The following is a 71,798-nucleotide window of genomic DNA, read 5'->3' as shown; positions in this document are numbered from 1 at the left end:
AATTTAGCATGGCCAATCCCCCTAACCTACACATCTTTGGACACGAAGGGGCAATTTAGCATGGCCAATCCCCCTAACCTACACATCTTTGGACACTAAGGGACAATTTAGCACGGCCAATCCCCCGAACCTACACATCTCTGGACACGAAGGGGCAATTTAGCATGGCCAATCCCCCTAACCTACACATCTTTGGACACTAAGGGACAATTTAGCACGGCCAATCCCCCTAACCTACACATCTTTGGACTGTGGGAGGAAACCCACACAGACACGGGGAGAATGTGCAAACTCCACACAGTCACCCGAGGCTGGAATCGAACCGGGGTCTCTGGCGCTGCGAGGCGGCAGTGTTAACCACTGAGCCACCCAACTTGTAGGGGATTCCTTTGTTGCTGCTGGAGGGACTGACTCTCGATTATTGTACCACGGTTGCCGTTAACATAAATGCCCGTTGTTGATGAGTGAGACCAGCCAGTGAACTAGCTTTCAAAAAGCAAAATACTGCGGATGCTGGGAATCTGAAATCAAAACAGGAAAGGGTGGAAACGCTCAGAAGGTTTGGCAGCGTCTGTGGAGAAAGAGACACAGGGCAACTTTACAGGCCTGTGACCTTTCACCAGTTGTGATAAAAGGTCATTAACCCCAAACGGTGACTGGCTAATCAAATCTGGGAGCGGCATGACCTGACGCAGCCAAATCCTGACACCACTTGGCATTGCAACAGATGATTTCACCAATAGCTAACAGATAGTGACCTATTTTTAAAAAATGTTTTCATTGAAGGTTTACCAAAACGTACAACAAACCCCAAAGTCCAGCACAGTGCAGAATAATCACCATTCCAAATATACACACAGAAATGGCCAGCAAATATCGTTACAATATTATCAATTGCAATGAAAAGGAATAATTGGTCACCTTTATGCGGTGTAGCTCGGTCCTTGTTATCCTGTTGGGGAGGGTGTGCACCATTGTGCCACGTGCTCATTGCTTATCCTGATATCCCCCACTCTGTAATATCCTCGCACTATCTGTGCGAAGGGAGGTGATGATGACACTGATCTATTTTAAAGATGTGATGTGAATACAAGTTGTTGTCCACAGGAATGTGATAATGAGCCGATAAAACGACTTTTCTGATGTTGATTGGGGATAATTATTGCCCCACACACCGGGGACAGCTCCCATTCTCTGCATTACTATACTGTTCTTCGTATCTTTTATGACCAACTGAGAGGGCAAACATTGCCATGGTTTAATGCCTCATCCAAATAACAGTTCAACAGACACTCAGCACTCACCCCTCCCACAGTGCGGCGCTCCCTCAGCACTGACCCTCCCACAGTGCGGCGCTCCCTCAGCACTGACCCACAGTACGGCACTCCCTCAGCACTGACCCTTCCACAGTGCGGCGCTCCCTCAGCACTGACCCTCCCACAGTGCGGCGCTCCCTCAGCACTGACCCTCCAACAGTGCGGCGCTCCCTCAGCACTGACCCTCCCACAGTGCGGCGCTCCCTCAGCACTGACCCTCCCACAGTGCGGCGCTCCCTCAGCACTGCCCTCCCACAGTGCGGCGCTCCCTCAGCACTGACCCTCCCACAGTGCGGCGCTCACTCAGCACTGACCCTCCCACAGTGCGGCACTCCCTCAGCACTGACCCTTCAACAGTGCGGCGCTCCCTAAGCACTGACCCTCCCCACAGTGCGGCGCTCCCTCAGCACTGACCCTCCCACAGTGCGGTGCTTCCTCAGCACTGACCCTCCCACAGTGCGGCGCTCCCTCAGCACTGACGCCCCCACAGTGCGGCGCTCCCTCAGCACTGACCCTACCGCAGTGCGGCCCTCCCTCAGCACTGACCATCCCACAGTGTGGCACTCCCTCAGCACTGACCCTCCCACAGTGCGGCACTCCCTCAGCACTGACCCACAGTACGGCACTCCCTCAGCACTGACTCACAGTGCGGCACTCCATCACCACTGACCCTCACATAGTGCGGGGCTCCCTCAGCGCTGACCCTCCCACAGTGCAGCGCACCCTCAGCACTGACCCTCCCACAGTGCGGCGCTCCCTCAGCACTGACCCTCCCACAGTGCGGCGCTCCCTCAGCACTGACCCTCCCACAGTGCGGTGCTTCCTCAGCACTGACCCTCCCACAGTGCGGCGCACCCTCAGCACTGACGCCCCCACAGTGCGGCGCTCCCTCAGCACTGACCCTACCGCAGTGCGGCCCTCCCTCAGCACTGACCATCCCACAGTGTGGCACTCCCTCAGCACTGACCCTCCCACAGTGCGGCACTCCCTCAGCACTGACCCACAGTACGGCACTCCCTCAGCACTGACTCACAGTGCGGCACTCCCTCAGCACTGACCCTTCCACAGTGCGGCGCTCCCTCAGCACTGACCCTCCCACAGTGCGGCGCTCCCTCAGCGCTGACCCTCCCACAGTGCGGGGCTCCCTCAGCACTGACCCTCCCACAGTGCGGCGCTCCCTCAGCACTGACCCTCCCACAGTGCGGCGCTCCCTCAGCGCTGACCCTCCCACAGTGCGGCGCTCCCTCAGCACTGACCCTCCCACAGTGCGGTGCTCCCTCAGCACTGACCCTCCCACAGTGCGGCGCTCCCTCAGCACTGACCCTCCAACAGTGCGGCGCTCCCTCAGCACTGACCCTCCCACAGTGCGGCGCTCCCTCAGCACTGACCCTCCCACAGTGCGGCGCTCCCTCAGCACTGACCCTCCCACAGTGCGGCGCTCCCTCAGCACTGACCCTCCCACAGTGCGGCGCTCCCTCAGCACTGACCCTTCCACAGTGCGGCGCTCCCTCAGCACTGACCCTCCCACAGTGCGGCACTCCCTCAGCACTGACCCTTCCACAGTGCGGCGCTCCCTCAGCACTGACCCTCCCACAGTGCGGCGCTCCCTCAGCACTGACCCTCCCACAGTGCGGCGCTCCCTCAGCACTGACCCTCCCACAGTGCGGCGCTCCCTCAGCGCTAACCTCCCACAGTGCGGCGCTCCCTCAGCACTGACCTTCCCACAGTGCGGCGCTCCCTCAGCACTGACCCTCCCACAGTGCGGCGCTCCCTCAGCGCTAACCTCCCACAGTGCGGCGCTCCCTCAGCACTGACCTTCCCACAGTGCGGCGCTCCCTCAGCACCGACCCTCCCACAGTGCGGCGCTCCCTCAGCACTGACCCTCCCACAGTGTGGCGCTCCCTCAGCACTGACCCTCCCACAGTGCGGCGCTCCCTCAGCACTGACCCTCCCACAGTGCGGCACTCCCTCAGCACTGACCCTCCCACAGTGCAGCGCTCCCTCAGCACTGACACTTCCACAGTGCGGCGCTCCCTCAGCACTGACCCTCCCACAGTGCGAAGCTCCCTCAGCACTGACACTCCCACAGTGCGAAGCTCCCTCAGCACTGACACTCCCACAGTGCGAAGCTCCCTCAGCACTGACCCTCCCCACAGTGCGGCGCTCCCTCAGCACTGACCCTCCCACAGTGCGGCGCTCCCTCAGCACTGACACTCCCACAGTGCGGCACTCCCTCAGCACTGACCCTCCCACAGTGCGGCGCTCCCTCAGCACTGACCCTCCCACAGTGCGGCGCTCCCTCAGCACTGACCCTCCCACAGTGCGGCACTCCCTCAGCACTGACCCTCCCACAGTGCGGCGCTCCCTCAGCACTGACCCTCCCACAGTGCGACCCTCCCAAAGTGCGGCGCTCCCTAGGCGCTAATCCGCACACTGTGCGGCGCTCCCTCAGCACTGACCCTCCCACAGTGCGGCGCTCCCTCAGCACTGACCCTCCCACAGTGCGGCGCTCCCTCAGCACTGACCTTCCCACAGTGCGGCGCTCCCTCAGCACTCACCCCCCGACAGTGCAGTGCTCCCTCAGCACTGACCCTCCCACAGTGCGGCGCTCCCTCAGCACTGACCCTCCCACAGCGTGGTACTCCTTCAGCACTGACACTTCAACAGTGCAGCACTCCGTCAGCACAGACCCTCTGACAGTGCGGAGCTCCCTCAATGCTGACCCTTCCACAGTGCGGCACTCCCTTAGCACTGACCCTCCCACAGTGCGGCGCTCCCTCAGCACTGACCCTCCCACAGTGCGGCGCTCCCTCAGCACTGACCCTCCCACAGTGCGGCGCTCCCTCAGCACTGACCCTCCCACAGTGCGGCGCTCCCTCAGCACTGACCCTCCCACAGTGCGGCGCTCCCTCAGCACTGACCCTCCCACAGTGCGGCGCTCCCTCAGCACTGACCCTCCCACAGTGCGGCGCCTCCTCAGCACTGACCCTCCCACAGTGCGGCGCTCCCTCAGCAGTGACCCTCCCACAGTGCGGCGCTCCCTCAGCGCTGACCCTCCCATAGTGCGGTGCTCCCTCAGCACTGACCCTCCCACACTGCGGCGCTCCCTCAGCACCGACCCTCCCACAGTGCGGCGCTCCCTCAGCACTGACCCTCCCACAGTGCGGCACTCCCTCAGCACTGACCCTCCCACAGTGCGGCGCCCCCTCAGCACTGACCCTTCAACAGTGCAGCGCACCTACAGCACTGACCCTCTCACAGTGCGTCGCTCCCTCAGCACTGACCCTCCCACAGTGCGGCGCACCCTCAGCACTGACCCTCTCACAGTGCGGCGCTCCCTCAGCGCTGACCCACCCCTCAGTGCGGCGCTCCCTCAGCACTGACTCTCCCACAATGCGGCGCTCCCTCAGCACTGACCCTCTCACAGTGCAGCGCTCCCTCATCACTGACCCTCCCACAGTGCGGCGCTCCCTCAGCACTGACCCTCCCACAGTGCGGCGCTCCCTCTGCACTGACCCCCCCACAGTGCGCTGCTCCCTCAGCACTGACCCTCCCACAGTGCGGTGCTCCCTCAGCGCTGACCCTCCCACAGTGTGGCGCTCCCTCAGCGCTGACCCTCCCACAGTGCGGCACTCCCTCAGCACTGACCCTCCCACAGTGCGGTGCTCCCTCAGCACTGACCCTCCCACAGTGCGGCGCTCCCTCTGCACTGACCCCCCCACAGTGCGCTGCTCCCTCTGCACTGACCCTCCCACAGTGCGGCGCTCCGTCAGCACTGACCCTCCCACAGTGCGGCACTCCCTCAGCACTGACCCTCCCACAGTGCGGTGCTCCCTCAGCGCTGACCCTCCCATGGTACGGCATTCTCTTGGCACTGCCCCTCCCACAGTGCGGCACTCCCTCAGCACTGACCCTCCCACAGTGCGGCGCTCCATCAGCACTGACCCTCCCACAGTGCGGCGCTCCCTCTCCCACAGTGCGGCGCTCCCTCAGCACTGACCCTCCCACAGTGCGGCGCTCCCTCAGCACTGACCCTCCCACAGTGCGGCGCTCCATCAGCACTGACCCTCCCACAGTGCGGCGCTCCCTCTCCCACAGTGCGGCACTCCCTCAGCACTGACCCTCCCACAGTGCGGCGCTCCCTCAGCACAGACCCTCCCACAGTGCAGCGCTCCATCAGCACTGACCCTCCCACAGTGCGGCGCTCCCTCAGCACAGACCGACCCACAGTGCAGCGCTCCATCAGCACTGACCCTCCCACAGTGCGGCGCTCCCTCAGCACTGACCCTCCCACACTGCGGTCCTCCCTCAGCACCGACCCTCCCACAGTGCGGCGCTCCCTCAGCACCGACCCTCCCACAGTGCGGCGCTCCCTCAGCACTGACCCTCCCACAGTGCGGTGCTCCCTCAGCACTGACCCTCCCACAGTGCGGCGCTCCCTCAGCACTGACCCTCCCACAGTGCGGCGCTCCCTCAGCACTGACCCTCCCACAGTGCGGCGCTCCCTCAGCACTGACCCTCCCACAGTGCGGCGCTCCCTCAGCACGGACCCTCCCACAGTGCGGCGCTCCCTCAGCACTGACCCTCCCACAGTGCGGCGCTCCCTCAGCACCGACCCTCCCACAGTGCGGCGCTCCCTCAGCACTGACCCTCCCACAGTGCAGCTCTCCCTCAGCGCTGACCCTCCCACAGTGCGGCACTCCCTCAGCACTGACCCTCTCACAGTGCGGCGCTCACTCAGCACTGACCCTCCCACAGTGCGGCGCTCCCTCAGCACTGACCCTCCCACAGTGCGGCGCTCCCTCAGCACTGACCCTCCCACAGTGCGGCACTCCCTCAGCACTGACCCTCCCACAGTGCGGCGCTCCCTCAGCACTGACCTTCCCACAGTGCAGCGCTCCATCAGCACTGACCCTCCCACAGTGCGACCCTCCCAAAGTGCGGCGCTCCCTAGGCGCTAATCCGCACACTGTGCGGCGCTCCCTCAGCACTGACCCTCCCACAGTGCGGCGCTCCCTCAGCACTGACCTTCCCACAGTGCGGCGCTCCCTCAGCACTCACCCCCCGACAGTGCAGTGCTCCCTCAGCACTGACCCTCCCACAGTGCGGCGCTCCCTCAGCACTGACCCTCCCACAGCGTGGTACTCCTTCAGCACTGACACTTCAACAGTGCAGCACTCCGTCAGCACAGACCCTCTGACAGTGCGGAGCTCCCTCAATGCTGACCCTTCCACAGTGCGGCACTCCCTTAGCACTGACCCTCCCACAGTGCGGCGCTCCCTCAGCACTGACCCTCCCACAGTGCGGCGCTCCCTCAGCACTGACCCTCCCACAGTGCGGCGCTCCCTCAGCACTGACCCTCCCACAGTGCGGCGCTCCCTCAGCACTGACCCTCCCACAGTGCGGCGCTCCCTCAGCACTGACCCTCCCACAGTGCGGCGCTCCCTCAGCACTGACCCTCCCACAGTGCGGCGCCTCCTCAGCACTGACCCTCCCACAGTGCGGCGCTCCCTCAGCAGTGACCCTCCCACAGTGCGGCGCTCCCTCAGCGCTGACCCTCCCATAGTGCGGTGCTCCCTCAGCACTGACCCTCCCACACTGCGGCGCTCCCTCAGCACCGACCCTCCCACAGTGCGGCGCTCCCTCAGCACTGACCCTCCCACAGTGCGGCACTCCCTCAGCACTGACCCTCCCACAGTGCGGCGCCCCCTCAGCACTGACCCTTCAACAGTGCAGCGCACCTACAGCACTGACCCTCTCACAGTGCGTCGCTCCCTCAGCACTGACCCTCCCACAGTGCGGCGCACCCTCAGCACTGACCCTCTCACATTGCGGCGCTCCCTCAGCGCTGACCCACCCCTCAGTGCGGCGCTCCCTCAGCACTGACTCTCCCACAATGCGGCGCTCCCTCAGCACTGACCCTCTCACAGTGCAGCGCTCCCTCATCACTGACCCTCCCACAGTGCGGCGCTCCCTCAGCACTGACCCTCCCACAGTGCGGCGCTCCCTCTGCACTGACCCCCCCACAGTGCGCTGCTCCCTCAGCACTGACCCTCCCACAGTGCGGTGCTCCCTCAGCGCTGACCCTCCCACAGTGTGGCACTCCCTCAGCGCTGACCCTCCCACAGTGCGGCACTCCCTCAGCACTGACCCTCCCACAGTGCGGTGCTCCCTCAGCACTGACCCTCCCACAGTGCGGCGCTCCCTCTGCACTGACCCCCCCACAGTGCGCTGCTCCCTCTGCACTGACCCTCCCACAGTGCGGCGCTCCGTCAGCACTGACCCTCCCACAGTGCGGCACTCCCTCAGCACTGACCCTCCCACAGTGCGGTGCTCCCTCAGCGCTGACCCTCCCATGGTACGGCATTCTCTTGGCACTGCCCCTCCCACAGTGCGGCACTCCCTCAGCACTGACCCTCCCACAGTGCGGCGCTCCCTCAGCACTGACCCTCCCACAGTGCGGCGCTCCATCAGCACTGACCCTCCCACAGTGCGGCGCTCCCTCTCCCACAGTGCGGCGCTCCCTCAGCACTGACCCTCCCACAGTGCGGCGCTCCCTCAGCACTGACCCTCCCACAGTGCGGCGCTCCATCAGCACTGACCCTCCCACAGTGCGGCGCTCCCTCTCCCACAGTGCGGCACTCCCTCAGCACTGACCCTCCCACAGTGCGGCGCTCCCTCAGCACAGACCCTCCCACAGTGCAGCGCTCCATCAGCACTGACCCTCCCACAGTGCGGCGCTCCCTCAGCACAGACCCACCCACAGTGCAGCGCTCCATCAGCACTGACCCTCCCACAGTGCGGCGCTCCCACAGCACTGACCCTCCCACAGTGCGGCGCTCCCTCAGCACCGACCCTCCCACAGTGCGGCGCTCCCTCAGCACTGACCCTCCCACAGTGCAGCTCTCCCTCAGCGCTGACCCTCCCACAGTGCGGCACTCCCTCAGCACTGACCCTCTCACAGTGCGGCGCTCACTCAGCACTGACCCTCCCACAGTGCGGCGCTCCCTCAGCACTGACCCTCCCACAGTGCGGCGCTCCCTCAGCACTGACCCTCCCACAGTGCGGCACTCCCTCAGCACTGACCCTCCCACAGTGTGGCGCTCCCTCAGCACTGACCCTCCCACAGTGCGGCGCTCCCTCAGCACTGACCCTCCCACAGTGCGGCGCTCCCTCAGCACTGACCTTCCCACAGTGCAGCGCTCCATCAGCACTGACCCTCCCACAGTGCGGCACTCCCTCAGCACTGACCCTCCCACAGTGCGGTGCTCCCTCAGCACTGACCCTCCCACACAGTGCGGCGCTCCCTCAGCACTGACCCTCCCACAGTGCGGCACTCCCTCAGCACCGACCCTCCCACAGAGCGGCGCTCCCTCAGCACTGACCCTCCCACAGTGCAGCGCTCCATCAGCACTGACCCACCCACAGTGCTGCGCTCCCTCAGCACTGACCCTCCCACAGTGCGGCGCTCCCTCAGCACTGACCCTCCCACAGTGCGGCGCTCCCTCAGCACTCACCCTCCCACAGTGCGGCGCTCCCTCAGCACTGACCCTCCCACAGTGCGGCGCTCCCTCAGCACTGACCCTCCCACAGTGCGGCGCTCCCTCAGCACTGACCCTCCCACAGTGCGGCGCTCCCTCAGCACCGACCCTCCCACAGTGCGGCGCTCCCTCGGCACTGACCCTCCCACAGTGCGGCGCTCCCTCAGCACTGACCCTCCCACAGTGCGGCGCTCCCTCAGCACTGACCCTCCCACAGTGCGGCGCTCCCTCAGCACTGATCCTCCCACAGTGCGGCGCTCCCTCAGCACTCACCCTCCCACAGTGCAGCTCTCCCTCAGCGCTGACCCTCCCACAGTGCGGCACTCCCTCAGCACTGACCCTCTCACAGTGCGGCGCTCACTCAGCACTGACCCTCCCACAGTGCGGCGCTCCCTCAGCACTGACCCTCCCACAGTGCGGCGCTCCCTCAGCACTGACCCTCCCACAGTGCGGTGCTCCCTCAGCACTGACCCTCCCACACAGTGCGGCGCTCCCTCAGCACTGACCCTCCCACAGTGCGGCACTCCCTCAGCACCGACCCTCCCACAGAGCGGCGCTCCCTCAGCACTGACCCTCCCACAGTGCAGCGCTCCATCAGCACTGACCCACCCACAGTGCTGCGCTCCCTCAGCACTGACCCTCCCACAGTGCGGCGCTCCCTCAGCACTGACCCTCCCACAGTGCAGCGCTCCATCAGCACTGACCCTCCCACAGTGCAGCGCTCCATCAGCACTGACTCACAGTGCGGCACTCCATCACCACTGACCCTCACATAGTGCGGGGCTCCCTCAGCGCTGACCCTCCCACAGTGCAGCGCACCCTCAGCACTGACCCTCCCACAGTGCGGCGCTCCCTCAGCACTGACCCTCCCACAGTGCGGCGCTCCCTCAGCACTGACCCTCCCACAGTGCGGTGCTTCCTCAGCACTGACCCTCCCACAGTGCGGCGCACCCTCAGCACTGACGCCCCCACAGTGCGGCGCTCCCTCAGCACTGACCCTACCGCAGTGCGGCCCTCCCTCAGCACTGACCATCCCACAGTGTGGCACTCCCTCAGCACTGACCCTCCCACAGTGCGGCACTCCCTCAGCACTGACCCACAGTACGGCACTCCCTCAGCACTGACTCACAGTGCGGCACTCCCTCAGCACTGACCCTTCCACAGTGCGGCGCTCCCTCAGCACTGACCCTCCCACAGTGCGGCGCTCCCTCAGCGCTGACCCTCCCACAGTGCGGGGCTCCCTCAGCACTGACCCTCCCACAGTGCGGCGCTCCCTCAGCACTGACCCTCCCACAGTGCGGCCCTCCCTCAGCGCTGACCCTCCCACAGTGCGGCGCTCCCTCAGCACTGACCCTCCCACAGTGCGGTGCTCCCTCAGCACTGACCCTCCCACAGTGCGGCGCTCCCTCAGCACTGACCCTCCAACAGTGCGGCGCTCCCTCAGCACTGACCCTCCCACAGTGCGGCGCTCCCTCAGCACTGACCCTCCCACAGTGCGGCGCTCCCTCAGCACTGACCCTCCCACAGTGCGGCGCTCCCTCAGCACTGACCCTCCCACAGTGCGGCGCTCCCTCAGCACTGACCCTTCCACAGTGCGGCGCTCCCTCAGCACTGACCCTCCCACAGTGCGGCACTCCCTCAGCACTGACCCTTCCACAGTGCGGTGCTCCCTCAGCGCTGACCCTCCCACAGTGTGGCACTCCCTCAGCGCTGACCCTCCCACAGTGCGGCACTCCCTCAGCACTGACCCTCCCACAGTGCGGTGCTCCCTCAGCACTGACCCTCCCACAGTGCGGCGCTCCCTCTGCACTGACCCCCCCACAGTGCGCTGCTCCCTCTGCACTGACCCTCCCACAGTGCGGCGCTCCGTCAGCACTGACCCTCCCACAGTGCGGCACTCCCTCAGCACTGACCCTCCCACAGTGCGGTGCTCCCTCAGCGCTGACCCTCCCATGGTACGGCATTCTCTTGGCACTGCCCCTCCCACAGTGCGGCACTCCCTCAGCACTGACCCTCCCACAGTGCGGCGCTCCCTCAGCACTGACCCTCCCACAGTGCGGCGCTCCATCAGCACTGACCCTCCCACAGTGCGGCGCTCCCTCTCCCACAGTGCGGCGCTCCCTCAGCACTGACCCTCCCACAGTGCGGCGCTCCCTCAGCACTGACCCTCCCACAGTGCGGCGCTCCATCAGCACTGACCCTCCCACAGTGCGGCGCTCCCTCTCCCACAGTGCGGCACTCCCTCAGCATTGACCCTCCCACAGTGCGGCGCTCCCTCAGCACAGACCCTCCCACAGTGCAGCGCTCCATCAGCACTGACCCTCCCACAGTGCGGCGCTCCCTCAGCACAGACCGACCCACAGTGCAGCGCTCCATCAGCACTGACCCTCCCACAGTGCGGCGCTCCCTCAGCACTGACCCTCCCACACTGCGGTCCTCCCTCAGCACCGACCCTCCCACAGTGCGGCGCTCCCTCAGCACCGACCCTCCCACAGTGCGGCGCTCCCTCAGCACTGACCCTCCCACAGTGCGGTGCTCCCTCAGCACTGACCCTCCCACAGTGCGGCGCTCCCTCAGCACTGACCCTCCCACAGTGCGGCGCTCCCTCAGCACTGACCCTCCCACAGTGCGGCGCTCCCTCAGCACTGACCCTCCCACAGTGCGGCGCTCCCTCAGCACGGACCCTCCCACAGTGCGGCGCTCCCTCAGCACTGACCCTCCCACAGTGCGGCGCTCCCTCAGCACCGACCCTCCCACAGTGCGGCGCTCCCTCAGCACTGACCCTCCCACAGTGCAGCTCTCCCTCAGCGCTGACCCTCCCACAGTGCGGCACTCCCTCAGCACTGACCCTCTCACAGTGCGGCGCTCACTCAGCACTGACCCTCCCACAGTGCGGCGCTCCCTCAGCACTGACCCTCCCACAGTGCGGCGCTCCCTCAGCACTGACCCTCCCACAGTGCGGCACTCCCTCAGCACTGACCCTCCCACAGTGCGGCGCTCCCTCAGCACTGACCTTCCCACAGTGCAGCGCTCCATCAGCACTGACCCTCCCACAGTGCGACCCTCCCAAAGTGCGGCGCTCCCTAGGCGCTAATCCGCACACTGTGCGGCGCTCCCTCAGCACTGACCCTCCCACAGTGCGGCGCTCCCTCAGCACTGACCTTCCCACAGTGCGGCGCTCCCTCAGCACTCACCCCCCGACAGTGCAGTGCTCCCTCAGCACTGACCCTCCCACAGTGCGGCGCTCCCTCAGCACTGACCCTCCCACAGCGTGGTACTCCTTCAGCACTGACACTTCAACAGTGCAGCACTCCGTCAGCACAGACCCTCTGACAGTGCGGAGCTCCCTCAATGCTGACCCTTCCACAGTGCGGCACTCCCTTAGCACTGACCCTCCCACAGTGCGGCGCTCCCTCAGCACTGACCCTCCCACAGTGCGGCGCTCCCTCAGCGCTAACCTCCCACAGTGCGGCGCTCCCTCAGCACTGACCTTCCCACAGTGCGGCGCTCCCTCAGCACTGACCCTCCCACAGTGCGGCGCTCCCTCAGCGCTAACCTCCCACAGTGCGGCGCTCCCTCAGCACTGACCTTCCCACAGTGCGGCGCTCCCTCAGCACCGACCCTCCCACAGTGCGGCGCTCCCTCAGCACTGACCCTCCCACAGTGTGGCGCTCCCTCAGCACTGACCCTCCCACAGTGCGGCGCTCCCTCAGCACTGACCCTCCCACAGTGCGGCACTCCCTCAGCACTGACCCTCCCACAGTGCAGCGCTCCCTCAGCACTGACACTTCCACAGTGCGGCGCTCCCTCAGCACTGACCCTCCCACAGTGCGAAGCTCCCTCAGCACTGACACTCCCACAGTGCGAAGCTCCCTCAGCACTGACACTCCCACAGTGCGAAGCTCCCTCAGCACTGACCCTCCCCACAGTGCGGCGCTCCCTCAGCACTGACCCTCCCACAGTGCGGCGCTCCCTCAGCACTGACCCTCCCACAGTGCGGCACTCCCTCAGCACTGACCCTCCCACAGTGCGGCGCTCCCTCAGCACTGACCCTCCCACAGTGCGGCGCTCCCTCAGCACTGACCCTCCCACAGTGCGGCACTCCCTCAGCACTGACCCTCCCACAGTGCGGCGCTCCCTCAGCACTGACCCTCCCACAGTGCGACCCTCCCAAAGTGCGGCGCTCCCTAGGCGCTAATCCGCACACTGTGCGGCGCTCCCTCAGCACTGACCCTCCCACAGTGCGGCGCTCCCTCAGCACTGACCCTCCCACAGTGCGGCGCTCCCTCAGCACTGACCTTCCCACAGTGCGGCGCTCCCTCAGCACTCACCCCCCGACAGTGCAGTGCTCCCTCAGCACTGACCCTCCCACAGTGCGGCGCTCCCTCAGCACTGACCCTCCCACAGCGTGGTACTCCTTCAGCACTGACACTTCAACAGTGCAGCACTCCGTCAGCACAGACCCTCTGACAGTGCGGAGCTCCCTCAATGCTGACCCTTCCACAGTGCGGCACTCCCTTAGCACTGACCCTCCCACAGTGCGGCGCTCCCTCAGCACTGACCCTCCCACAGTGCGGCGCTCCCTCAGCACTGACCCTCCCACAGTGCGGCGCTCCCTCAGCACTGACCCTCCCACAGTGCGGCGCTCCCTCAGCACTGACCCTCCCACAGTGCGGCGCTCCCTCAGCACTGACCCTCCCACAGTGCGGCGCTCCCTCAGCACTGACCCTCCCACAGTGCGGCGCCTCCTCAGCACTGACCCTCCCACAGTGCGGCGCTCCCTCAGCAGTGACCCTCCCACAGTGCGGCGCTCCCTCAGCGCTGACCCTCCCATAGTGCGGTGCTCCCTCAGCACTGACCCTCCCACACTGCGGCGCTCCCTCAGCACCGACCCTCCCACAGTGCGGCGCTCCCTCAGCACTGACCCTCCCACAGTGCGGCACTCCCTCAGCACTGACCCTCCCACAGTGCGGCGCCCCCTCAGCACTGACCCTTCAACAGTGCAGCGCACCTACAGCACTGACCCTCTCACAGTGCGTCGCTCCCTCAGCACTGACCCTCCCACAGTGCGGCGCACCCTCAGCACTGACCCTCTCACAGTGCGGCGCTCCCTCAGCGCTGACCCACCCCTCAGTGCGGCGCTCCCTCAGCACTGACTCTCCCACAATGCGGCGCTCCCTCAGCACTGACCCTCTCACAGTGCAGCGCTCCCTCATCACTGACCCTCCCACAGTGCGGCGCTCCCTCAGCACTGACCCTCCCACAGTGCGGCGCTCCCTCTGCACTGACCCCCCCACAGTGCGCTGCTCCCTCAGCACTGACCCTCCCACAGTGCGGTGCTCCCTCAGCGCTGACCCTCCCACAGTGTGGCACTCCCTCAGCGCTGACCCTCCCACAGTGCGGCACTCCCTCAGCACTGACCCTCCCACAGTGCGGTGCTCCCTCAGCACTGACCCTCCCACAGTGCGGCGCTCCCTCTGCACTGACCCCCCCACAGTGCGCTGCTCCCTCTGCACTGACCCTCCCACAGTGCGGCGCTCCGTCAGCACTGACCCTCCCACAGTGCGGCACTCCCTCAGCACTGACCCTCCCACAGTGCGGTGCTCCCTCAGCGCTGACCCTCCCATGGTACGGCATTCTCTTGGCACTGCCCCTCCCACAGTGCGGCACTCCCTCAGCACTGACCCTCCCACAGTGCGGCGCTCCCTCAGCACTGACCCTCCCACAGTGCGGCGCTCCCTCTCCCACAGTGCGGCGCTCCCTCAGCACTGACCCTCCCACAGTGCGGCGCTCCCTCAGCACTGACCCTCCCACAGTGCGGCGCTCCATCAGCACTGACCCTCCCACAGTGCGGCGCTCCCTCTCCCACAGTGCGGCACTCCCTCAGCACTGACCCTCCCACAGTGCGGCGCTCCCTCAGCACAGACCCTCCCACAGTGCAGCGCTCCATCAGCACTGACCCTCCCACAGTGCGGCGCTCCCTCAGCACAGACCGACCCACAGTGCAGCGCTCCATCAGCACTGACCCTCCCACAGTGCGGCGCTCCCTCAGCACTGACCCTCCCACACTGCGGTCCTCCCTCAGCACCGACCCTCCCACAGTGCGGCGCTCCCTCAGCACCGACCCTCCCACAGTGCGGCGCTCCCTCAGCACTGACCCTCCCACAGTGCGGTGCTCCCTCAGCACTGACCCTCCCACAGTGCGGCGCTCCCTCAGCACTGACCCTCCCACAGTGCGGCGCTCCCTCAGCACTGACCCTCCCACAGTGCGGCGCTCCCTCAGCACTGACCCTCCCACAGTGCGGCGCTCCCTCAGCACGGACCCTCCCACAGTGCGGCGCTCCCTCAGCACTGACCCTCCCACAGTGCGGCGCTCCCTCAGCACCGACCCTCCCACAGTGCGGCGCTCCCTCAGCACTGACCCTCCCACAGTGCAGCTCTCCCTCAGCGCTGACCCTCCCACAGTGCGGCACTCCCTCAGCACTGACCCTCTCACAGTGCGGCGCTCACTCAGCACTGACCCTCCCACAGTGCGGCGCTCCCTCAGCACTGACCCTCCCACAGTGCGGCGCTCCCTCAGCACTGACCCTCCCACAGTGCGGCACGCCCTCAGCACTGACCCTCCCACAGTGCGGCGCTCCCTCAGCACTGACCTTCCCACAGTGCAGCGCTCCATCAGCACTGACCCTCCCACAGTGCGACCCTCCCAAAGTGCGGCGCTCCCTAGGCGCTAATCCGCACACTGTGCGGCGCTCCCTCAGCACTGACCCTCCCACAGTGCGGCGCTCCCTCAGCACTGACCTTCCCACAGTGCAGCGCTCCATCAGCACTGACCCTCCCACAGTGCGACCCTCCCAAAGTGCGGCGCTCCCTAGGCGCTAATCCGCACACTGTGCGGCGCTCCCTCAGCACTGACCCTCCCACAGTGCGGCGCTCCCTCAGCACTGACCCTCCCACAGTGCGGCGCTCCCTCAGCACCGACCCTCCCACAGTGCGGCGCTCCCTCAGCACTGACCCTCCCACAGTGCAGCTCTCCCTCAGCGCTGACCCTCCCACAGTGCGGCACTCCCTCAGCACTGACCCTCTCACAGTGCGGCGCTCACTCAGCACTGACCCTCCCACAGTGCGGCGCTCCCTCAGCACTGACCCTCCCACAGTGCGGCGCTCCCTCAGCACTGACCCTCCCACAGTGCGGCACGCCCTCAGCACTGACCCTCCCACAGTGCGGCGCTCCCTCAGCACTGACCTTCCCACAGTGCAGCGCTCCATCAGCACTGACCCTCCCACAGTGCGACCCTCCCAAAGTGCGGCGCTCCCTAGGCGCTAATCCGCACACTGTGCGGCGCTCCCTCAGCACTGACCCTCCCACAGTGCGGCGCTCCCTCAGCACTCACCCCCCGACAGTGCAGTGCTCCCTCAGCACTGACCCTCCCACAGTGCGGCGCTCCCTCAGCACTGACCCTCCCACAGCGTGGTACTCCTTCAGCACTGACACTTCAACAGTGCAGCACTCCGTCAGCACAGACCCTCTGACAGTGCGGAGCTCCCTCAATGCTGACCCTTCCACAGTGCGGCACTCCCTTAGCACTGACCCTCCCACAGTGCGGCGCTCCCTCAGCACTGACCCTCCCACAGTGCGGCGCTCCCTCAGCACTGACCCTCCCACAGTGCGGCGCTCCCTCAGCACTGACCCTCCCACAGTGCGGCGCTCCCTCAGCACTGACCCTCCCACAGTGCGGCGCTCCCTCAGCACTGACCCTCCCACAGTGCGGCGCTCCCTCAGCACTGACCCTCCCACAGTGCGGCGCCTCCTCAGCACTGACCCTCCCACAGTGCGGCGCTCCCTCAGCAGTGACCCTCCCACAGTGCGGCGCTCCCTCAGCGCTGACCCTCCCATAGTGCGGTGCTCCCTCAGCACTGACCCTCCCACACTGCGGCGCTCCCTCAGCACCGACCCTCCCACAGTGCGGCGCTCCCTCAGCACTGACCCTCCCACAGTGCGGCACTCCCTCAGCACTGACCCTCCCACAGTGCGGCGCCCCCTCAGCACTGACCCTTCAACAGTGCAGCGCACCTACAGCACTGACCCTCTCACAGTGCGTCGCTCCCTCAGCACTGACCCTCCCACAGTGCGGCGCACCCTCAGCACTGACCCTCTCACATTGCGGCGCTCCCTCAGCGCTGACCCACCCCTCAGTGCGGCGCTCCCTCAGCACTGACTCTCCCACAATGCGGCGCTCCCTCAGCACTGACCCTCTCACAGTGCAGCGCTCCCTCATCACTGACCCTCCCACAGTGCGGCGCTCCCTCAGCACTGACCCTCCCACAGTGCGGCGCTCCCTCTGCACTGACCCCCCCACAGTGCGCTGCTCCCTCAGCACTGACCCTCCCACAGTGCGGTGCTCCCTCAGCGCTGACCCTCCCACAGTGTGGCACTCCCTCAGCGCTGACCCTCCCACAGTGCGGCACTCCCTCAGCACTGACCCTCCCACAGTGCGGTGCTCCCTCAGCACTGACCCTCCCACAGTGCGGCGCTCCCTCTGCACTGACCCCCCCACAGTGCGCTGCTCCCTCTGCACTGACCCTCCCACAGTGCGGCGCTCCGTCAGCACTGACCCTCCCACAGTGCGGCACTCCCTCAGCACTGACCCTCCCACAGTGCGGTGCTCCCTCAGCGCTGACCCTCCCATGGTACGGCATTCTCTTGGCACTGCCCCTCCCACAGTGCGGCACTCCCTCAGCACTGACCCTCCCACAGTGCGGCGCTCCCTCAGCACTGACCCTCCCACAGTGCGGCGCTCCATCAGCACTGACCCTCCCACAGTGCGGCGCTCCCTCTCCCACAGTGCGGCGCTCCCTCAGCACTGACCCTCCCACAGTGCGGCGCTCCCTCAGCACTGACCCTCCCACAGTGCGGCGCTCCATCAGCACTGACCCTCCCACAGTGCGGCGCTCCCTCTCCCACAGTGCGGCACTCCCTCAGCACTGACCCTCCCACAGTGCGGCGCTCCCTCAGCACAGACCCTCCCACAGTGCAGCGCTCCATCAGCACTGACCCTCCCACAGTGCGGCGCTCCCTCAGCACAGACCCACCCACAGTGCAGCGCTCCATCAGCACTGACCCTCCCACAGTGCGGCGCTCCCTCAGCACTGACCCTCCCACAGTGCGGCGCTCCCTCAGCACTGACCCTCCCACAGTGCGGCACTCCCTCAGCACTGACCCTCCCACAGTGTGGCGCTCCCTCAGCACTGACCCTCCCACAGTGCGGCGCTCCCTCAGCACTGACCCTCCCACAGTGCGGCGCTCCCTCAGCACTGACCTTCCCACAGTGCAGCGCTCCATCAGCACTGACCCTCCCACAGTGCGGCACTCCCTCAGCACTGACCCTCCCACAGTGCGGTGCTCCCTCAGCACTGACCCTCCCACACAGTGCGGCGCTCCCTCAGCACTGACCCTCCCACAGTGCGGCACTCCCTCAGCACCGACCCTCCCACAGAGCGGCGCTCCCTCAGCACTGACCCTCCCACAGTGCAGCGCTCCATCAGCACTGACCCACCCACAGTGCTGCGCTCCCTCAGCACTGACCCTCCCACAGTGCGGCGCTCCCTCAGCACTGACCCTCCCACAGTGCGGCGCTCCCTCAGCACTCACCCTCCCACAGTGCGGCGCTCCCTCAGCACTGACCCTCCCACAGTGCGGCGCTCCCTCAGCACTGACCCTCCCACAGTGCGGCGCTCCCTCAGCACTGACCCTCCCACAGTGCGGCGCTCCCTCAGCACCGACCCTCCCACAGTGCGGCGCTCCCTCGGCACTGACCCTCCCACAGTGCGGCGCTCCCTCAGCACTGACCCTCCCACAGTGCGGCGCTCCCTCAGCACTGACCCTCCCACAGTGCGGCGCTCCCTCAGCACTGATCCTCCCACAGTGCGGCGCTCCCTCAGCACTCACCCTCCCACAGTGCAGCTCTCCCTCAGCGCTGACCCTCCCACAGTGCGGCACTCCCTCAGCACTGACCCTCTCACAGTGCGGCGCTCACTCAGCACTGACCCTCCCACAGTGCGGCGCTGCCTCAGCACTGACCCTCCCACAGTGCGGCGCTCCCTCAGCACTGACCCTCCCACAGTGCGGTGCTCCCTCAGCACTGACCCTCCCACACAGTGCGGCGCTCCCTCAGCACTGACCCTCCCACAGTGCGGCACTCCCTCAGCACCGACCCTCCCACAGAGCGGCGCTCCCTCAGCACTGACCCTCCCACAGTGCAGCGCTCCATCAGCACTGACCCACCCACAGTGCTGCGCTCCCTCAGCACTGACCCTCCCACAGTGCGGCGCTCCCTCAGCACTGACCCTCCCACAGTGCGGCGCTCCCTCAGCACTCACCCTCCCACAGTGCGGCGCTCCCTCAGCACTGACCCTCCCACAGTGCGGCGCTCCCTCAGCACTGACCCTCCCACAGTGCGGCGCTCCCTCAGCACTGACCCTCCCACAGTGCGGCGCTCCCTCAGCACCGACCCTCCCACAGTGCGGCGCTCCCTCGGCACTGACCCTCCCACAGTGCGGCGCTCCCTCAGCACTGACCCTCCCACAGTGCGGCGCTCCCTCAGCACTGACCCTCCCACAGTGCGGCGCTCCCTCAGCACTGACCCTCCCACAGTGCGGCGCTCCCTCAGCACTCACCCTCCCACAGTGCGGCGCTCCCTCAGCACTGACCCTCCCACAGTGCGGCGCTCCCTCAGCACTGACCCTCCCACAGTGCGGCGCTCCCTCAGCACTGACCCTCCCACAGTGCGGCGCTCCCTCAGCACCGACCCTCCCACAGTGCGGCGCTCCCTCGGCACTGACCCTCCCACAGTGCGGCGCTCCCTCAGCACTGACCCTCCCACAGTGCGGCGCTCCCTCAGCACTGACCCTCCCACAGTGCGGCGCTCCCTCAGCACTGACCCTCCCACAGTGCGGCGCTCCCTCAGCCCTGACCCTCCCACAGTGCGGCACTCTCTCACCACCGCCCCTCCCACACAGTGCGGCGCTCCCTCAGCACTGACCCTCCCACAGTGCGGCGCTCCCTCAGCACTGACCCTGCCACAGTGCGGCGCTCCCTCAGCACTGACCCTCCCACAGTGCGGCGCTCCCTCAGCGCCGACCCTCCCACAGTGCGGCGCTCCCTCAGCGCCGACCCTCCCACAGTGCGGCGCTCCCTCAGCACTGACCCTCCCACAGTGCGGCGCTCCCTCAGCACCGACCCTCCCACAGTGCGGCGCTCCCTCAGCACCGACCCTCCCACAGTGCGGCGCTCCCTCAGCACTGACCCTACCACAGTGCGGCGCTCCCTCAGCACTGACCCTCCCACAGTGCGGCGCTCCCTCAGCGCCGCCCCTCCCACGGTGCGGCGCTCCCTCAGCACTGACCCTCCCACAGTGCGGCGCTCCCTCAGCTCTGACCCTCCCACAGTGCGGCGCTCCCTCAGCACTGACCCTCCCACAGTGCGGCGCTCCCTCAGCACTGACCCTCCCACAGTGCGGCGCTCCCTCAGCACTGACCCTCCCACAGTGCGGCGCTCCCTCAGCACTGACCCTCCCACAGTGCGGCGCTCCCTCAGCACTGACCCTCCCACAGTGCGGCGCTCCCTCAGCACTGACCATGTGACAGTGCCTTCCCCAGCACTGCATTGGGAGTGTGACCCTAGATTTCTGTGTTCAAGTCTGTGGGGTCAAGCTTGATCTCACAACCTTCTGGTGAAAGTGCTACCCGGTGGGACACATCTGACTCCTTGATTACTGTTTGCCTTCCATGATTGTGGGTCACACAAAGACAATTGCAGCATTTGGACCCAGAACCCCACTGAGTTCAGCTAAGTCTGCACGGAACATTGTTGAAGTTACAACCTTCCTGGTCTCTTTCGCTCTGCACTGCATGTGGAAGCCCGTCCTTCCTTTCTAATTTGTCAGAAGTCTTCAGTTCTGTTTGTGAAACTCAATGATAAAAGTGGGCAGAGTTTCCATTTTGTTTTTTGGCCTGCAGAACCTTTTAGTCTCAATGACAAACAGCTGGTGTTTTTATTAAAATATCAGCCGTGATGTGAGATATGAGGTTAAAGAATAACTCAGCAGATATTGGCACACGTACTTTTCTCATCATCATTGAGTGGAAAGAATTGGCTTCACTTCTTGTACATGTTTCTATTTCAACTTATACCCAGAGAGTGGTCAGGAAGTGGAATTCGCTACCACAGCGAGTGGCTGAGGAGAATGCCATTGATGCATTTAAGAGGAATAGATCATAAAATCTCAAGAAATAAGGAACAGGAAGAGGCCATTCAGCCCTCAAGCCTGCTTTCCCCCATTCAATAAGACCATGTCCGATCTGATTGCGGCCTCAACCCCATCCGACCCCTTGTACAGTGTCCCCTGGATCTAGACCCGCCTTCTTTCCTGCATCGTCCATGTCAGAATTTTCTATGCTTCAATGAGATCACCTCTCATTTTTCTAAATTCAAAGAACAAAGAACAAAGAACAGTACAGCACAGGAAACAGGCCCTTCGGCCCTCCAAGCCTGTGCCGCTCCTTGGTCCAACTAGACCAATCGTTTCTATCCCTCCATTCCCAGGCTGCTCATTGTATTCCTGAGAATACAAGCTCAATCTCCTCCAAGGGCATCCCACCATCCCAGGGATTAGTCTGGTGAACCTTCATTGCACCCCCTCTATGGCGAGTAAGTATATCCTGCCTTCATAGAATCATAGAATCCCTCCGTGCCATTCGGCCCATCAAGTCTGCACCAACCCCTTGACAGAATATCTTACCCAGGCCCTCTCCCCTGCCCTATCCCTGTGAACCCACACATTTTCCAAGGCCAATACATATCTTTGGAGTGTCGGAGGAAACTGGAGCACCCGGAGGAAACCCACGCGGACACGGGGAGAACGTGCAAACTCCACACAGACAGTCACCTGAGGCCGGAATTGAATCCGGGCACCCGGAGTTGTGAGGCAGTAGTGCTAACCCACTGTGCCATCATGCTGCCCACTATGCTACCAGGCCACCTCCTTGGGTAAGGAGGCCAAAACTGTACACACTGTTCCAGGTGTGGTCTCTCCAAGGTTCTGTACAACTGCAGCCAAACTTTTGTTATTCCTGTACTCAAATCCTCTTGCAATAAAGGCCAACATACCATTTGTCTTCCTAATTGTTTGCTGTACCTGCATAGTAGCTTTCAGTGACTTATGGACAAGGACACCCAGGTCTCTTTGGACATCAAAACTTCCCAATCGCTATCCGTTTCTGTTTTTTCCTATAAAAGTGGAGTCCGGAACGAGGGGAAATCATCGTAGTGCCAGGCCCTTCAGGGGTGATGCTCGGAAGCACTGCATCACGCAATGGGGAATGGAACTCTGGAATTCTCTTCCTCCAGAAATATCTGTTGAGGCCGGAAGTCAGTTGGGAATTTGGAAGCTGTGTTTCAATGATTTTTGTTAGGTAAGGATAGCATATAAAGCTTAGGCAGATAAATTGAGTTAAAATACAGATCAGCCATATAATAAGTGGATGGTGGAACAGGCCCGAGGGGCTGAATGGCCTCCTCCTGTTACTGTGTAACAGGCTCAAGGAGGGGCTGAATAGTCTCCTTCTGTTCCTGTGTAACAGGCTCAAGGAGGGGCTGAATGGCCTCCTCCTGTTCCTGTGTAACAGGCTCAAGGAGGGGCTGAATGGCCTCCTCCTGTTCCTGTGTCACAGGCTCAAGGAGGGGCTGAATGGCCTCCTCCTGTTCCTGTGAAGCTACACCCTGAGTTAGTGTCTTCAGGAGAGATGGGGAGAAAGCAGGAGAAGGAACAGAGTTGAAACACCCAGTACTACCCGCACGGTGGCACAGTGGGTTAGCACTGCTGCCTCACAGCGCCAGGGACCCGTGTTCGATTCCCGGCTTGGGTGACTGTGCGGAGTCTGCACATTCTCCCCGTGTCTTCGTGGGTTTCCTCCGGGTGCTCCGGTTTCCTCCACAGTCCGAAAGACCGTGCTGGTTAGGGTGCATTGGGCCGTGCTAAATTCTCCCTCAGTGTTACCCGAACAGGCGCCGGAGTGTGGCGACTAGGGGATTTTCACAGTAACTTCATTGCAGTGTTAATGTAAGCCTTACTTGTGACTAATAAACTTTACTATCCATGTCACCAACCAATGCTGAAGACCCTAAGAGCAGATTTTAAGCTTCTCGCTGTGAAATACACAGCAGAGTGTCAATCAGAGCTTGCTTAAGAACATTCCTTCTGTCCTTCAGCGTAAGTGCTATGGAGCCAATGCTGTGTTAACTTGCTGCTAGACGCTGCAACCCTGCTCATTGTCAATGGTACAGAGTGTAAAGTACAATGCCAATCAGTTTACAGCCTAAAGGATCTTCACTTGCATTGCTGTTTGCACGTCAGTACCTGGACTGCACAGGACACAAGGCAGCGTGTTCTTACAACCTTCAGCCCAGAGAGACACTGGCTGCAGGGTTTAGCTTTGAGCAAGAGCAGAAGCTGTTTGACTGGACTTTTGAAGAGGCTTTTCCAGCTGACCACTGCATTTAAAGGGCACCTGGCAGCCCATCGCCCCCTCCAGAAAGCCCCCAGAGCTTCAGGATTGCGGCTCAGCGGAGACAGACGCAGGTAAAAACCTTTCTGCACCTCCTCCCCTGACCCATTTACTGCTTCTGCTGCTTCACGCCTGTTGTGAGGGGAGTGGGGGGGGCAAATGTCGACGGGTATAAATGAACTATTTGACACGAGGGTTGCCATGTGTCCCCGAATGGGTGGCGGGGGGGGGGGGGGGGGGGAATGGAGAGGATTGATTGACAGCCATTAATCCTCTTCCTAATTTCCCAGTCAATTTGGAGATGAACTTCAGCTGAAAAATGTCTAAACTTGGCCTCCCAGCACAGAAGCTGGGAGGGTGATATCCTCCTGCGTTTGGGAAGTCACTCAGAGCTGTTTATAAAGGAGCAAATCATGCTTTTATTAAAAAGAAAAACGCCTTTGTGTTTCTCTTGGATGTTCCTTTTTCTGATAAGGAATGTCACCAGATTTTCTGCCTTACAACACGAACTCCACTTCAAAATGACAATTACTTCATCGGTTATGAAGCCCGTTGCTCTGAGGCGCTGCAGAAATGCAAACTTTCCTTTATTGCAAAAAACGTTGTGGGATTTGTTTAAAATGTGTCACACTGCTAATGTGCCTGCTTCTGTATCTCCTCGTCTTACTGATCTAAAACAGCTAGATCTAAGCATATAACTCCTTTTTTCCGAAATGCTCTGTTTCCTCTTGTGGGACAGACTAGAATGAGGGGACACAGTTCCAGAAGAAGGGAATCTCCCTGAGCTTTGACAAAGGTGGGAGGGGGAGGGGGTGTCTCCCCAGCTTGCTTTGGGTGGCCTGCTTTGGGGTGGGTGCACCCTCCTCAGCCTGTACAGCTGCAAGCGATACTGCCCAAGACCGCAAGAAACTACAAAGGGTCATGAATGAAGCCCAGTCCATCACTCAAACCAGCCTCCCATCCATTGACTCCGTCTACACTTCCCGCTGCCTCGGAAAAAGCAACCAGCATAATTCAGGACCCCACGGATCTCAGGCATTCTCTCTTCCACCTTCTTCTGCCAGGAAAAAGATGCAAAAGTCTGAGGTCACGTACCGACCAACTCAAGAACAGCTTCTTCCCTGCTGCTGCCGTCAGACTTTTGAATGGACCGACCTCGCATTAAGTTGATCTTTCTCTACACCCTAGCTGTGACTGTAACACTACATTCTGCACCCTCTCCTTTCCTTCTCTATGAACGGTATGCTTTGTCTGTATAGTGCGCAAGAAACAATACTTTTCACTGTATCCCAATACACGTGACAATAATAAATCAAATCGAATATTAAGTTGATCTTTCTCTACACCCCTAGCTGTGACTGTAACACTACATTCTGCACCCTCTCCTTTCCTTCTCTATGAACGGTATGCTTTGTCTATATAGTCTTAGAATCTTCTTAGAAACCCTACAGTACAGAAAGAGGCCATTCGGCCCATCGAGTCTGCACCGACCACAATCCCGCCCTGGCCCTACCCCCATATCCCTACATATTTACCCACTAATCCCTCTAACCTACGCATCCCAGGACACTAAGGCCAATCAACCTAACCCGCACATCTTTGGAATGTTGGAGGAAACCGGAGCACCCGGAGGAAACCCACGCAGACACGAGGAGAATGTGCAAACTCCACACAGACAGCAAGAAACAATACTTTTCACTGTATCCCAATACATGTGACAATAATAAATCAAATCAAATATTAAGCCGATCTTTCTCTACACCCCTAGCTGTGACTGTAACACTACATTCTGCACCCTCTCCTTTCCTTCTCTATGAATGGTATGCTTTGCCTGCATAGTGCGCAAGAAACAATACTTTTCACTGTATGCTAATACATTGGACAATAATAAATCAAATCAGATCACTAGCCTTGGAGGGGCAGCTGTAAATATCTCTCTAAATGAGATGGTTGCCTTGATTAGTAGTGTCAAAGCACAAGACCTGCAGATACGATGGTCTGTCCAACATGGCCGCAGCCCAGTGTCTGCTTAAAGTTTCTCATGAAGGTGGCGATGACGGCATGCAGGCCTTTGACACAGGGTCTGCCCGCGGAGCTTTCCAGTGAACAGGGCCGAGTCAATCATGCGGTTTGAAGGTGGGAAGCTGAGATTGTTCCCGTTGTGACCTTCCAGACCACTGGCATGGCAATCAGGGACAGGAGGAAGGTGGATGTGTCCCGCTGCCAGTACCTCCATCATCCCGGAATCGTCCGGCTATCAGTGTGTCAACGGCATGTCTCCCACGACATGCTTCTCTGCGTGGCCATCCTCATGTAGGACAGACCTCCCAATTCAGGCTGCTGCCCACACTGCTCGTCATCATCTTATTTATTTATTAGTCACAAGTAGGCTTACATTAACACTGCAGTGAAGTTACTGTGAAATTCCCCCAGTCGCCACACTCCAGCGCCTTTTTGGGTCAATGCACCCTAACCAGCACGTCTTTCAGACTGTGGGAGGAAACCGGAGCACCCGGAGGAAACCCACGCAGACACGGGGAGAATGTGCAAACTCCACACAGACAGTGACCCAAGCTGGGAATCGAACCCGGGTCCCTGGCGCTGTGAGGCAGCAGTGCTAACCACTGTGCTACCATGCGGGTAGTACTGGGTGTTTCAACTCTGTTCCTTCTCCTGCTTTCTCCCCATCTCTCCTGAAGACACTAACTCAGGGTGTAGCTTCACAGGAACAGGAGGAGGCCATTCAGCCCCCTCCTCGAGGGTGTTACACAGGAACAGGAGGAGGCCATTCAGCTCCTCCTCGAGGGTGTTACACAGGAACAGGAGGAGGCCATTCAGCCCCTCCTCGAGGGTGTTACACAGGAACAGGAGGAGGCCCCATTCAGCCCCCTCCTTGAGCCTGTTACACAGGAACAGGAGGAGGCCATTCAGCCCCTCTCCTCGAGCCTGTTACACAGGAACAGGAGGAGGCCATTCAGCCCCTCCTCGAGGGTGTTACACAGGAACAGGAGGAGGCCATTCAGCTCCTCCTCGAGGGTGTTACACAGGAACAGGAGGAGGCCATTCAGCCCCCTCCTCGAGCCTGTTACACAGGAACAGGAGGAGGCCATTCAGCCCCCTCCTCGAGGGTGTTACACAGGAACAGGAGGAGGCCATTCAGCTCCTCCTCGAGGGTGTTACACAGGAACAGGAGGAGGCCATTCAGCCCCCTCCTCGAGCCTGTTACACAGGAACAGGAGGAGGCCATTCAGCCCCTCCTCGAGGGTGTTACACAGGAACAGGAGGAGGCCCCATTCAGCCCCCTCCTTGAGCCTGTTACACAGGAACAGGAGGAGGCCATTCAGCCCCTCTCCTCGAGCCTGTTACACAGGAACAGGAGGAGGCCATTCAGCCCCTCCTCGAGGGTGTTACACAGGAACAGGAGGAGGCCATTCAGCCCTCTCCTCGAGCTCTTGTTCAGCTTCATACAACCCATTTTAGAGAACTCTAAGCCAAGGCTTAGGCTAGTTGTTCGATCCTTTTGGCTATATCCCGGGGAGTCAGAAAGGGGAAGCGATAAAAATTAAAATAAATATTTTTAAATGGCTCCATCCTCATTACAACAACACCCTGGGAACCCAGTCTGCTTTTATCTCCTGGCTAGGTGCTTAGTGTAGCTAATGTTCCATAATAGCCTCGTGCAAGGCCATTTGCAAGCAATGTCCAGCTGCCTTCCTTTCTTGCCAGGTTTGTCCCTGTTTTCTCCCTCCCTGCTGCTCCCGAAGCTTTTCCCCCCTCGCTGAGGCTTGCACCAGTTTGGCTGCAGACACAATCTTCCTCTTTCTCTTGAGTCACAAGTTGGAGAGTGTGACCGTTCTTGTGCATTGGGAGTGGGGAGGGGAATTCAACCTTTATGTGCCCTTGTCCACGACACTACATCTCACACAGTTTCCTCGCTATAGGAATGACCCTGATGGCACAGATGAAAACTCTGTGGTTTTATATTGAGAAATGAATGATAACATTTTTTTTACAGTTTTATTTCAGACTGGCAAGTTATACAGGGACAGGAGGAGGCCATTCAGCCCCTCAAACCTGTTACACAGGAACAGGAGGAGGCCATTCAGCCCCTCAGGCCTGTTACACAGGAACAGGAGGAGGACATTCAGCCCCTCAGGCTTGTTACACAGGAACAGGAGGAGGCCCATTCAGCCCCTCAGGCCTGTTACACAGGAACAGGAGGAGGCCCATTCAGCCCCTCAGGCCTGTTACACAGGGACAGGAGGAGGCCCTTCAGCCCCTCAGGCCTGTTACACAGGAACAGGAGGAGGTCCATTCAGCCCCTCAGGCCTGTTGCACAGGAACAGGAGGAGGCCATTCAGCCCCAACCCCATCCAAGTCTTGCTGCATTTGGGCACGGAGTGCTTCAGTATCTGAGGAGTCGCGAATGGTCCTGGACATTGTGCAATCTTCAGAAAATATGACCACTTCTGGTCTTATAATGGAAGGAAGGTCATTGATGAAGCAGCTGATGATTGGGCCTAGGACACTACCCTGAGGAACTCCTGCAGTGATGTCCCACGACAGAGATGATTGGCCTCCAACCATCTTCCTATGTACCAGGTATGAATCCAACCAGCGGAGGGGTTTCCCCCTGATTCCCATTGACTCCAGTTTTGCTAGGGCTCCTTGATGCCACATTTGGTCAAATGCTGCCTTGATGTCAAGGGCTGTCACTCTCACCTCACCTCTGGAATTCAGCTCTTTTGTCCATGTTGAACCAAAGGCTGTATTGAGGTCTGGAGCTGCATGGTGGAACTCAAACTGGGCGTCACTGAGCAGGTTATTGCTGAGCAGGTACTGCTTGATAGCGCTGTCGATGACCCCTTCCATCATTTTACTGATGATCGAGAGTAGAGTGATTGGGCGGGAATTGGCCGGGTTGGATTAGACCTGTTTTTTATGTACAGGACGTACAATCATAGAATCCTACAGTGCAGAAAGAGGCCATTCGGCCCATCAAATCTGCACCCACCACAATCCCACCCAGGCCCCATCCCCATATCCCCATGCATTTACCCTAGCTAATACCCCTGACACTAAGGGGCAATTTAGCATGGCCAATCCACCTAACCCGCATATCTTTGGACCTGGGCAGTTTTCCACATTGCCGGGTAGATGTTGTACTGGAAGAGTTTGAAATTTCCATTGGGCCCACAGCAGCTGTGAGAAAGTTCCAGATTCCCACTCTGCTCTGTGAGGAAGCGTGTCCTGATATCACTCCCCCTGAAGGCCTGGCTTCACCCGCGCCCAAGAAAATTCTTTGCCTCTATCAACCCCACCGAGTTATTTAAGCAACTTAAACAGCTTGATTAGATCACCTCTCAGTCTCCGAGCCACAAGGGAATACAAGCCCGGTCTGTGTGACCTTTCCTCAGATTTGAACCTTATCAGCCAGGGGGATAGAGAGATTGGAGAAATGCAAGGAAAGGAGCAAGGAATGCAGGAAAGGGAGGTACTGAGGTTAAAGGTCATGGGGAAGGGGCGCAGAAGATAAGGAATATAGTGATTGATTTGATTTATTATTGTCACATGTATTGGGATACAGTGAAAAGTATTGTTTCTTGCGCGCTATACAGACAAAACATACTGTTCATAGAGTACTTAGGGGAGAAGGAAAGGAGAGGGTGCAGAATGTAGTGTTACAGTCACAGCTCGGGGTGTAGAGAAAGATCAATTTAATGCGAGGTCGGTCCATTCAAAAGTCTGATGGCAGCAGCAGGGAAGAAGCTGTTCTTGAATCAGTTGGTACGTGACCTCAGACTTTTGTACCTTTTCCCGACGGAAGAAGGTGGAAGAGAGAATGTCCGGGGTGTGTGGGGGTCCTTGATTATGCCGGCTGCTTTTCCCCGAGGCAGCGGGAAGTGTAGACGGAGTCAATGGATGGGAGGCTGGTTTGCGTGATGGGACTGGGCTACGTTCACACACAACCCTTTGTGATGAATGGTCACCAATGAGTGTCAAAGGTGGTGGAGGGCTACAGGGGTGAGGGGGTCGCAGGGATTGGAGGGGTGATAGACTTCGTGGAGAGATTTAAACATTGGGTCAAGGATCTCATGATTGTATAATGTGGACATGATTTGGAAAGTAAGCAGCGTGTGCTGGACACATGTGGGGAAAGTTCACTGAATCAGAAAGTGGCCCGGTCAGCTGGGTAACCCATGACTGTCTGAAGAATAAGGATCTCAAGAAAAAAAGCCGCCAGCAAGAATCCTACCTTTCAACCGTCTCATACTGTGTGGGTCGTCACATGCTGGAGGTCTCTGCAAAGATCCTTTATTGATTCAGTTCCAAATAACCAAGAAGAAATGTATCCACTATAGTCTCCCCCACCAACACCACACCCCCCAATCAAGGCCTGTCTTTGGAAAGAGATGTGAAACAACCATCCTGTCTGTCCTTCCCCATAAAAGACCCCACGGCCATTATTTGAAAGAAGGAGGGGGTCCTGTTTCCCCATTGGAAAGGCTGATTGGATAGGTAACTGGCTGTCTGATCGAAGACAGAGGGTGGTGGTCGATGGAAAATTTTCGGATTGGAGGCAGGTTGCTAGCAGAGTGCCGCAGGGATCAGTGCTTGGTCCTCTGCTCTTTGTGATTTTTATTAATGACTTAGAGGAGGGGGCTGAAGGGTGGATCAGTAAATTTGCTGATGACACCAAGATTGATGGAGTAGTGGATGAGGTGGAGGGCTGTTGTAGGCTGCAAAGAGACATAGATAGGATGCAAAGCTGGGCTGAAAAATGGCAAATGGAGTTTAACCCGGATAAATGTGAGGTGATTCATTTTGGTAGGACTAATTTAAATGTGGATTACAGGGTCAAAGGTAGGGTTCTGAAGACTGTGGAGGAACAGAGAGATCTTGGGGTCCATATCCACAGATCTCTAAAGGTTGCCACTCAAGTGGATAGAGCTGTGAAGAAGGCCTATAGTGTGTTAGCTTTTATTAACAGGGGGTTGGAGTTTAAGAGCCGTGGGGTTATGCTGCAACTGTACAGGACCTTGGTGAGACCACATTTGGAATATTGTGTGCAGTTCTGGTCACCTCACTATAAGAAGGATGTGGAAGCGCTGGAAAGAGTGCAGAGGAGATTTACCAGGATGCTGCCTGATTTGGAGGGTAGGTCTTATGAGGAAAGGTTGAGGGAGCTAGGGCTGTTCTCTCTGGAGCGGAGGAGACTGAGGGGGGACTTAATAGAGGTTTATAAAATGATGAAGGGGAAAGATAGAGTGAACGTTCAAAGACTATTTCCTCGGGTGGATGGAGCTATTACAAGGGGGCATAACTATAGGGTTCGTGGTGGGAGATATAGGAAGGATATCAGAGGTAGGTTCTTTACGCAGAGAGTGGTTGGGGTGTGGAATGGACTGCCTGCAGTGATAGTGGAGTCGGACACTTTAGGAACATTTAAGCGGTTATTGGATAGGCACATGGAGCACACCAGGATGACAGGGAGTGGGATAGCTTGATCTTGGTTTCAGATAAAGCTCGGCACAACATCGTGGGCTGAAGGGCCTGTTCTGTGCTGTACTGTTCTATGTTCTATGTTCATTCTTGTGGGAGCTTGCTGTGCACAAACTAGCTGGAACCGTTTAGGAGCATAAGACTTAGGAGTAGACCATTCATGCCTCGGGCCTGCTCCACCTTTCAATAAGATCATGGCCGATCTAGTTGTGCTGTCAACTCTACTTTTCTGTCTGCCACTGTCCCCCCCATAACCCCCAACTCCCTTATCTATTAAAAATCTGTCTCTAACTTGGCCTTGGATAAATGCAATGACCCAGCCTCCATTTCTCTCTGGGGGAGAGAGTTCCAGGCTAACCACCCTCAACAGAAAATATTTCTCGTCATAGAAACATAAAAAATAGAAGCAGGAGTTGGCCATTCGGCCCTTCGAGCCTGCTCTGCCATTCTTTATGAATTCCCGGCTGATCATCAAATTCAATATCCTGATCCCCCCTTCCCCCCCCCCATATCCCTCTATCCCTTTAGCCCCAAGAGCGGTATCTAATTCCTTCTCGAAATCACACAACGTTTTGGCCTCAACTACTTTCTGTGGGAGTGAATTCCACACATTCACCACCCTCTGGGTGAAGAAATTTCTCCTCACCTCAGTCCTAAAAGGTTTACCCCTTATCCTCAAACTGTGACCCCTAGTTCTGGACTCCCCCCACCATCGGGAACATTCTTTCTGAATCTAACCCTGTTAGAATTTTATAAGTTTCTATGAGATCCCCTCTCACTCTTCTAAACTCCAGTGAATATAATCCTAACCGACTTAGTCTCTCCTCATATGACAGACCTGCCATCCCAGGAATCAGCCTGGTAAACCTTCGCTGTACTCCCTCTATAGCAAGGACATCCTTCCTCAGATAAGAACACCAAAACTGCACACAATACTCCAGGTGTGGCCTCACCAATGCCCTATACAATTGCAGCAAAACACCTCATCTCAGTCTTTTAAAATTCTTACTCTTAAACTGCGTCCCCTAGTTCTAGTCTCTCCCACAACTGGAAACACCCTCTGGGTATCCACCCTGTCCAGTCCCCTCAGGATCTTGTACGTTTCGATAAGATCACCTCTCATTCCTCAGAACATCAATGGGTACAGGCCAAACCTGCTCAGTCTTTCTTCATTAGACAATCCCTTCATTCCAGGAACGAGTCGCCTTTTCTAAGCTGCTTCTAACACAATTATATCTTTTTTCAAATAAGGAGACCAAAACTGTACAAAGTATTCTTGATGTGGTCTCAGCAAGGCTCTGTACAACTGCAGTAAAAGGTCCCTATTTTTAATATTCCATTCCCCTTGCAATAAACAACATTCCGTTTGCCTTCCGAATCACTCGCTGTACCTGCACACTAGCTTTATGTGAGTAATGTACCAGGACACCCAGATCCCTCTGTACCAAGATTTCTGCAGTCTCTCTCCATTTAGATAGTATACTGCTTTTCCAATCTCCCTGCCAAAATGGACAAGTTCACATTTTCCCACACTACACTCAATCAGCCAACATTACAACAGTGACTACATTTCAAAAGCTACTTCACTGGGCTGCAGAGCACTTCCAGATGTCCTGGGGACATTAAAACTCCTCTATAAATACAAGTCAATATAACGCCCATTGTGAGCTTTGACAGCAACGTTTTTGGCCTGGTGGGCATGACAGAGGAAAAGGGTCGCGTCACCGCCTGATGTGCGGACATCTGGAGCATCATGTACAGTTGTGGGCACAGCTGGAGCTCCTCTGGGCAAAGGGGACCCAGCAGCTCACTGTACTCCGGGAGTTTGACCTGATTGACTGACAGTCAGATAGGGGAGAGGCGATGGCCTAGTGGTATCATCACTGGACTATTAATCCAGAAACCCAGCTAATGTTCTGGGGGATCCGGGTTCGAATCCCACCCACGGCAGATGGTGGAATTTGAATTCAATATAAAAAGTCTGGAATTAAGAATCTACTGATGACCCATTGTGGGAAAAACCCATCTGGTTCCCTTTGGGGAAGGAAATCTGCCGTCCTTACCCTGGTCTGGCCTACATGTGACTCCAGAGCCACAGCAATGTGGTTGACTCTCAGCTGCCCTCTGAAGAAGGGCAACTTGGGACGGGTAATAAATGCTGGCCCAGCAGTCAAACTTGTTGATACAATGTAGAATGTTTGGAATATGCCTTTTAAGTGACTGATGTTGAAAATACAGTCCAGGGCAAGATTGAGGCAAAGAGCAAAAAAGAAGACTGTGAGTTGTTTATTTTTTGTGTTTCACAAGAGTTTATAACACCTTTATATCAAGAAACACTTTGTTCTGCATTAACTCCATGCTGTAAACAATAGGCTTTGCACAAGACTGGGACTCAATTGCAGGCTATAAAGGCCAAAGGTCACCCATTGCAAGCAATCTCATTAACGATTAAAGAGGCATTGTGCTCTGCCAGTCGGTGTTTTTCCATGTTTGCGTTGCACACGTTATCTCAGAAGTTAGCCTCGTCAACATAGCTGGCACACTGCTGCCCGTGGCAAAGTGACAAATCCCCGGCGCCAATCCCCACCCTGGGCAAATCGGTCAACTTCCTGCCTTGTTTGTAAACGCTGCATGCTCATTTAGTCAACTGGCCTCACCATACTTACTTGAGAAAGGATATACTGGAGGGGGCAGAGAGGAGATTCACTGGGTTGATTCCGGAGTTGAGAGGGTTGGTTTATGAGGAGAGACTGAGTAGACTGGGGCTAAACTCATTGGAATTCAGAAGAACGAGGGGAGATCTTATAGAAACATATAAGATTATGAAGGGAATAGATAGGATAGAAGCAGGGAGGTTGTTTCCACTGGTGGGTGAAACTAGAACTAGGAGGCATGGCCTCAAAAATAAGGGGGAGCAGATTTAGGACTGAGTTGAGGAGGAACTTCTTCACACAAAGCGTGAATCTGTGGAATTCCCTGCCCAGTTGAGGCTACCTCATTGAATGTTTTTAAGGCAAGGATAGATAAATTTTTGAACAGTAAAGGAATTAAGGGTTATGGTGAGCGGGCGGGTAAGTGGAGCTGAGTCCACGGAAAGATCAGCCATGATCTTATTGAATGGCGGAGCAGGCTCGAGGGACCAGATGGCCTACTCCTGCTCCTAGTTCTTATGTTCTTATAACTTTACCCCTTGATTCCCTCAGTGCCAAAAAAATCGACCGATCTCACAGCCTTGAATATACAATCAAGGCAGCATTGGATCGAGTGTGGTATCAAGCAGCCTTAGCAAAGCTGAGGTCAGTGGGAATCCAGGGGGATTCACGCTCTGCTGGTTGGAACCATACCTGGCACAAAGGAAGATGGTTGTGGTGGTTGGAGGTTGGTGGTTCATCTCAGCTCCAGGACATCACTGCAGGAGTCCCTCAGGGTAGTTCCCTAGACCCAACCATCTTCAGCTGCTTTATCAATGACCTTCCCTCCATCATAAGGTCAGGAGTGGGGATGTTCGCCGATGATTGCACAATGTTCAGCACCATTCGCGACTCCTCAGATACTGAAGCAGTCCTTGTTCAAATGCAGCAAGACCTGGACAATATCCTGGCTTGGGCAGACAAAGTGGCAAGTAACATTCACGCCACACAAATGCCAGGCAATGACCATCTCCAACAAGGGAGAATCTAACCATCGCCCCTTGACATTCAATGGCGCTACCATCACTGAAGCCCCCCTACCCCCTCCATCCACAAACATTCACTCCCTCCACCACCAATACACAGTGGCAGCAGTGTGTACCATCTACAAGATGCACTGCGGCAACTCACCAAGGCTCCTTCAACAGCACCTTCCAAACCCACAACCACTTCCATCTAGAAGGACAAGGGCAGCAGACACAAGGGAACACCCCCACCTGCAAATTCCCCTCAAAGTCACTCACTGTCCTGACCTGGAAACATATCGGCCGTTCCATCACTGTCGCTGGGTCAAAGTCCTGGAACTCCCTCCCTAACAGCGCCGTGGGTGTACCTACACCACACACACGGGGACTGACTGATGTCCAATCGCAACCCTGGAACTCCCTCCCTAACAGCACCATGGGTGTACCTACACCACACACACGGGGACTGACTGATGTCCAATCACAATCCTGGAACTCCCTCCCTAACAGCGCCATGGGTGTACCTACACCACACACACGGGGACTGACTGATGTCCAATCGCAATACTGGAACTCCCTCCCTAACAGCGCCATGGGTGTACCTACACCACACACACGGGGACTGACTGATGTCCAATCGCAATCCTGGAACTCCCTCCCTAACAGCGCCGTGGGTGTACCTACACCACACACACGGGGACTGACTGATGTCCAATCACAATCCTGGAACTCCCTCCCTAACAGCACCATGGGTGTACCTACACCACACACACGGGGACTGACTGATGTCCAATCACAATCCTGGAACTCCCTCCCTAACAGCGCCATGGGTGTACCTACACCACACACACACACGGGGATTGACTGATGTCCAATCGCAATCCTGGAACTTCCTCCCTAACAGCACCGTGGGTGTACCTACACCACACACACACACACACACACACACACATGGGGACTGACTGATGTCCAATCACAATGCTGGAACTCCCTCCCTAACAGCGCCGTGGGTGTACCTACACCACACACACACACACACACACACATGGGGACTGACTGATGTCCAATCACAATGCTGGAACTCCCTCCCTAACAGCGCCGTGGGTGTACCTACACCACACACACACACACACACACATGGGGACTGACTGATGTCCAATCACAATGCTGGAACTCCCTCCCTAACAGCGCCGTGGGTGTACCTACACCACACACACACACATGGGGACTGACTGATGTCCAATCACAATGCTGGAACTCCCTCCCTAACAGCGCCGTGGGTGTACCTACACCACATGGACTGCCGCGGTTCAAGAAGGCGGCTCACACCTCACCCCCTCAAGGGGCAGTTCATGATGGGCAATAAATGCTGGGCCGCGCCAGGACGCCCACAGTCCATGAATGAACTTTTAAAAAACTTCACGATGAGGCATCCAGAGCCCCCTGGGGCAGAGAATTCCAAAGATTCACAAACATCTGGGTGAAGAAATTTCGCCGCGTCTCTGAAAGGCCGACACCTTCTGATTTGATTTGATTTATTATTGTCACGTGTATTGGGATACAGTGAAAAGTATTGTTTCTTGCGCGCTATACAGACAAAGCATACCGTTCATAGAGAAGGAAAGGAGAGAGTGCAGAATGTAGTGTTACAGTTATAGCGAGGGGTGCAGAGAAAGATCAGCTTAATGCGAGGTAGGTCCATTCAAAAGTCTGGCAGCAGCAGCAGGGAAGAAGCTGTTCTTGAGACAGTTGGTTCGTGTCCTCAGACTTTTGTATCTTTTTCCTGACGGAAGAAGGTGGAAGAGAGAATGTCTGGGGTGCGTGGGGGGGGGGGGGGGGGGGGGTCCTTAATTATGCTGGCTGCTTTCCTGAGGCAGTGGGAAGTGTAGACAGAGTCAATGGATGGGAGGCTGGTTTGCATGATGGATTGGGCTACATTCACGACCTTGTGTAGTTCCTTGGTCAGAGCAGGAGCCCAGACCAAGCTGTGATACAACCAGAAAGAATGCTTTCTATGGTGCATCTGTAAAAGTTGGTGAGAGTCGGAGCTGACATGCCAAATTTCTTTCGCCTCCTGAGCAAGTAGAGACGTTGGTGGGGCTTTCTTAACTATAGCGTCCACGTGGGGGGGACCAGGACAGGTTGTTGGTGATCTGGACACCTAGAAACCTGAAGCTCCCGATCATTTCTACTTCATCCCCATTGATGTAGACAGGGGCATGTTCTCCTCTACGCTTCCTGAAGTCGATGACAATCTCCTTTGTTTTGTTGACATTGAGGGAGAGATTATTATTGCTGCACCAGTTCACCAGATTCTCTATCTCATTCCTGTACTCTGTCTCGTCATTGTTTGAGATCTGACCCACTACAGTGGTGTCGTCAGCAAACCTGAAAATCGAATTGGACGGGAATTTGGCCACACAGTCATAGGTGTATAAGGAGTATAGTAGGGGGGCTGAGAACACAGCCTTGTGGGGCACCGGTGTTGAGGATGATCGTGGAGGAGGTAGTGTTGCCTATCCTTACTGATTGTGGTCTGTGAGTTAGGAAGTTCAGGATCCAGTCACAGAGGGAGGAGCCGAGGCCCAGGCCACGGAGTTTGAAGATGAGTTTTGTAGGAATTATGTTGAAGGCTGAGCTGTAGTCTGTGATTAGGAGTCTGACAGAGGTGTCTTTGATATTGAGGTGTTCCAGGGTTGAGTGTAGAGCCAGGGAGATAGTGTCTGCTGTTGCGGTGATAGGCGAACTGTAGTGGATCCAGGTAATCCGGGAGGCTGGAATTGATTTGTGCCATGACTAACCTTTCGAAACACTTCATAATGATGGAGGCTGTCACTTTTCTTGGTTCTGAAATCTCTAACCGGGGGCAACATCTCAATGTCTCCCCTGTCGAACCCTCTGAGAGAGTTTTATATGTTTCAATGTGATCACCTTTCGATTCTTAAACTGAAGTGAAGCTCTCTCTGATTTTCTCCCCAGTGTCCTGCCCAAAATCTATCCCTCAGTCAACATCGCAAAAAGATATTTTCTGCTCAGTATCGCACTGCTGTCTGTGGGATCCTGCTGTGCGCAAATTGGCTGCTGCATTTCCTGCATCACCCCAGTGACTTGCAAATTGACCTCATTTGCTGTAAAATGCTTTGGCGTGTCTGGAGGTGAGGGAAGGCGCTATGGAAACGCAAAGTCCTTTCTCTCTTTGCTTTTGTATTCACTTGCAGGTAGCGGCAGGATGAAGTGCAGGCTCTGGGCTGTTTTTCTCACCGGGTGGCTGGTTGTCTGGACGGTTCACGGTCATTACGGCAAAGTCCGCAGACGAGCCCCTGAAGGTGGAGCCAGGCCTGACCACGGGCAGGACCAACTGCCCGAAGCAGATTCCGACCACGTCCTCACGGGCAAGGCCCCGGGCAGGAACAAGATGGCCTCCCGCGACGCTCTGACGGAGCAGCGGTACTACCTGCTGCGGCTCTTCCGGCATTACGGTGAGAACGGGAAGCTGTCCTTCGACGGACTGCACAAGCTGCTCACCAACCTGGGCCTGGGCGAGCTGCAGGTGCTGCAGATCGAGCACGATGACCTTGGCCACGACCATGTCTCCCACCTGGACGCCCTGGACCTGCAGGAGAACGGGCATGTCCACACCCACACCACCATGGACCACATCTCCATGCTGAAGAAGGATGGCGAGGCGACCAGCCTAAGGCCCCACCAGCCACATCTCCCCAATGCAAGACCAACCACAGCCTCCATCTTGAGGTAAGTAGAACCAGCCGGTGTCTCGGGGCGGCCAAGGGGCTTATTTTCTTTTCACAAAAGTTTCATACAGTAGACTTTGGATTTTAGCTTCATTCTTACACGGGATGTGGGCACTGGCAACGCAGGCATTTGTGCCATCTCTAATTGCCCTTGAGTTGAGCGACTCAGAGGAGCAGTTGAACCACGTCACTGTGTGTTGGAGGGTCTGGAGTGTGGGCCAGACTGGGTAACGACGGCAGATTTCCTTCCCTGAATGGACGTCAGTGACCGGACGGGTTTTTCTGACAGTCGGTAATAGTTTCACCGTTACCGAGGCTCGCTTTTATTCATCGGATTTAAATGCCACCAGCTGCCGTGGGGAGATTTGAAACCCCGGATATTAGCCTGTGGCACTACCACCAACTCCGTCAGAATGTTCCAGAACATTCTGTTAAGAACAGGTTCAAAAGGATTTTCCCTTCCAATTCTCTGGTGTCATCCCACAAATGACCGGGTCTGTTGAACTTGTCCTGGTGCGTTTGGGATTGGATATGAGGCGTCAGTGGGAATCGGAGCAGCTGTCCAACCTCCGGCTCAAAAGGTCGTAGGTTCAAGCCCCCACTCCAGAGTTGAAAAGAAAATCCAGGCCAACACTACGAGGGTCAGCGCTGAGGGAGGGTCAGTGCTGAGGGTGCGCCGCACTGTGGGGAGGGTCAGTGCTGAGGGAGCGCCGCACTGTGGGAGGGTCAGTGCTGAGGGAGCGTCGCACTGTGGGAGGGTCAGTGCTGAGGGAGCGTCGCACTGTGGGAGGGTCAGTACTGAGGGAGCGCCGCACTGTGGGAGGGTCAGTGCTGAGGGAGCGCCGCACTGTGGGAGGGTCAGCGCTGAGGGAGCGCCGCACTGTGGGAGGGTCAGCGCTGAGGGAGCGCCGCACTGTGGGAGGGTCAGTGCTGAGGGAGCGCCGCACTGTGGGAGGGTCAGTGCTGAGGGAGCACCGCACTGTGGGAGGGTCAGTGCTGAGAGAGCGCCGCACTGTGGGAGGGTCAGTGCTGAGGGAGTGCCGCACTGTGAGTCAGTGCTGAGGGAGTGCCGCACTGTGGGAGGGTCAGTGCTGAGGGAGCGCCGCACTGTGGGAGGGTCAGTGCTGAGGGAGTGCCGCACTGTGCGAGGGTCAGTGCTGAGGGAGTGCCGCACTGTGGGAGGGTCAGTGCTGAGGGAGCGCCGCACTATGGGTCAGTGTTGAGGGAGTGCCACACTGTGGGAGGGTCAGTGCTGAGGGAGTGCCGCACTGTGGGAGGGTCAGTGCTGAGGGAGCGCCGCACTGTGGGAGGGTCAGTGCTGAGGGAGCGCCGCACTGTGGGAGGGTCAGTGCTGAGGGAGCGCTGCACTGTGGGTCAGCGCTGAGGGAGCGCATCATTGTGGGGGGGTCAGTGCTGTGGGAGCGCCGCACTGTGGGAGGGTCAGTGCTAAGGGAGTGCCGCATTGTGGGAGGGTCAGTGCTGAGGGAGCGCCGCACTGTGGGAGGGTCAGTGCTGAGGGAGCGCCGCTCTGTGGGAGGGTCAGTGCTGAGGGAGCGCCGCACTGTGGGAGGGTCAGTGCTGAGGGAACGCCACACTGTGGGAGGGTCAGTGCTGAGGGAGCGCCGCACTGTGGGAGGGTCAGTGCTGAGGGAGCGCCGCACTGTGGTTGCTATTCCAGTGAAGAGCTATCCTGGGACATCAGGACCATCATTACTGAAAGCAGACACTGAATATGGTCATTATGATGTGGAGATGCCGGCGTTGGACTGGGGTAAGCACAGTAAGAAGTCTCACAACACCAGGTTAAAGTCCAACAGGTTAATTTGTTAGCACGAGCTTTCGGAGCCCCAAGCCCCTTCATCAGGTGAGTGAGGACTCGTGTTCACAAACAGGGCATATAAAGACACACTCAATTTACAAGATAATGGTTGGAATGCGAGTCTTTATAGGTAATCAAGTCTTAAAGGTACAGACAATGTGAGTGGAGAGAGGGTTAAGCACAGGTTAAAGAGATGTGTATTGTCTCCAGACAGGACAGTTAGAGAGATTTTGCAAGCCCAGGCAAGTCGTGGGGGTTACAGATAGTGTGACATGAACCCAAGATCCCGGTTTAGGCCGTCCTCATGTGTGCGGAACTTGGCTATCAGTCTCTGCTCAGCAACTCTGCGTTGTCGTGTGTCGTGAAGGCCTCCTTGGAAGGCAATTGGAAGGAAACACATAGAGTGTTCCCTTCCAATCGGGGAACACTTTAGCAGTCACGGGCATTCAGCCTCTGATCTTCGGGTAAGCATTCTCCAAGGCGGCCTTCACGACACACGACAACGCAGAATCACTGAGCAGAAACTGATAGCCAAGCTCCGCACACATGAATACGGCCTCAACCGGGATCTTGGGTTCATGTCACACTATCTGTAACCCCCACGACTTGTCTGGGCTTGCAAAATCTCACTAACTGTCCTGGCTGGAGACAATACACATCTCTTTAACCTGTGCTTAACCCTCTCTCCACTCACATTGTCTGTACCTGTAAAGACTTGATTACCTGTAAAGACTCGCATTCCAACCATTATCTTGTAAATTGAGTTTGTGTCTTTATATGCCCTGTTTGTGAACACAACTCCCACTCACCTGAAGAAGGGGCAGCGCTCCGAAAGCTAGTGCTGCCAAATAAACCTGTTGGACTTTAACCTGGTGCTGTGAGACTTCTTACTATGGTCATTATGACAGTGCTGTCTGTGGGATCCTGCTGTGCGCAAAGTGACTGCTGCGTTTCCTACATGACAACAGTGAGCACCTTTCCAGAAAGTACTTCTGTGGCTGTGAGAAGCTTCAGTCTGTCCCGAGGTCATGAAAACTGCAAAATGCAAAGCTGCTCTTCCTTTCTCTAACCTGTCAGCTGCCAGGCTGATACAATAAACCATTCTGCTTCTGATAAGCATCCTCGTATTACAGGGTACAGGTTTATGAATACCGCCTGCGTTGTATTACGTCACCTCGAGATGCCCATTCTCCTGGAGAGACCCTGGACTGTTCCACCAAGGTGACGCTCTGAGCGGCGCTTTCTGTCTGCGCTCGCCCCAAAACCGGAAAATCCTGCCCGAGGTCAACGAACCTCCACATGATCCGGGCCCCCCTCCCATGCCCGCTCCGATTCCCGCGGCGGGCGGCACGGGAAAACTCCCCTCTCTGTTTCACTCTGATCGAACCTTTCGTCTGCAGGTCCCCGAAACACAATGCGCCAGGAGACCCGAAAGCAGGAGGCCGAGGAGGGGAGAGACTTCAGCGGCGCAGCGCGGCCGGACAGCACGGCCAATCGCCCAAAGGCTTGCATCACGTGGCCAAACTCCACAGCAACGGTGCTGAGGACAAACTGCTCAATCATTCAAAATACAACCACCTGCATGAAAACGTGAGTCGTCAGGAGACCAAGAGCTTTTTGACTTTTAAATTCTTACAGTTCGGAGTGTAAATAAGGACAGGGAGGTGCGGGCTGTCAATTCGAATGATCCTTTCATGGGACGTGGGCACTGCTGGCAAGGCAGCGTCTGTGAGTGTCTCGCTCGGTTATGTTAGAGGACAGTTAAGTGTCAGCCACATTGCAGGGTGTCTGGAGTCTTCAAGTCGTTCAGAGCAGAAAAGGCTGCTCGAATCTACACTAAGAATAACTACCACTAAAGTGGCGCTAATCCCATTTTCCTGCACTTGTCCCATATCCGTGAATGCTGTGATCATAGGAGGCCATTTGGCCCATCGAGTCTACACCGACCACAATCCCAAATCCCACCCAGGCCCTATCCCCGTAACCCCACATATTTCCTGCCAATCCCCCGACCCTAGGGTTAATTTAGCATGGCCAATCCATCTAACCCGCACATCTTTGGACTGTGGGAGGAAACCCACGCAGACATGGGGAGAATGTGCAAACTCCACACAGCCTGTCACCCAAGCCGGGAATTGAACCCGGGTCCCTGGCGCTGAGAGACAGCAGTGCTAACCCACTGTGCCACCGTACCGCCCCAAACTTGATATTTCAAGTGCTCATCCAAATATTTTTTAAAGGTTGTAAGGATTCTGGCCGCCACTACCTTCCCAGGCAGCACATTTTCTAAAACCCCTCTGAATCTCCTGCCCCTCACCCTAAAACTATGCCCCCTCGTGAGTGACCCCTCAACCAAGGGAACAGCTGCTCCCTATTCACCCTGTCCATACCCCTCATAATCTTATACACCTCTATCTCATCCCCCCCCGGCCTTCCCTGCTCTAGAGAAAACAATCCAAGCCTACCCAGTCTCTCCTTATAGTTCAAATGCTCCATCCCAGGCAACGTCCTGGTGAACCTCCCCTGTACCCCCTCTAGTGCAATCACAAGTAGGTCAGACCAGGTAAGGACAGCAGATCTATTAGTGATTTATTTATGACGGCTGCTAGTTTTTTAATTCCAGATTTATAAATTGAATTTAAATTCCACCTGCTACCAAGGCAGGATTTGAACCCATGCTCCCAGGACCTCTGGATTGTTAGTCCAGTAACAATACCACTGCACCACCACGGTGTTGGAAGGCAATGGCCACTAGACTATTGATCCAGAAACTCAGCTAATCTTCTGGGGACCCGGGTTCGAATCCCGCCATGGTAGAATTTGAATTCAATAAAAAATACCTGGAATTAAGAAACTACTGATGATCATGAAACCATTGTCGGAAAAACCCATCTGGTTCACTAATGTCCTTTATGGATGGAAATCTGCTGTCCTTACCCGGTCTGGCCGACATGTGACTTCAGAGCCACAGCGATGTGGTTGCCTCCCAGCTGGTTTTGCAGAGTGACTATTTGAAGTTATTTCCACGCAACGTTACTGTTGTCAATAGAATCTAAGCCAGTCTCAAACCAAGACACAGAGCTTTTCTTTACTGGGAGAGTTGATTAACTTTGTTCCATTGGCCCATCGAGTCTGCTCCACCATTCAATCAGGGGCGGCACGGTGGCACAGTGGGCTAGCGCTGCTGCCTCACAGCGCCAGGGACCCGGGTTCGATTCCCGGCTTGGGTCACTGTCTGTGCAGAGTCTGCACGTTCTCCCCGTGTCTGCGTGGGTTTCCTCCGGGTGCTCCGGTTTCCTCCCACAGTCTGAAAGACGTGCTGGTTAGGGCACATTGGCCGTGCTAAATTCTCCCTCAGTGTACCCGAACAGGCGCCAGAGTGTGGGCGACTAGGGGATTTTCACAGTAACTTCATTGTGGTGTTAATGTAAGCCTACTTGTGACACTAATGAATAAACTAATGCTCCAGCTGTGCCCAGTGTCCCAGCTCTCTGCTAGTTATCCTATTCTGGGCAAATCAGTAAAACTAAATGAGCAAATAAAGGGACATGTCCTATTTATATGTGCTCAATGGTCTTAATTAAACAATACCCTTTAACTGTGTATCCTTACAATATAATTAACATAGTATTAACAACAGTCAGTCTCAAGTTTTTTTTACACACATCAAATGAAGAAACTCTGAAATTATTACAAAGTATTATTCATAGAACCCTACAGTGCAGAAGGAGGCCACTCGGCCCATCGAGTCTGCTCCGACCACAATCCCACCCAGGCCCCATTCCTGTAACCCCACACATTTACCCTAGCTAATCCCCCGACACTAGGGTCAATTTAGCACAGCCAAAACACCTAACCTGCACATCTTTGGACTGTGGGAGGAAACCGGAGCACCCGGAGGAAACCCACGCAGACACGGGGAGAATGTGCAAACTCCACACAGACAGTGACCCGAGGCTGGAGTTGAACCCGGGTCCCTGTGAGGCAGCAGCGCTAACCCACCGTGCCGCCCTATTATTGCTGTGTGGTAGACCAAAGCTCCAGAACAGAAAAGTGTGCAGGGGAAAAGTTATCTGCTTAAATGAAGGAAATTAAATGTGACGATGGACGTGTACCTGAGGATGTTCTGAGTGGGATACTGATGGTGATTCATTGTTTTACCATTGACAGTGCCTGAATGTCACCCAGCTGCTGGTTAACTTTGGCATGGATAACATGGATGAGATCACCCCAAAGCAGTTCACTTATATCTGCCCAGCCCTGCTGTACCAGATTGACAGCCGGGTTTGCATCCAGCACCATGACTGGCTGGACATTGAGCAGCAAGACACAGTTTCTAAAGCAGGTGAGCGCCCTGTGTGGTTGTTAATCCCGGCTATTGTCCCTTTTCTCCATGCCTCTTGTACCATCCTGAACAGTAAGACGGGCGAGATACCAGCTTCTGCCAATTGGATTGTGATTATATCTGGTTAAACTCCGTTTAGTGAGGTTGCGTAATAATCTTTCGCACTCGTGATAAACCGCACATTTATGGCTTCTGCCTATCTCTTCCCAGTAAAGCCTTAACACAAAAGATTACCTGTGCTTTGATTGATTACTAATGCCTGCTGTCCCCTGTAATCTCACCGGATGGATAGTCCGAACTTTGCAAGGACCGCTCAGTGACGACACAGGAAGCAGGAGTGGGCCACTCGAGGCCTCGAATCTGCTCCACCGTTCAATAATATTACATGTCAGCCTTACTAATAAATAAACTTTAATATCATACCTGTCCACTCCCCATATCCTCCAGTTCCCCTCATATTGAAAAGACCCATTAGTCTCAGAATAGACACTGGACGATGGAGCATCAACAACCCCTCCCAGGTAAAGAATTCCTAAGATCCACAAACCCTCCGAGCGAAGAGATTCCTCCTCCACTCCGTCCAAAATGGCCGACGCCTCATCCCGAGACTGATCGCCCGCCCCCCCACCCCCACCCCCAACCTCCACCGCACTCCCAGCTCCAGAGCCTCCAGCCAGCAAGGTGGGGGGCAAATGGCTTCCCACCATTTCTCTCTCAATGCTCACAATCCCGTGAGCTCTCCTGGAACGTGTGTGAGGTGAGTGCAGAATTGGGTGTTATCCCAATGGCCAAACAGCCGACTGAAATTCACTGGGCTAGACTTCAAAATGTCCCGTCAATCAGCTAAACCACCCCCCCTTCCTCCCTCTATCAACATCCTGGGGGGTTACCATTGACCAGGAACTGAACTGGGATCCAGCCATATAAATACTGTGGCTCCCAGAGCAGGTCAGAGGCTGGGAATCCTGTGGAGAGTAACTCACCTCCTGACTCCCTCCCCCCTCTATCCACCAAAGCCTGTCCGCCATCTACAAGGACACAAGTCAGGAGTGCGATGGAATACTCTCCACTCGCCTGGATGAGTGCGGCTCCCACAACACTCGAGAAGCTCCACACCAATGGGACAAAGTAGCCCCCTCCCCTCCCCGCTCGATCGACACGCTAACCACCCCCCCCCCCACACCTTTGACATTCACTCCCTCCACCACCGATGCACAGAGGCAGCTGTGCGCACCAACTACTGGATGCACCGCAGCGACTCGCCGAGGCTCCTTTGACAGCACCTTCCAAACCGCCACCTCCACCACCTAGAAGGACAGTGGGGGGTGAGGGGGGCAGCAGCAGACACATGGGGAACACCACCACCTGCAAGTTTCGAGCCCCCCCCCCACACACACACACGGGGACTGCGGTGGGTTTAAGGCGGCTCACCCACCACCTTCTGGAGAGGGCGATTAGGGGTGGAGAATAAATGGTGGACCCTGCCAGCGACGCCCCACAATGAAGGAAATAAAACCTCGCTGTGTGAATTATCAGGATTTCCCACGACGTTATCCAGGTTAGGAATGGCAGTTGTGTGGAGGGGTTTCAGGCTGGGTCTTGTCTCTGAAATGTACTGCCTCCCTTCACTGCTGTTTCTTCTTCCTTCCAGTGTGGGCCTGTGGTTTCGTTGCCATCACCCTGATCAGTCTGACCTCACTCATGGCCGTGGCAATCATCCCCCTCCTCAGCCATTCCTTTTCCAAGATCTTCCTCACCTTCCTGGTGGCACTCGCGATTGGCACTTTGTCTGCAGATGCCCTGCTTCACCTGCTCCCTCACGTAAGTACAGCGGGTGCGCCCATCTCCACCCAGCCCACGGCGCGTGCCCCTCACCCACCCCCACCTTCAGCTGCCAGAGGAGATTACCCAGGAACAGGAGGAGGCCATTCAGCCCCTTGCCCCTCCTCAAGCCTGTTACACAGGAACAGGAAGAGGCCATTCAGTCCACTCCTCAAGCCTCTTTGGGCGGCACGGTAGCACAGTGGGTTAGCACTGCTGCTTCACAGCTCCAGAGACCTGGGTTCGATTCCCGGCTCGGGTCATTGTCTGTGTGGAGTTTGCACATTCTCCTCGTGTCTGCGTGGGTTTCCTCCGGGTGCTCCGGTTTCCTCCCACAGTCCAAAGATGTGCGGGTCAGGTTGATTGGCCATGCTAAAATTGCTCTTAGTATCCTGAGATGTGTAGGTTAGAGGGATTAGTGAGTGGATATGGGGATAAGGCCTGGGTGGGATTGTGGTCGGTGCAGACTCGATGGGCCGAATGGCCTCTTTCTGTACTGTAGGGTTTCTATGATTCTGTGACCATTCAGCCCCATCACTCCTCGAGCCTGTCACACAGGAACAGGAGGAGGCCATTCAGCCCCTCCTCGAGCCTGTCACACAAGTTGTAAGTTTTCAGGGGGCAGTTTCTGATTTTCCAGTCCCACTCTGACTTTAATTCTCCATCAACCCCTGCACTTTGGCCTCTTGTTGGCAGCTCAGTCAAATGGTGCTGGGCAGCGGCTGGAAGCATGCCCTCTGACCCCCCCCTGCCCTTTACTGGGGAACGTGGCACAGTCCACAGACTAAAGAAGTACCAAATCTGAGTATCATCCTTTAAAATCGATAGAAACTTTGTAACTGCGCAAGAGCTGACACTGAGACACACAAACACATTCGAACATGTGAGCCGGGGCAAGAGGCCACTCTGCCCCTTCAGCCCTGCTGCCCCATTCATAGATCATAGATACCCTACAGTGCAGAAGGAGGCCATTCGGCCCATCGAGTCTGCACCGACCACAATCCCACCCAGGCCCTATCCTCATATCCCTACACATTTACCCACTAATTCCTCTAATCTACACATCTCAGGACACTAAGGGGCAATTTTAGCATGGCCAATCAACCTAACCCGCACATCTTTGGACTGTGGGAGGAAACCAGAGCACCCGGAGGAAACCCACGCAGACACGAGGAGAATGTGCAAACTCCACACAGACAGTGACCCAAGCCGGGAATCGAACCCAGGTCCCTGGAGCTGTGAAGCAGCAGTGCTAACCACTGTGCTATCGTGCCACTCTATAAGATCATTGGCTGATCTAATTGTGACCTCGACCTCTCCCTCCTGCTGACCCCCCGGTAACCTTTCACCCCTCCCTCACTAATAGAACAAAGAAAAAAGAAAATTACAGCACAGGAACAGGCCCTTCGGCCCTCCAAGCCTGCACCGACCATGCTGCCCGACTTAACTAAAACCCCCTACCCTTCCGGGGACCATATCCCTCTATTCCCATCCTATTCATGGACTTGTCAAGACGCCCCTTAAAACTCACTATTGTATCCGCTTCCACTACCTCCCCCGGCAAGAGCACCCACTACCCTCTGTGTAAAATATCTAGAATCTAGAATCTCTCCACCTGCGCCTTAAACAAAGACTCTGCTCCCACTGCCTTCTGAGGGAGAGAGTTCCAGAGTTCCCATCTCCCTCCCTCCCAGAGAAAACATTTCTCCCCGTCTCCGTCTGAAATGGGCCGGCCCCTTATTTTGAAACAGTGACCGCCCCCTCCCCCGCCCGGTTCTAGACTCTCGCACATGAGGAAATATCCTCTCCACACCCACCCTGTCAAGGAACGCCCTCTCAGGATCTGAAAGGTTTGGATCGAGTTGCCCCTCACCCTTCTAAAAACTCCAGCGGATACAAGTCTAACCTGTCCAAACCTTCTCCTCAGCAGACAACACGCCCATTCCCAGGGATTAATCTGCTAAAATGATACCAGCTATAATGCAACATCTGCCTTTGGTTAGCATGAGGAGCGTTGGGGGGGGGGGTGGTGGGGGGAAGGGCGGCGTGGGCGCGGGGGGGGGGGAACGGCGGTGTGGGAAGTGGGGTGGTGGGGGTGCCTTAACCTTAATATGAACATAGAGTCATTGAGGTTTACAGCATGGAAACAGGCCCTTCGGCCCAACTTGTCCATGCCACCCTTTTTTTAACCCCCTAAGCTAGTCTCAATTGCCTGCGTTTGGCCCATCTCCCTCTCTACCCGTCGTACCCATGTAACTGTAAATGCTTTTTAAAAGACAAAATTGTACCCGCCTCTACTACTGCCTCTGGCAGCTCGTTCCAGACACTCACCACCCTCTGTGTGAAAAAATTGCCCCTCTGAACCCTTTTGTATCTCTCCCCTCTCACCTTAAACCGATGCCCTCTAGTTTTAGACTCCCCTACCTTTGGGAAAAGATGTTAACTATCTAGCTGATCTGTGCCCCTCATTATTTTATAGACCTCTATAAGATCACCCCTCAGCCTCCTACGCTCCAGAGAAAAAAGTCCCAGTCTATCCAGCCTCTCCTTATAACTCAAACCATCAAGTCCTGGTAGCATCCTAGTAAATCTCCTCCGCGCTCTTTCTAGTTTAATAATATTCTTTCTATAATAGGGTGACCATAGTCATAGAGGTTTACAGCATGGAAACAGGCTCTTTGACCCAACTTGTCCATGCTGACCAGTTTTTACCACTAAGCTAGTCCCAATTGCCCGCGTTTGGCCCATATCCCCCTATACCCATCTTACCCATGTATCATAGAATCATAGAATCCCAACAGTGCAGAAGGAGGCCATTTGGCCCATCGAGTTGGCACCAACCACAATCCCAACCAGGCCTTACCCCCACAATCTCATACATTTACCCTAGCTAGTCCTCCCGACACTAAGGGGCAATTTAGCAGGGCCAATCCACCTAACCTGCACATCTTTGGAGTGTGGGAGGAAACCGGAACACCCGGAGGAAACCCACGCAGACATGGGGAGAACGTGTAAACTCCACACAGACAGTGACCCAAGCCGGGAATCGAACCCGGGTCCCTGGCGCTGTGAGGCAGCAGTGCTAATCACTGTGCCACCATGCCGCCCCTGTAACTGTCTAAATGTTTTTTAAAAGACAATATTGTACCTGCCTCGACTACTCTTACCTCTGAATGCAAACTGGATTGTAAACTGCGTCTCTCCTGATTTAGTCCCAGAGTGATCCCGATCACAGACACAAGACCGCGGAGAACGCAGCCATGAGGGACTCTATCTGGAAGGGTCTGTCCGCCCTGGGAGGCATCTACCTGCTCCTCCTGATTGAGAGTACCCTGGTTTTGTTCCGGAACCACAGCGAACGCAGGGTGAGTGCTGAAATAATGAGGGGCTGCGGTCAAGAATGCTTCTTCGCAAGCATGTGTTTCAGGAGAAAGGTTTCGCCATGGGGTGCAGATAAACAGCAACAAAAAAAAATCAAAGTACGCTCATCATATTAGTGCAAGGTTTCAATTCTTGCTGTCCCTGAGACACAGACTTGGGAAGGTTCTAGATTCAAAGAACAAAGAACAAAGAACAATACAGCACAGGAACAGGCCCTTCGGCCCTCCAAGCCCGCGCCGCTCCCCGGTCCAGGATTGAATCCTGAATCCAGGATCCCCGCCCAATTTTCCAGCCTATCTACATCCTAATATCCTATCCACCGAGCTGTCCCTCACAGCTACGATGCTTTGTTCATCACAACCTATTAACTTACCCCCACCCCCCCATTCCAGACCATGTGATCTCCAGGGAGAGGCGAAAACCCAGAGTGAAAAACCCCAGGGCCAATATGGGGAAAAAAAATCTGGGAAATTCCTCTCCGACCCCCTGAGGCGATCGAAACGAGTCCAGGAGATCACAATGGCCCTGATCGGAAAATGCTTCCCAACCCTAGTCATTTCCACTTCCACGAACACCATATGAATTCTCTGCCCCCGAGACAGGTTCCCAACTATCCGCAGTCTCGCTCTGTACTGGCACCAGCAAGATGATCATAGAATGAAGCCATGAAACGAGAAACAAGGAACAATTCAGTGCACCCTTGTTAGCTTTAATCATGTGGAAACTGCGGACGGGTCAAAGTGCCCTGGGGTTGTGCTGGGGGCTCGAGGGCGGGGGAAGTTAGCCAGAGCTTCAGTGACTCTTCTCCACTGGAAAGTGTGTGCAGATGTTATGTGAGGTGAGGAGCGGCACGGTGGCACAGTGGTTAGCACTGCTGCCTCGCAGTGCCAGGGAGCCGGGTTCCATTCCCATCTTTTTTTTCATTCGTTCATGGGACATGGGCGTCGCTGGCTGGGCCAGCATTTATTGCCCATCCCTCGTTGCCCTTGGAGAGCAGTTTTGAGTCAACCACATTGCTGTGGCTCTGGAGTCACATGTAGGCCAGACCAGGTAAGGACGGCAGATTTCCTTCCCTAAAGGGACATTAGTGAACCAGATGGGTTTTTCCAACAATTGACAATGGTTTCATGGTCATCAATTCTGGATATTTTTTCTTGAATTCAAATTTCACCATCTGCTGTGGGCGCGATTCAAACCCGGGTCTCCCAGAACGTTAGCTGAATTTCTGGATTAATACTCTTAGCGATAATATCACTAGGCCATCGCCTCCCTTGGGTGACTGTCTGAGCTGAGTCTGCACGTTCTCCCCGTGTCTGCGTGGGTTTCCTCTGGGGCTTGTGGGCACAGTGGGTTAGCACAGCTGCCTCCCAGTGCCAGGGACCCAGGTTCAATTCCCGGCTTGGGTCACTGTCTGTGCGGAGTCTGCACGTTCTCCCCGTGTCTGCGTGGGTTTCCTCCGGGTGCTCCGGTTTCCTCCCACACTCCAAACAATGTGTTGATTCAGTGGACTGGCCATGCTAAATTGCCCCTTAGTGTTGGGGGGATTAGCTAGGGTAAATATGTGGGGTTACGGGGAGAGGGCCTGGGTGGGATTGTTGGTGCAAGCTTGATGGGCCAAATGGCCTCCTTCTGCACTATAGGGATTCTATGATTCAATGAGGACTGGCCTTCAATGTGGTGCCTACCATGGCGGAGTATCTTGCCAACGTTTGGTCTCTGGGTAAGGTGGAGAAGATTCACTGGGAGCTTTGGAACTACAGGTGGCCTGGTGAGCAGAAAATGCCCATGCTCCATGGAGGCCTCCTCTCATGATAACGTATTGGGAGGGAGATGGGAAGCTTGCTAGTCCTTTTCTTGCTGGAATTTTCCCTGCTGACGGTGGTGGGAGGTCGGGGGGGAGTGGTGGGTGTGGGGACGGGGGGAGTTGGGCAGGGTGGAGCAATTGCAAGAGAAAGCTAGCTCAAAATATAAAGACAGATAGTATGGAAGGGAGGGAGGAACTCAGGAAGGTATAGGCCAGTTAGCCTAACATGTGTCACAGGGAAAATGTTCAAAGTTATTATTAAAGATGTTATGTGCACTTAGAAAAATTCAAGGCAACAGGGAGAGTCAACATGGTTTTGTGAAAGGGAAATCGTGTTTAACCAATTTATTGGAATTCTTTGAAGGAGTCTGAGCTGTGCTGTGGATAAAGGGTGGATGTACTGTACTTAGATTTCCCAAAGGCATTTGATAAGGTGTCACATCAAAGGTTATTGCATAAAATAAAAGCTCATGGTGCAGGGGGTAACATATTGGCGAGAATTGAAGATTGGTTAGCTAATAGGAAACAGAGAGTAGGCATAAATGGGTCTTTTTCTGGCTGGCAGAATGTGACAAGTGGTGTGTCACAGGGATCAGTGCTGGGACCTCAACGTTTTACAATTTATATAAATAACAATTTATATCAATGTCTTGGATGAAGGGACTGAAGGGATGGTTGTTAAATTTGCTGAAAGTGCAAAGATAGGTGAGTAAGTAAATTGTGAAGAGGACACAAGGAGGCTACAAAGGGATATAAATAGGTTAAGTGAGTGGGCAAGGATCTGGCAAAGGGAGAATAATGAGGGCAAATGTGAAATTGCTCATTTTGGCAGGAAGAATAAAAAAGAAGCTTATTATCGAAATGGTGAGAGATTGCAGAGGGATCTGGGTGTCCTGGTGCATGAATCACAAAAGGCTGGTATACAGGTACAGCGAGTAATTAGGAAAGCTAATGGAACTTTATTATTTATCGTGAGGGGAGTTGATTACAAAGGTCGAGAGGTTATACTTCAGTCATACGTTGGTGCGGCCACATCTGGAGTACGGGGTGTTGGTGAGGCCACATCTGGAGTACGGGGTTTTGGTGAGGCCACATCTGGAGTACGGGGTTTTGGTGAGGCCACATCTGGAGTACGGGGTTTTGGTGAGGCCACATCTGGAGTACGGGGTGTTGGTGAGACCACATCTGGAGTAGTGGGGTATTGGTGAGGCCACATCTGGAGTACGGGGTTTTGGTGAGGCCACATCTGGAGTACGGGGTTTTGGTGAGGCCACATCTGGAGTACGGGGTTTTGGTGAGGCCACATCTGGAGTACGGGGTGTTGGTGAGACCACATCTGGAGTAGTGGGGTATTGGTGAGGCCACATCTGGAGTACGGGGTTTTGGTGAGGCCACATCTGGAGTACGGGGTGTTGGTGAGACCACATCTGGAATAGTGTGTACAGTATCGGTCTCCTTATTGAAGGAAGGGTGTCCGTGTGTTGGAAGCGGTTGGGAGAAGGTTTCCCAGACTAATCCCTGGGAACGGGCGGCTTGTCTGCTGAGGAGAAGCTTTGGACAGGTTAGGCTTGTATCCGCTGGAGCTTTTAGAAGAGTGAGGGGGCGACTCGATCCAAACCTTTCAGATCCTGAGGGGGGTCAGGGGCGGGGGGGAGGTTGTCTTGACATGGTGGGTGTGGAGAGGATGTCTCCACTTTTGGGAGAATCTAGAACCGGGCCCGGGGGGGGGTGGGTCGCTGTTTAAAAATACGGGTGGACCCATTTCAGACGGAGACGGGAAGAAATGTTTTCCCTGGGAGGGAGGGTGCTGAGTGTCTGGAACTCTCTTCCTCAGAAGGCGGTGGAGAGATTCTAGATTAGCGAGGTGGGGGGTGTGAAAGGTTATGGGGGGTCGCCGGGAAGGTGGGGTCGAGGTCACCATCGGATCAGCCAATGATCTTATAGAATGGGGCTGCAGGGGCGGAATGGCCTCCTGTTCCAGATGTGTGTGTGACTGGGCAGCTGGATGGAATGGATTTCAGCTGGGGAGAAGTGGTATTCAGACATAGGCAGACAACTAGTTTTCTTCCCATCTCTTATCAGCGGGATCTTCCTGTTTTCCAGCCCACAGACAGACATCAGCAACACCTTTACAGGGCGAGGGGCACGGTCTGTGCCCAGGTGGACGACACAGAGAACCTTGAACTTTGCCATTTAAGGCCTGAGCAAGGTAACAGGATTGGCAAAGTGTGTGAGTGTGTGAGTGTGAGCATGAGTGTGTGTGTGAGAGCGTGTGTGTGAGCGTGAGTTTGTGAGCGTGAGTGTGTGTGTGTGAGCGTGTGTGTGAGCGTGAGTTTGTGAGCGTGAGTGTGTGTGTGTGAGCGTGTGTGTGAGCGTGAGTTTGTGAGTGTGTGAGCGTGAGTGAGTGTGAGCGTGAGTGTGTGAGCGTGAGTGTGTGTGTGTGTGAGCGTGAGTGTGAGCGTGTGTGTGTGAGCGTGAGTGTGTGTGTGAGCGTGAGTGTTTGTGTGTGAGTGTGAGCGTGTGTGTGTGAGCGTGTGTGTGTGTGAGCGTGAGTGTGTGAGCGTGAGTGTGTGTGTGTGTGAGCGTGAGTGTGAGCGTGTGTGTGAGTGTGTGAGTGTGAGCATGAGTGTGTGAGCGTGAGTCTGTGTGAGCGTGAGTGTGTGTGTGAGCGTGAGCGTGAGTGTGTGTGAGTGTGTGTGAGCGTGAGTGTGTGTGTGACAGCGTGAGTGTGTGTGTGTGAGAGTGGGTGTGTGTGACAGCGTGAGTGTGTGTGTGACAGCGTGAGTGTGTGTGTGAGTGTGTGTGAGCGTGAGTGTGAGAGTGCGTGTGTGACAGCGAGTGTGTGTGTGAGTGTGTGTGTGTGACAGCGTGAGTGTGTGTGTGTGACAGCGTGAGTGTGTGTGTGTGTGCGTGAGTGTGTGTGTGTGAGTGTGTGTGAGCGTGAGTGTGTGTGAGCGTGAGTGTGTGAGCGTGTGTGAGCATGAGTGTGTGAGCGTGAGCATGAGTGTGTGTGAGCATGAGTGTGTGTGAGCGTGAGTGTGAGCGTGTGTGTGAGCGTGAGTGTGTGTGTGTGTGTGTGTGTGAGCGTGAGCGTGTGTGTGAGCGTGAGTGTGAGCCTGAGTGTAAGCGTGAGTGTGTGTGTATATGTGTGTGTGACAGCGTGTGTGTGTGTGTGTATATGTGTGTGTGACAGCGTGAGTGTGTGTATATGTGTGTGTGACAGCATGTGTGTGTGTATATGTGTGTGTGACAGCGTGAGTGTGTGTGTGTGTGTATATGTGTGTGTGACAGCGTGAGTGTGTGTGTGTGTATATGTGTGTGTGACAGCATGAGTGTGTGTGTGTAGATGTGTGTGTGACAGCGTGAGTGTGTGTGTGTATATGTGTGTGTGACAGCGTGAGTGTGTGTCTGTGTATATGTGTGTGTGACAGCGTGAGTGTGTGTGTGTGAGCGTGAGTATGTGTATGCACGTGTATGTGTGTGAAGATTTCACGTTGTCCCTGTGTTTGTGTGGGTTTCCTCCGGGTGCTCCAGTTTCCTCCCACAGTCTGAATGACATGCTGGTTAGATGGATTGGCCATGCTAAATTGTCCCTTAGTGTCCAAAGATATGTAGGTTAGGGTGGATTGGCCATGCTAAATTGTCCCTTAGTGACCAAAGATGTGCAGGTTAGGGTGGATTGGCCATGCTAAATTGTCTCTTAGTGTCCAAAGATGTGCAGGTTAGGGTGGATTGGCCATGCTAAATTGTCCCTTAGTGACCAAAGATGTGCAGGTTAGGGTGGATTGGCCATGCTAAATTGTCCCTTAGTGTCCAAAGATGTGTAGGTTAGGGTGGATTGGCCATGCTAAATTGTCCCTTAGTGTCCAAAGATGTGTAGGTTAGGGTGGATTGGCCATGCTAAATTGTCCCTTAGTGTCCAAAGATGTGTAGGTTAGGGTGGATTGGCCATGCTAAATTGTCCCTTAGTGTCCAAAGATGTGTAGGTTAGGGTGGATTGGCCATGCTAAATTGTCCCTTAGTGACCAAAGATGTGCAGGTTAGGGTGGATTGGCCGTTCTAAATTGTCCCTTAGTGTCCAAAGATGTGCAGGTTAGGGTGGATTGGCCATGCTAAATTGTCCCTTAGTGTCCAAAGATGTGTAGGTTAGGGGGATTGGCCATGCTAAATTGTCCCTTAGTGTCCAAAGATGTCCAAGTTAGGGGGATTAGTGGGATACCTGCATCGTGTTTTGGGGATAGGGCAGGGGTTGGGCCTGGCTAAGATGCTCTGTCAGATATTCAGTGCAGACTGGATGGGCCGAATGGCCTCCTTCTGCACTGTAGGGATTTATGATTTTATGCACTGACACAGTGGGCCGATGGGCCTCTTTCTGTGCTGTAAAACTCCATGATTCTGTGACTGTGACTCTATCTTTGTCGCCATTACCATTCTTATCTGGGCCCTTGCTTTAGGTTCAGGGGCTCACACTCACGGCGAGGATGAGTGGGAAATCACAGGTCACGGCCCTGAACTGGATCAGCCGGAGGCTGCAATGGCATCTCAGGCACCCTGCAATCAACCAGCGACTGACGAGGGAGGAAAGAGAAGCGGCTCTGGCTCCAGGGAGCGGCACCCGGTGGAGGAGAGTTACTCCCATTCCCACTCCCACTCCCATTCGCACGCACATTCCCACGCAGTGGAAGATGTAAAGAATGCTGGGATTGCCGATATCGCCTGGATGGTCATTGTGGGTGATGGCATGCACAACTTCACCGATGGCCTAGCAATCGGTAAGCGGGTTTGCGTTGGACACTCGTGACTGGTGAGGGCTGAGAGTTTCTGTTTCATCGCCGCTCAGTCAGAGCCATGTCCCCGAGCGCAGGGGCGGCAGGAGCGGGAACATTGACATTTCTATAGCCCCCTTTTTAACCACCTCAAGGCGTCACAAAGCGTCTCGCAGCCACTGAAGCCCCTCTGAAGTGCGATCACTTTTGCAACGTGGGAAAGGCAGCAGCTAGTTCCTGCACAGCAAGATCCCACTAAAAGCACTGAGATAAATGAGCAGCTGATCTGTTACGGTGATGTTTTTTGCGGGATAGATATTGGCGCCCGGCTGGGACTTGCCAAAGCAGTGACTGCCCTGTTATTGCAATGCATCATAACCTGGGCAAGGCAAGGTGCCAATCGCTCACACGGGATGGGTAAACACACTGTGGGTTCCTTTATTCAGGCAATGAGAACACTCCAGGCATAAAGTTTGATGCGTCAGAGCTTTGACCTTTTGGGGTAACATATAATCTAAATCGACAAATGGAGGGACAAATTAAAGGACTGACCACAGTCTGGACTGACCCACACACACACAGGACTGACCCCCACACACACACACACAGGACTGACCCACACACACAGGGCTGACCCACACACACAGGGCTGCCCTCGGTCTGGGCTGCCCTCGGTCTGGGCTGCCCTCGGTCTGGGCTGCCCTCGGACTGGGCTGCCCGCCAGGGCTGCAGGTCTTGACAATGTCACTTATATTGACTCTCTCACCAACAGGAGCTGCCTTTTCGACGGGGATCTCTGGGGGATTAAGCACTTCCATCGCTGTGTTCTGTCACGAGATACCCCATGAACTTGGTAAGTATGGCAGTGTGAGAATTTATAGAATTATTTGTCTCCTCTGTCTGTGCCTCTCCCTCTGTCTCTCTCTCTGTCTCTGTCTCTCTCTCTGTCTCTGTCTCTCTCTCTGTCTCTCTGTCTCTCTCGCTCTGTCTCTCTCCCTCTGTCTCCCTCTGTCTCCCTCTCTCTCTCTGGCTCTCTGGCTCTCTCTCTCTGTCTCCCTGTCTCTCTCTCTCTCTCTCTCTCTCCCTCTTTCTCTCTGTCTTTCCCTCTCTCTCTGTGTCTCTCTCCCTTTCTCTCCCTCCCTCTTTGTGTCTCTCCCTCTCTCTCTCTTTCTCTCTCTCTCTCTGTCTCTGTCTCCCTCTCTCTCTCTCTCCTTGACCCCCCCCTCGCTCCTGACACTCAGAATGACATAATTTCTACAGCACAGAAGGAGGCCATTCGGCCCGTGGCGTCTTGGCTGGCTCTCTGACTGAGCAATTCCCATGTTCCTACTCCCCCCTCCGTCCCATTCCTCCACCCACCACCCAGCTCCTTCACCCTTCACAGACCAACCCTCCCTCCCTGCCTCTCGAACGCCTCGACCAAACTGCCTCCTCCTCACTCTTGGGCAGCTAGTTCCTCCACCCCTGCACTGTGGGAGGAAGCTTCTTCTCACATCACTCCTGCCTCTATCGCTCCAGATCCGAGTGGCCTCTCCTTCGGGAAGGGGTCAAGGGGGAAGAGTTTCCCCCCCCTCCCTCAGGGCTACGCTCACACCTCCAGTGACCTCCCCCCCTCTCTCTGACTTCCAGGTGACTTTGCGATGGTGTTGCAGGCGGGGATGAGGTTCAAACAGGCCGTAATCTTCAACCTGGTGTCCACTCTCATCAGTTACCTGGGCATGGCAGTAGGCACCTCCATTGGGCAGTACACCCACAGTATGACCAGCTGGATCTTCGCCGGAACCTCCGGAATGTTCCTCTACGTTGCTCTTGTTGACATGGTGAGTGAGCGGTTGGGTGGTTGAGTCTGAGTGTCTGGAACGAGCTGCCAGAGGCAGTAGTAGAGGCGGGTACAATTTTGTCTTTTAAAAAGCGTTTAGACAGTTACATGGGTACGATGGGTATAGAGGGATATGGGGCAAACGCGGGCAATTGGGACTAGCTTAATGGTAAAAACTGGACAGCATGGACAAGTTGGGCCTGCTGCAAACCTCTATGACTCCTCATGGTCAACAATGCCACCAATCCTCGTGTCGTAGAATCATACAATCCCTCCAGTGCAGAAGGAGGCCATTCGGCCCATCGAGTCTGCACCGACCACAATCCCGCCCGGGCCCGATCCCCGTAACCCCACATATTTACCCTGCTAATCCCCCTGACACTAAGGGTCACTTTACCATGGCCAATCCACCTAACCCGCACATCTTTGGACTGTGGGAGGAAACCGGAGCACCCGGAGGAAACCCCACGCTGACACGGGGAGAACGTGCAGACTCCACACAGACAGTGACCCAAACCGGGAATCGAACCCGGGTCGCTGGCACTGTGAGGCAGCAGTGCTAACCCACTGTGCCACCGTACTGCCCTGCAAACCTACCGATTTATACCTTCCACATTCACATCCAAAGTGCTGAACATGTGATCTGATTTATTATTGTCACATATTGGGATACAGCGAAAAGTATTGTTTCTTGCGCGCTATACAGACAAAGCATACCGTTCATAGAGAAGGAAAGGAGAGAGTGCAGAATGTAATGTTACAGTCACAGCTAGGGTGTAGAGAAAGATCAACTTAATATTTGATTTATTATTGTCACATGTATTGGGATACGGTGTAAAGTATTGTTTCTTGTAGTCCAGAAGTCAGTGAGGGTGGTGAGGTATTGGGGAAGGTATCAGGGTCAAGGGTGGGTACCGGTAGACAGGAAGGTGGGCTGAAGTGTGCCTACTTCAATGCAAGGAGCATCCGGAATAAGGTAGATGAACTTGGGGCGTGGATTGGTACTTGGGACTACGATGTTGTGGCCATTACGGAGACGTGGATAGAACAAGGACAGGATTGGTTGTAGGACGTTCCGGGGTATAGATGTTTCACTAAGTGTAGGGAAGCTGGTAAAAGAGGTGGAGGAGTGGCATTGTTAATCAAGGATAGTTTAACGGCTGCGGAAAGGCACTTCGAGGGGGATCTGCACACTGAGGTAATATGGGCTGAGGTTAGAAATAGGAAAGGAGCGGTCACGTTGTTAGGAGTTTACTATAGGCCCCCAAATAGTAATAGAGATGTGGAGGAAGAAATTGCTAAGCAGATTATGGATATGTGTGGGGATCACAGGGTAGTTGTCATGGGGGACTTTAACTTTCCAAATATTGATTGGAACCTTTGTAGGTCAAATAGTTTGGATGGGGCAGTTTTTGTGCAGTGTGTGCAGGAGGGTTTCCTGACACAATATGTGGATAGGCCGACAAGAGGTGAGGCCACATTGGATTTGGTACTGGGAAATGAACCAGGCCAAGTGTTAGATTTGGTTGTGGGAGAGCACTTTGGAGATAGTGACCACAATTCGGTGTCTTTTGTTATTGCAATGGAGAGGGATAGGGCCGTACGGCAGGGCAAGGTTTACAATTGGGGGAGAGGTAATTATGATGCGATTAGGCAAGAATTAGGGGGCATAAGTTGGGAACAGAAACTGTCAAGGAAAGGAACTAATGAAAAGTGGAACTTTTTCAAGGAACAAATACTGTGTGTCCTTGATGGGTATGTCCCTGTCAGGCAGGGAGGAAATGGCCGAGTGAGGGAACCATGGTTCACGAAAGAGGTGGAATGTCTTGTGAAAAGGAAGAGGGAAGCTTATGTAGGGATGAGGAAACAAGGTTCAGATGGCTCGATTGAGGGTTACAAGTTAGCAAGGAATGAACTGAAAAAGGGGCTTAGGAGAGCTAGGAGGGGACACGAGAAGTCCTTGGCGGGTCGGATCAAGGAAAACCCCAAGGCTTTTTACTCTTATGTGAGGAATAAAAGAATGACCAGGGTGAGGTTAGGGCCGGTCAAGGACAGTAGTGGGAACTTGTGTATGGAGTCAGTAGAGATAGGCGAGGTGATGAATGAATACTTTTCTTCAGTGTTCACCAAGGAGAGGGGCCATGTTTTTGAGGAAGAGAAGGTGTTACAGGCTAATAGGCTTGAGGAAATAGATGTTCGGAGGGAGGATGTCCTGGCAGTTTTGAATAAACTGAAGGTCGATAAGTCCCCTGGGCCTGATGAAATGTATCCTAGGATTCTTTGGGAGGCAAGGGATGAGATTGCAGAGCCTTTGGCTTTGATCTTTGGGTCCTCGCTGTCCACGGGGATGGTGCCAGAGGACTGGAGAATGGCGAATGTTGTTCCTCTGTTTAAGAAAGGGAATAGAAATGACCCTGGTAATTATAGACCGGTTAGTCTTACTTCGGTGGTTGGTAAATTGATGGAAAAGGTCCTTGGAAATGGGATTTACGACCATTTAGAAAGATGCGGATTAATCCGGGATAGTCAGCACGGATTCGTGAAGGGCAAGTCGTGCCTCACAAATTTGATAGAATTTTTTGAGGAGGTAACTAAGTGTGTTGATGAAGGTAGGGCAGTTGATGTCATATACATGGATTTTAGTAAGGCGTTTGATAAGGTCCCCTATGGTCGGCTTATGATGAAAGTGAGGAGGTGTGGGATAGAGGGAACGTTGGCCGATTGGATAGGTAACTGGCTATCTAATAGAAATGATGTGGAGATGCCGGCGTTGGACTGGGGTAAACACAGTAAGAAGTTTAACAACACCAGGTTAAAGTCCAACAGGTTTATTTGGTAGCAAAAGCCACACAAGCTTTCGGAGCTCTAAGCCCCTTCTTCAGGTGAGGAAGAAGGGGCTTAGAGCTTCGAAAGCTTGTGTGGCTTTTGCTACCAAATAAACCTGTTGGACTTTAACCTGGTGTTGTTAAACTTCTTACAATCTAATAGAAGACAGAGGGTGGTGGTGGATGGAAAATTTTCGGACTGGAAACCGGTTACCAGCAGAGTGCCACAGGGATCAGTGCTTGGTCCTCTGCTCTTTGTGATTTTTATTAATGACTTAGAGGAGGGGGCTGAAGGGTGGATCAGTAAATTTGCTGATGACACCAAGATTGGTGGAGTAGTGGATGAGGTGGAGGGCTGTTGTAGGCTGCAAAGAGACATAGATAGGATGCAAAGCTGGGCTGAAAAATGGCAAATGGAGTTTAACCCTGATAAATGTGAGGTGATTCATTTTGGTAGGACTAATTTAAATGTGGATTACAGGGTCAAAGGTAGGGTTCTGAAGACTGTGGAGGAACAGAGAGATCTTGGGGTTCATATCCACAGATCTCTAAAGGTTGCCACTCAAGTGGATAGAGCTGTGAAGAAGGCCTATAGTGTGTTAGCTTTTATTAACAGGGGGTTGGAGTTTAAGAGCCGTGGGGTTATGCTGCAACTGTACAGGACCTTGGTGAGACCATATTTGGAATATTGTGTGCAGTTCTGGTCACTTCACTATAAGAAGGATGTGGAAGCGCTGGAAAGAGTGCAGAGGAGACTTACCAGGATGCTGCCTGGTTTGGAGGGTAGGTCTTATGAGGAAAGGTTGAGGGAGCTAGGGCTGTTCTCTCTGGAGCGGAGGAGGCTGAGGGGAGACTTAATAGAGGTTTATAAAATGATGAAGGGGATAGATAGAGTGAACGTTCAAAGACTATTTCCTCGGGTGGATGGAGCTATTACAAGGGGGCATAACTATAGGGTTCGTGGTGGGAGATACAGGAAGGATATCAGAGGTAGGTTCTTTACACAGAGAGTGGTTGGGGTGTGGAATGGACTGCCTGCAGTGATAGTGGAGTCAGACACTTTAGGAACATTTAAGCGGCTATTGGATAGGCACATGGAGCACACCAGGATGATAGGGAGTGGGATAGCTTGATCTTGGTTTCAGATAAAGCTCGGCACAACATCGTGGGCCGAAGGGCCTGTTCTGTGCTGTACTGTTCTATGTTCTATGTTCTTGCACGCTAGACCCGGGTCCAAAGATAAAGTTTGTTAAAGTTTATTTATTAGTGTCACAAGTAGGCTGACATTTACACTGCAATGAAGTTATTGTGAAATTTCCCTAGTCGCCACACTCCGACTACTGTTCGGGCCAATGCACCCCAACCAGCACGTCTTTCAGAGTGTGGGAGGAAACCGGAGCACCCGGAGGAAACCCAGACAGACACGGGGAGAACGTACATACTCCACATAGACAGTGACGCAAGCTGGAATGTGCGGGTTAGGTTGATTGGCCATGCTAAATTGCCTCTTAGTGTCAGTGGGAATAGCAGGGAAATACGTGGGATTATGGTTGGTGCAGGCTCGATGGGCCGAATAGCCTCCTTCTGCACTGCAGGGATTCTGTGATAAGTTCCTCAACTCCCTTCTCCCACCTTTTCCCCGTCACCTTTGATCCCCTTACTAATCAGGAACAGTCTCCCTCTGTTCCTGAGTAACAGACTGGAGAGAGAGGGGCTGAATGGCCTCCTCCTGTTCCTGTGTAACAGGCTGGAGGAGGAGGGGCTGAATGGCCTCCTCCTGTTCCTGTGTAACAGGCTGGAGAGAGAGGGGCTGAATGGCCTCCTCCTGTTCCTGTGTAACAGGCTGGATGAGGATGGGGGCTGAATGGCCTCCTCCTGTTCCTAATGTGATAATTACAGGGACCCTGTGTGACTGACGCCTGCTGAGATAACCTTGTCCTCTCGTCCTTCCAGCTCCCGGAAATGTTACATGGCCAGTCGGATAAAAGGAAGGGACAGCTCGGCCATTACGCTGCTGAAAACTTGGGGTTCGTGCTGGGTGTTGGAAGCATGCTGTGTATCGCACTGTTTGAGCACCAGATTAAGATCCACATCAGTTTATAAATGTTTAAACTGGACAGGAGCAGGGTGGGGTATACCTCCAGTCTTTATATACACCCTCATCACACTGATCTCAAATAACAGCAACCGAGTGTGAAATCAAACACTCCTCACATTGTCACATTTACTCTGATATATCCGAAACCCCTCACTGTAACACTCTGATACACCCCACACCCCTCACTGTAACACTCTGATATACCCCACACCCCTCACTGTAACACTCTGATACACCCCACACCCCTCACTGTAACACTCTGATATACCCCACACCCCTCACTGTAACACTCTGATATACCCCACACCCCTCACTGTAACACTCTGATACACCCCACACCCCTCACTGTAACACTCTGATATACCCCACACCCCTCACTGTAACACTCTGATATACCCCACACCCCTCACTGTAACACTCTGATACACCCCACACCCCTCACTGTAACACTCTGATATACTCCACACCCCTCACTGTAACACTCTGATATATCCCACACTCCTCACTGTAACACACTGATATACCCCACACCCCTCACTGTAACACTCTGATATAACCCACACCCCTCACTGTAACACTCTGATATACCCCACACCCCTCACTGTAACACTCTGATATACCCCGCACCCCTCACTGTAACACTGATATATCCCACACCCCTCACTGTAACACTCTGATATACCCCACACCCCCTCACTGTAACACTCTGAAATACCCCACACCCCTCACTGTAACACTCTGATATACCCCACACCCCTCACTGTAACACTCTGATATACCCCACACCCCCTCACTGTAACACTCTGATATACCCCACACCCCTCACTGTAACACTCTGATACACCCCATACCCCTCACTGTAACACTCTGATATATCCCACACCCCTCACTGTAACACACTGATATACCGCACACCCCTCACTGTAACACTCTGATATATCCCACACCCCTCACTGTAACACACTGATATACCGCACACTCCTCACTGTAACACTCTGATATACCTCACACCCCTCACTGTAACACTCTGATATACCCCACACCCCTCACTGTAACACTCTGATATACCCCACACCCCTCACTGTAACACTCTGATACACCCCACACCCCTCACTGTAACACTCTGATATATCCCACACCCCTCATTGTAACACTCTGATATACCCCACACCCCTCACTGTAACACTCTGATATACCCCACACCCCTCACTGTAACACTCTGATATACCCCACACCCCTCACTGTAACACTCTGATATACCCCACACCCCTCACTGTAACACTCTGATATACCCCACACCCCTCACTGTAACACTCTGATACACCCCACACCCCTCACTGTAACACTCTGATATACTCCACACCCCTCACTGTAACACTCTGATATATCCCACACTCCTCACTGTAACACACTGATATACCCCACACCCCTCACTGTAACACTCTGATATAACCCACACCCCTCACTGTAACACTCTGATATACCCCACACCCCTCACTGTAACACTCTGATATACCCCACACCCCTCACTGTAACACTCTGATATATCCCACACCCCTCACTGTAACACTCTGATATACCCCACACCCCTCACTGTAACACTCTGATATATCCCACACCCCTCACTGTAACACTCTGATATACCACACACCCCCTCACTGTAACACTCTGATATACCCCACACCCCTCACTGTAACACTCTGATATACCCCACACCCCTCACTGTAACACTCTGATATACCCCACACCACTGACTGCCATTTATTTTCCAGCTCCCACCTGAATTGGATCTACCAAAATGCATCACCTCGCATTTGTCTGGATTAAATTCCATCTGCCATTTCTCCGCCCAATTTTCCAGCCTATCGATATCCTGCTGTCTTCACTGACAATCGTCATCACTATCCGCACTCCACACTTCTTAGAATCATCCGCACACTTGCTAATCAGAGCAGCCAACCTCTGGTGCTCTCCGCTAAGGACAATTCCAAACATTAAACCAGCTCCAGAGAGAGACGGGGACAATCTCTCCTCGCCTGAGGAGTGTTGGGGTTCCGTCTCCCACTCCCCTTGTGCTGGGGGGAGGAGGCTGGCAGGGGGGGCGGCGAGAGGAGTCACACAGGGTCCGCCATTCAGATTGTCATGTGGTGAAACTGTGTCCGAGGGCCCCCCGGTTTCATTGGTCTGCCAGGCTTAACACCCGAGCTCCCACCATTGTGACTCTCTCTCTCTCTCTTTGCCCAATACCACTTCCCCGGCATTTTCAGATATAAACATTGTACTTTCAAAAATAAATACTTTGAAGCCCACTCTGGGTGTGCTGTGTAGTTTTTCCCTGTGTGTATGTTTCTGTATCCAAGCAGTCTTTCCAATCACACAATCCCAACAATGCAAAAAGAGGCCATTCGGCCCATCGTGTCTGCTCTGATTCTCTGACAGAGCATCTTACCCAGGCCCCTTTCTCCTCTATTCCCCTTAACCCCACTCATTTATCCCGCTTATCACTTTAACCTGCACATCTTTGGACACTAAGGGACAATTTAGCATGGCCAATCCACCCTAACCTACACATCTTTGGACACTAAGGGACAATTTAGCATGGCCAATCCACCTAACCTGCACATCTTTGGACACTAAGGGACAATTTAGCATGGCCAATCCACCTAACCTGCACATCTTGGGACACTAAGGGACAATTTAGCATGGCCAATCCACCTAACCTGCACATCTTTGGACACTGAGGGACAATTTAGCATGGCCAATCTACCTAACCTGCACATCTTTGGACACGAAGGGGCAATTTAGCATGGCCAATCCACCCTAACCTACACATCTTTGGACACTAAGGGGCAATTTAGCATGGCCAATCCACCTAACCTGCACATCTTTGGACACTAAGGGGCAATTTAGCATGGCCAATCCACCTAACCTGCACATCTTTGGACACTAAGGGGCAATTTAGCATGGCCAATCCACCTAACCTGCACGTCTTTCAGACCGTGGAGGAAACTGGAGCACCCGGAGGAAACCCACGCAGACACGGGGAGAACGTGCAGACTCCGCACAGACAGTGACCCGAGCTGGGAATCGAACCCGGGTCCCTGGTGCTGTGAGGCAGCAGCGTTAACCCACTGTGCTGCCCCTATAAGATGGCCGCCCTTCTCTACCCCACACAGGGGAACTGGTGTCCTCGGGATAACGTCAGCCGGCTCCACCCCAGGGCAGCTGGTTAGAAATAAAATTCAACATTTCCCAGCCTGGAAATATAAAACCTCAGGACCAGCGACCATTTATCAGGGCCTCATGCCCACGGCCTTCGGGGGGGGAAAGCAACTGTCTGGATGCCCAGTTTGACTTCCATGTGATTCCAGAACCCCCCGCCGCGCCCCCCATCCCGGGGGGGACTGTGATTGGACATCAGTCAGTCCCCGTGTGTGTGGTGTAGGTACACCCACGGCGCTGTTAGGGAGGGAGTGCCAGGATTGTGATTGGATATCAGTCAGTCCCTGTGTGTGTGTGTGTGTGGTGTAGGTGCACCCACGGCGCTGTTAGGGAGGGAGTGCCAGGATTGTGATTGGACATCAGTCAGTCCCTGTGTGTGGTGTAGGTACACCCACGGCGCTGTTAGGGAGGGAGTGCCAGGATTGTGATTGGACATCAGTCAGTCCCCGTGTGTGTGTGGTGTAGGTACACCCACGGCGCTGTTAGGGAGGGAGTGCCAGGATTGTGATTGGATATCAGTCAGTCCCTGTGTGTGTGTGTGTGTGTGTGTGGTGTAGGTGCACCCACGGCGCTGTTAGGGAGGGAGTGCCAGGATTGTGATTGGACATCAGTCAGTCCCCGTGTGTGTGTGTGTGTGGCGGGGGTGTGGGGAGGGGGGGGGTGGTCTCAGAGGGGCACCCTGCAGCTCAGTTACTCAACACCATCTCAAGGGGTGCCTGGGGGTGAGGGGTCATTTGTTGTCCCAGAAATCCCACCTTACTGCTGGCTTCTGTAAAAATAATAATTGCCGCAAACCATCCGGATTTGATGTGCTGTAAAGTGCTGAATCAGTTTGAGTTCTTTGAACAGGGACCAGGAACACTCAGCAATGTTGGAGTTCAACTTGCTGGGGAATCGCTTCCCCCTCCGCTCCCAGCACTGGTTCAGTCGATACGTTTGCAAGGTGTGGTGAACCATAGATGGTCAGTACTATGGGTACTTGTAGATATGTTACTGTTGTCACTGTTGGGGTTAGGGTTGGGCTGTTCTACCTGTTGATATTGTTCTGTGGTACACTCCAGTTGGCTCCGCCTACCTGGAGAAGTATAAAGGTCACTGCACTGCCTGGTGACCCTTTAGTCTGGGATTGTATTGTATATAGTGTGCTCCATTCTTGTCAGTAATAAAAGCCTTTATTTCCCGGATACGATCCAGCCTCCCGAGTGATTTAATCGTGCATCAATTTTATTAATAACAATTTTGGTAAAAAAAAACTTACCTTAGATCCACGTGCAGCTGGAGCGTCGAACACTTTCCACCATTGGTTGAAGTGTTTTCAAGATTACATCGATGGTTGAAGTGTTTTCAAGATTACATCGATGCCTCAACAGCCATTCAAAACGACGCCGATAGACTGCGGGTCCTCCACGCGAGGGTAAGCGACACCGTATACTCATCAATCCGCGATGCCCAACACAACAAAGGGGCCATCGAGCTACTTAAGAAACGGTACAACAAACCGCCAAACGAGATTCATGCTCGACACCTTCTAGCCACTCGACGACGGCGGCAGCCCGGCGAAACGACAGGACAGTACCTGTGTGAACTTCAGCAGCGAGCCAGAGCCTGCAACTGCAAGCCAGTGTCGACGGCCCAGTATACTAACGATTTGATCCGAGATGCGTTCGTGGCGGGAATCGGCTCATCCTATATTCGCCTGCGGCTGCTAGAGCAAGGTAACTTAGACCTAGCTAAGACGGTGGAATTGGCTGATGCGATGGAAACGGCCTCCAGAAGTCTTGAAACTTACCCCACCGACCACTTGGGAACATCGTGGCAAGTACAGCCACCGACTCAACTCTACCCAGCGGCTCCGAAAAACAGCGCGATTCTGCTTTCAAACTCGGACCTGACGACGGCGGCAGCTCCAGGAGGCCCGCGGTGCTATTCCTGTGGATTGGCGAAACACCCCCGGCCAGAACGGTATTGTGCTCCGCGTGTGGGAAGAAAGGGCACTATGCCAAAGTCTGCAGGACCAAACCACCCTCCAAACATAGCAGCGCGGCGTGTGATTCTCCAGAGCCTGTCTCCTTGTCTCCAGCGTCTTCGAGGTCTTCCACCACGTGCGATTCACGAGCGCCGCCATTCCTGACGACGAAGACGCAAGACACGTGCGACCTGCAGGGGCCGCCACTTTTAGCGCCACCGACCACGTGCGATCCATGGGCGCAGCCATTTTGGTCGGCACCGACCGCAGACGACCAGCAGGGGTCATCATCATCAACCATCTCAGCAGCCTGCAGTTGCACTCAAGACCCAACGGTGGTGTCAATCATCCTGGACCAGGCCAAGCCTCACAGACTCGACAAGTCCATGATGGGCATAGAGGTAAATGGACGCCTAATACATTGTTTGTTTGACAGCGGGAGCACGGAGAGTTTCATTCACCCTGACACCGTGAAACGGTGCGGTCTCCGAGTACGGACTGTCAGACAGACAATTTCTATGGCGTCGAGGTCCCGATCTGTTACCGTGCTTGGGAGCTGCGTGGTCAACCTAACGGTGCGGGGCACAGTTTATGAGAACTTCAGGCTCCTCGTGTTACCGTACCTTTGCGCTCCGATACTCCTGGGACTAGACTTTATGGTCCACCTGAGGAGTGTGACCCTGCAGTACGATGGGCCACTCCCTCCACTTTCAGTGGGAGAACAGCAGCCTCCAAATTGCCCAGCGCGCTCCACGTGTAGCCTCTCGACACTCAGAATCACCCCGCCACCTTTATTCGAGAATCTAGTGCCAGGCTGCAAGCCCATCGCAACTAAGAGCAGGTGTTACAACGCTGAGGATCGGATCTTTATTCGATCTGAAGTTCAGCGGCTCCTCAGGGAAGGGGTCATTCAACCTAGCGCTAGTCCATGGAGAGCGCAAGTCGTGGTGGTTAAAACGGCAGACAAGCCCCGGATGGTCATAGACTATAGTCAGACCATTAATAGATACACGCAGCTGGACGCGTACCCTCTCCCGCGCATATCTGACATGGTCAACCAGATTGCGCAGTACCGGGTGTTCTCCACCATTGACTTGAAGTCAGCCTACCACCAGCTCCCCATTCGCCCAGAGGACCGAAAATATACGGCCTTTGAGGCGGATGGTCATCTTTACCATTTTTTAAGAGTCCCCTTTGGCGTCACTAATGGGGTTTCGGTCTTCCAGCGTGCAATGGACCGAATGGTGGACCAAAACGGGCTACGGGCTACCTTCCCGTACCTGGACAACGTCACTATCTGCGGCCATGACCAGCAGGACCACGATGCCAACCTCCTTAGATTTTTACGCACTGCGTCTCGCCTGAATCTGACCTATAACAGGGAGAAGTGTGTATTTAGCAAGCGCCACCTAGCAATTCTCGGATACGTGGTGGAAAACGGGGTCCTCGGCCCTGATCCAGACCATATGCGTCCCCTCCTTGAACTTCCCCTACCCACTAGCATCAAAGCACTGAGAAGATGCTTAGGTTTCTTTTCATACTACGCACAGTGGGTTCCCAATTACGCGGACAAAGCCCGTCCGCTCATAAAGTCTACCTCTTTTCCCCTGACAGCAGAGGCTCGCTTAGCCTTTGAAGGGATAAAAGCCGACATCGCGAAAGCCACGATGCACACTGTCGATGAGTCCATCCCCTTTCAGGTGGAGAGTGATGCATCTGATTTCGCCCTGGCCGCCACACTTAACCAGGCGGGCAGGCCCGTCGCCTTTTTCTTTCACACCCTCCAAGGCCCTGAAATTCGGCACTCCTCTGTGGAAAAAGAGGCTCAGGCCATTGTGGAGGCCGTCTGGCATTGGCGCCATTACTTGGCGGGAAAACGATTCACCCTGCTCACGGACCAGCGGTCCGTGGCGTTCATGTTCAACAACACGTTACGGGTTAAGATCAAGAATGATAAAATCTTGAGGTGGAGAATCGAACCCTCCACCTACAACTATGATATCATGTACCGTCCGGGGAAGCTCAATGAGCCCTCAGACGCCCTGTCGCGTGGAACATGTGCCAGTGTGCAGGAGGACCGGCTACAGGCCCTCCACAATGATCTCTGCCATCCGGGGATCACTCGGCTCTTCCATTTCGTAAAGGCCCGGAATCTACCCTACTCAGTGGAGGATGTCAGGTCAATAACCCGAAGCTGCCAGGTATGTGCTGAATGCAAACCGCACTTCTACCGACCTGACAGGGCACACCTCATTAAGGCCACTCGCCCTTTTGAAAGACTGAGTGTGGATTTCAAGGGCCCCCTTCCTTCGACAGATCGGAACGGGTACTTCCTCGACGTGATTGACGAGTACTCACGATTCCCTTTTGCCATTCCCTGTTCAGACATGACCGCTGCCACGGTTATCAAAGCAATGCGGGATCTTTTCACCCTGTTCGGTTACCCCAGCTATATCCACAGTGATAGGGGCTCGTCGTTTATGAGTGATGACTTGAGGCAATACCTGCTCTCAAAAGGGATTGCCTCAAGTAGAACTACGAGTTACAACCCCAGGGGTAACGGGCAGGTTGAAAGAGAAAACGCTACAGTCTGGAAGGCTGTCTTACTGGCGTTGAGGTCTAAGGGTCTTCCAGTCTCCCGTTGGCAAGAGGTCCTTCCTGATGCGCTCCATTCCATCCGGTCCCTCCTGTGTACGGCAACCAATGCTACCCCACATGAGCGGATGTTTTCCTTCCCTAGGAAGTCTTCCTCTGGGACCTCACTGCCGTCTTGGTTGACGTACTCAGGACCTGTCCTCCTGCGGCGGCATGTTAGGGCCCGCAAGTCCGACCCTTTGGTTGAACAGGTCCATCTCCTCCACGCCAACCCTCAATATGCCTATGTGGCATATCCTGACGGGCGAGAGGACACGGTCTCTATTCGAGATCTGGCGCCTGCAGGGGACTTGGAAACCCCTGTCGCTCCCACACCCCTGGTTAGGGACCCCTTGACCTTTATCTCCCCTCCTGACACGGCGCGGGCAGTATCGGGACCACCACTTAACCCTCTTACTCCCGTGTACAGCTTGCCTGAGTCCAGGAGATTGTCACCACCTCGGGCCGTGCTCGAGTCCGGGAGATTGTCGCCACCTCGTGGTCCACCCGTCCGTGAGGAACTGGAGGAGTCACTGGACACCGCCTTGGAGAGAGGGTCATCACGGTCACCAGAACCGGCACTACCGCCAGTGTTGAGGAGGTCGCAGAGACGGTGTGGCCCTCCAATACGACTGAACTTGTGAATATATGGACAGTTCGTTCTGGTTTTTTTTGCCCCACCGGCCTTTGTTTTAAAGGAGGGGTGAATGTGGTGAACCATAGATGGTTACCACGATGAGTACTGAACCATAGATGGTCAGCACTATGAGTACTGAACCATAGATGGTCAGCACTATGGGGTTTGTAGATATGTTACTGTTGTCACTGTTGGGGTTAGGGTTGGGCTGTTCTACCTGTTGATATTGTTCTGTGGTACACTCCGGTTGGCTCCGCCTACCTGGAGAAGTATAAAGGTCACTGCACTGCCTGGTGACCCTTTAGTCTGGGATTGTATTGTATATAGTG

The 71,798-nt window shown here is 55.3% G+C and overlaps 1 protein-coding gene across 1 annotated transcript; it reads left to right on the top strand.

The window, feature by feature from the left end:
• The first annotated feature begins 37,813 nt into the window (after window positions 1-37,813).
• Window positions 37,814-63,237, top strand: LOC144482016 (zinc transporter ZIP10-like). Its single transcript, XM_078201274.1, has 10 exons — window positions 37,814-38,333; window positions 41,552-41,741; window positions 44,322-44,496; window positions 46,148-46,317; window positions 49,530-49,682; window positions 53,606-53,711; window positions 55,957-56,274; window positions 57,041-57,121; window positions 57,898-58,088; window positions 62,866-63,237. The coding sequence occupies exons 1-10, from the start codon at window positions 37,996-37,998 to the stop codon at window positions 63,013-63,015; spliced, it is 1,872 nt and encodes a 623-aa protein (XP_078057400.1). The 5' UTR covers window positions 37,814-37,995; the 3' UTR covers window positions 63,016-63,237.
• Window positions 63,238-71,798: the final 8,561 nt, after the last annotated feature.

This window comes from Mustelus asterias, chromosome X, assembly GCF_964213995.1.
Source record: "Mustelus asterias chromosome X, sMusAst1.hap1.1, whole genome shotgun sequence".
NCBI classification, from domain to species: domain Eukaryota; kingdom Metazoa; phylum Chordata; class Chondrichthyes; order Carcharhiniformes; family Triakidae; genus Mustelus; species Mustelus asterias.
This window is presented reverse-complemented; position numbering and strand designations above follow the sequence as displayed.

Bases quoted from the DNA above. Each gene is read 5' to 3' on its own strand.
- LOC144482016 (XM_078201274.1), top strand. From the start codon at position 37,996: ATGGCCTCCCGCGACGCTCTGACGGAGCAGCGGTACTACCTGCTGCGG. The intron at 46,318-49,529 runs GTAAGTACAGCG...CTCCTGATTTAG, and splicing joins TGCTTCACCTGCTCCCTCAC to TCCCAGAGTGATCCCGATCA. The intron at 57,122-57,897 runs GTAAGTATGGCA...TCTGACTTCCAG, and splicing joins CGAGATACCCCATGAACTTG to GTGACTTTGCGATGGTGTTG.